Raw genomic sequence first — 55,276 nt, 5'->3', positions numbered from 1 at the left:
ACTTTCCATGTTAAATTGAATTTATATGTTAATTAAAATATATGTGAGAGCAGCCTTCTACTGATTATAGAAGTTATACATTTTTACAATTCTAATTCTTGCATATCTAAATCCACTTACGAATCCCTACAGGATTCTGGCTAACGTTGAGAAAAAACGGGAGGAAGGAGTGACTCATTCACTTTAAACTTTGGTTGAGGTTAATCAGAGGTGGGAAAAGAGGAAGTGCAAGTCCAAACTGATGACACATGCTCGCAGCCTTTATTGTTTCATTGTCCCTGAAAGCAAGATTTTGCACATTTCGGAGTTGGCTTGATGCAAGGGGACTTCGCGCCCTGGGATGGTCTTCTTTCTCCCTTTGCAGACAGTAGTGCTGTGGTTTGCAGACGATTCGGAGACTGTGAAGATTTCTCTGTGAGGAGGGGGAGAAAATCACAGCATTGATGCTAACCCAATGCAGCATATAGCATCTACTTGGTATTGACTCAGACTGAGATCATACTTAATGCTGGTGAAGCATCCAGCTCCATGCAAGACTCTCAGTCAAGTGAAAGCACAATGAAGCTCATTCAGTAACATATTGATTGCTGGCATCTGGGTAGGAAGGGAAGAAATGCCACTTGGTGCAATCTGCCTACAGCAGTGGTTCTCAACCTTCCCAATGCCGTGACCACTTAATGCAGTTCCATGTCATGGTGACCCACAACCATAAAATTATTTTCATTGCTATTTCATAACTGTCATTTTGAAGTTCGTCCCTCTCCTCTCCCCTCGCTTCTGTCTGGAGCCTGGGAAGCGTTTTTAAGCAGAGTGGATGAATTTCCTCCCTCTCCTCTTCCCTCACTTCTGTCTGGAGCCTGGGAAGGGTTTTAAAACAGAGTGGATGAATTTCCCCTGTCTCCTCTCCCCTCGCTTCTGTCTGGAGCCTGGGAAGCGTTTTTAAGCAAAGAGGATGAATTTCCTCCCTCCCTTCTCCCCTCACTTCTGTCTGGAACCTGGGAAGCATTTTAAAACAGAGTGGATGAATTTCCTCCCTCTCCTCTTCCCTCGCTTCTGTCTGGAGCCTGGGAAGCATTTTAAAACAGAGTGGATGAATTTCCTCCCTCTCCTCTTCCCTCGCTTCTGTCTGGAGCCTGGGAAGCATTTTAAACCAGAGTGGATGAATTTCCTCCCTCTCCTCTCCCCTCGCTTCTGCCTGGAGCCTGGGAAGCATTTTAAAACAGAGGGTATGAATTTCCTCCCTCTCCTCTTCCCTCGCTTCTGCCTGGAGCCTGGGAAGCATTTTAAAACAGAGTGGATGAATTTCCTCCCTCTCCTCTTCCCTCGCTTCTGTCTGGAGCCTGGGAAGCATTTTAAAACAGAGTGGATGAATTTCCTCCCTCTCCTCTTCCCTCGCTTCTGTCTGGAGCCTGGGAAGCATTTTAAAACAGAGTGGATGAATTTCCTCCCTCTCCTCTTCCCTCGCTTCTGTCTGGAGCCTGGGAAGCATTTTAAAACAGAGTGGATGAATTTCCTCCCTCTCCTCTTCCCTCGCTTCTGTCTGGAGCCTGGGAAGCATTTTAAACCAGAGTGGATGAATTTCCTCCCTCTCCTCTCCCCTCGCTTCTGCCTGGAGCCTGGGAAGCATTTTAAAACAGAGGGTATGAATTTCCTCCCTCTCCTCTTCCCTCGCTTCTGCCTGGAGCCTGGGAAGCATTTTAAAACAGAGTGGATGAATTTCCTCCCTCTCCTCTTCCCTCGCTTCTGTCTGGAGCCTGGGAAGCATTTTAAAACAGAGTGGATGAATTTCCTCCCTCTCCTCTTCCCTCGCTTCTGTCTGGAGCCTGGGAAGCATTTTAAACCAGAGTGGATGAATTTCCTCCCTCTTCTCTTCCCTAGCTTCTGCCTGGAGCCTGGGAAGCATTTTAAAATAGAGGGTATGAATTTCCTCCCTCTCCTCTCTCCTTGCTTCTGTCTGGAACCTGGGAAGCATTTTAAAGTAGAGTGGATGAATTTCCTCTCCCTCCTCTTCCCTCACTTCTGTCTGGAGCCTGGGAAGCATTTTAAAACAGAGTGGACGAATTTCCTCCCTCTCCTCTCCCCTCACTTCTGTCTGGAGTCTGGGAAGCATTTTAAAACAGATTGGATGAATTTCCCCCCTCTCCTCTCCCCTCATTTCTGTCTCAAGGCTGGAAAACATTTTAAAGCAGAGTGGATGAATTTCCTCTCTCTCCTCTCCCCTCATTTCTGTCTGGAGCCTGGGAAGAATTTTAAAACAGAGTGGATGTATTTCCTCCCTCTCCTCACTTCTGTCTGGGGTCTGAGAAGTGTTTTAAAACAGACTGGATGAATTTCCTCCCTCTCCTCTTCCCTCGCTTCTGTCTGGAGCCTGGGAAGCATTTTAAAACAGAGTGGATGAATTTCCTCCCTCTCCTCTTCCTTCGCTTCTGTCTGGAGCCTGGGAAGCATTTTAAAACAGAGTGAATGAATTTCCTCCCTCTCCTCTCTTCTCATTTCTGTCTGGAGCCTGGGAAGAATTTTAAAACAGAGTTTATGAATTTCCTCCCTCTCCTCACTTCTCTCTGGGGTCTGAGAAGTGTTTTAAAACGGAGTGGATGAATTTCCTCCCTCTCCTCTTCCCTCACTTCTGTCTGGAGCCTGGGAAGTATTTTAAACCAGAGTGGATGAATTTCCTCCCTCTCCTCTTCCCTCGCTTCAGTTTGGAGCCTGGGAAGCATTTCAAACCAGAGTGGATGAATTTCCTCCCTTTGCTTCTCTCTCCCTCCCTCCCCCGCGCTTCTGGAGTAAAACAACTACTTTCAAAGTAAAGACCACCCAATGAAACAGGAAATAACACTTTCAAACCTTTAAGGAAGGATTCGGAAGTGTCAGAAGTTTCGAAAAGTTTTGATCATTTTTTTTTGTGAAAATCGGAATTGACTTTAGAATCAAACCACCAGCACCCCCTACATCCAAAATGGGTTTTTAACCTTTTATTGGGGGGGGGGGGGATCAAACAAGCCTAACAGATAGCTATTAAGAGAACTCAAGACTACTGCTTTGAAAGAAGAGGTAAAAGACTCAGCCCAATTCTTCTTTTTCCTGAGTATTAATTCCAAACCAACAGGTGATGTTTGTTTCATATCTCTGAAATGTATGTGGCAGTGCTTCAGAGAACAAGCTCATAACCTTGAAGTAGCCTCGGGAATATTGCCAAGGCTGTCTACTTTTGATGTCACGCAGAAGCAACAGAAACCTGCTCTGGGTCTATTTATGTCAAGGGCCATCCATGAAAGATTTATCAGCGACAACACAAGAGAGCAGTGATGTTCTGTCTGGTGGGAAATCAATCTTGGCAGAAGAGGCAGCTGTTTGGGTACCAAGGAGGGGATTTATCACTGAAGCTGTGTAAAAGAGAAGCCAGTGTTCTTTGTAAGTGGGGCTCAGCTTAAGACTTTTTCGTCTGGCATTGCCCAAGGCTTCCATTAACCTCCCGGTGACCTGCCGAGGCTTTATAAGAACCCACTTTAGCTCAGACTGTGGGCACTGAATGCATTATCTCTCATTTAAAAGGAGCAGGGTGATAAATAATTGCCCTGGCAAGGATAGCTGATATCCCAGCTGCCTGGGAGGTCTGGGATTTGGGATACATTCCACTATGAAAAGCAGCATGTCTAAGGACGCAACACTGCTGCACCCACTAAGACTTTTTATCTCTCCAATGTTGGTTAATTTGAATTTATATTGCACTCGAGTGTCGTGTACAGTTGTAAGACAGTTAACAATAACGACATTGAGTTGTAGGTTTTTCAGGCTGTATGATCATGTTCTAGAAGCATGCTTCTAGAACAGTGTTTCTCAACCTTCCTAATGCCGCGACCCCTTAATACAGCGCCTCATGTTGTGGTGACCCCCAACCATTAGATAATGATCGTTGCTACTTCCTAACGGTAATTATGTTATTGTTATGAATCATAATGAGGATATCTGAAATGCAAGATGAATTTTCATTCACTAGACCAAATTTGGCACAAATACCCAATAACGGAGCTCCATGCAGTTGTGTCGGCCTTGGAGGTGTCTATGGACAACACCAGCTCTTCGGCCTAGAAATTGAGCACCAACCCCCTGTCTTGGACAAGGCTGGACTTAATGTCCGGGGAAAACTTTTACCTTACCTTACCCAATATGCCAAATTTCAATGCTGATGGGGTTGAAGGGAGAATTGATTTTGTCATTTGGGAGTTGTAGTTGCTGGGATTTATAGTCCACCTACAATCAAAGAGCATTCTGAACTCCACCAATAATGGAACTGAACAAAACTTGGCACACAGAATTCCCATGACCAAGAGAAAATACTGGAAGGGTTTGGTAGGCATTGACCTTGAGTTTGGGAGTTGTAGTTCATCTGCATCCAGAGAGCACTGTGGACTCAAACAATGATAGATCTGGTTCAAACTTGGCACGGATACTCAATATGCCCAAATGTGAACACTGGTGGAATTTGGGGAAATAGATCTTGACATTTGGGAGTTGTACTAGTTACTGGGATTTATAGTTCACCTACAATCAAAGAGCACTCTGAGTCACACCACCAATAGAAATGGGCCAAATGTCCCACACAGAACCCCCATATCCAACAGAAAATACTGGAGGGATTTGGGATGAACTGGCAGTGATTTAGAGGAGATGTAGTTCACCTACATCTAGAGAGCACTGTGAACCCAAACGACTATGCCAAAGGGATTCTTACGACCATCAGAAATATGTGTGTTCTAATGGTCTTTGGCGACCCCTCTGACACCCCCTCGCGACCCCCTCAGGGGTCCCGACCCCCAGGTTGAGAAACACTGCTCTAGAACATGGCCACACAGCCCGAAAAACCTACAACAACCCAGTGATTCCGGCCATGAAAGCATTCAACAATACAATATCAACATTGAATGAAACAAATCAATAATCAAATTTGGGCATAGGATTCAATGTAAAGGGTGGAGCAGTGACCCACTGTTGTTGTATGGCTTCAAGTACCTTCAAGTCATTTCTGAGATATGGTGAGCTAAGATGAACCTGTCACAGGGTTCTCTCTGGAAGATTTGTTCAGGGGGTTTGCTTTGTCTTCCTCTGAGGATGAGAATGACTTGCACAAGGTCACACAAAGGATTTCCAAAGCCAAGTGAGGATTATTTATTTATCGTGTCATCAGCAACCATACCATTGTATTACATTTCTAACAGAACAAAACAAACAAACAGAAAAAAAACACAAATTTTGCAAACTTGGTAGCTGATTAAATGTCCTTTAACCAGTATCTGGCCACTTGGAGTGCCTCTGGTGTTGCCGCAAGAAGGTCCTCCATCATGCATGTGGCAGGGCTCAGGTTGCATTGCATCAGGTGGTCAGTGGTTTGCTCTTCTCCACACTCGCATGTCGTGGATTCCACATCGTAGCCCCATTTCTTAAGATTGGCTCTGCATCTCGTTTTGCCAGAGCGCAGTCTGTTCAGCGCCTTCCAAGTCGCCCAGTCTTCTGTGTGCCCAGGGGGGAGTCTCTCATCTGGTACCACCCATGGATTGAGGTGCTGGGTTTGGGCCTGCCACTTTTGGACTCTCGCTTGCTGAGGTGTTCCAGCGAGTGTCTCTGTAGATCTAAGAAAACTATGTCTTGATTTAAGTCGTTGATGTGCTGGCTGATACCCAAACAGGGGATGAGCTGGAGATGTCTCTGCCTTGGTCCTTTCACTATTGGCTGCTACTTCCCGGTGGATGTCAGGTGGTGCAATACCGGCTAAGCAGTGTAATTTCTCCAGTTGTGTGGGGCGCAGACACCCTGTGATATTGCAGCATGTCTCATTAAGAGCCACATCTACTGTTTTAGTGTGGTGAGATGTGTTCCACACTAGGCATGCGTACTCAGCAGCAGAGTAGCATAGTGCAAGGGCAGATGTCTTCACTGTGTCTGGTTGTGATCCCCAGGTTGTGCCAGTCAGCTTTCGTATGATGTTGTTTCTAGCGCCCACTTTTTGCTTGATGTTCAGGTAGGATTGAAAACCTGGCTTCCAGAGTTGTACCCAAACGCCTAAACCATACATCATACTGGCTTTAGAGCCCATTACAGTCTCTGTAATTATCATATTGGCAACATCTACAATTTTCTCTGAGTTTTGCTCTCTTGATATTATGTAACAAAATTTGAAACATTTTCTGTTCCTGGTTTTAACGTGTTCTTTCCTTCATAATTGTGTGGTGCTGACTTTGAAAGCTGTTATACTCCAGTGTTGGAATAGGATTAGAATCATAGAATCAAAGAGTTGGAAGAGACCTCATGGGCCATCCAGTCCAACCCCCTGCCAAGAAGCAGGAATATTGCATTCAAATCACCCCTGACAGATGGCCATCCAGCCCCTGTTTAAAAGCTTCCAAAGAAGGAGCCTCCACCACACTCCAGGGCAGAGAGTTCCACTGCTGAACGGCTCTCACAGTCAGGAAGTTCTTCCTCATGTTCAGATGGAATCTCCTCTCTTGTAGTTTGAAGCCATTGTTCCGCGTCCTAGTCTCCAAGGAAGCAGAAAACAAGCTTGTTTCCTCCTCCTTGTGGCTTCCTCTCCCATATTTATACATGGCTATCATATCTCCTCTCAGCCTTCTCTTCTTCAGGCTAAACATGCCCAGCTCCTTAAGCCGCTTCTCATAGGGCTTGTTCTCCAGACCCTTTAGACTTGAGACCAGATTTTGATTCTCCGCTTAGCAATGGAAACCCACTGAGTGACCTTGGGGAAGTCAGACACTCAACGCCAGAAAACCACATGACAGGTTCATCTTAGTGATATCGCAAGTCAGAAATTATTTGAAGGCACACAACAAGAGATGTCTTTAATAGGATGCCAGCCTCCAAGTATGTTGGATCTGTGACGATGGTTAAGTTTAAAGTTGTGATCAATGTGATGAACATACATGCTTGAACCAGCATTGCAGTCATACTTGGCCACATGTCACTGTGGCATGAGACTACTAACACTAAGACCAAAGAGAAAGTTAGCTGCAATGGCATTCTTAGGAGGATTTTAAACTACAGTTAGTTTGGTTCTGACTGCTATGAAATGTGTTGGCCTGAAATCAAAAGCTTACCTGTAAGAGACTTGTTCCTCTTTTAGTTGCAGACACATGAGCACTGGGTTGTCAGAAAGTTTTGTAGCAGTATTAAAATTGGTGGCCATTTCTGCCTCTGTTTGGCTTTTGATACTGGCTTGAAAGAACGGGGCATCCAATTCCGCTTGGAAATCAATGGTCAGGGCACCCCTGTAATTGTTAAGAAAAATAAAACAACAACAATGTATTTTTTTTAAAAAAAAATGTGCCCTCTTATTAGCAAAGGTTATTCTCCATCTTCATCACTATGATACTTCACCTTGTTGATGGGAAGCTTCCCACCGGAGTGGAAATCATCTATCGGACAGATGGCAAGCTATTCAACCTCAGCAGACTGAAAGCCAAAACCAAGGTTACAACAACATCTGTTATAGAACTCCAGTATGCTGATGACAACGTCGTCTGTGCGCATTCAGAAGAAGATCTACAAGCCACTCTAAACACCTTTGCAGAAGCATACGAGAAGCTCGGCCTGTCATTGAACATTGAAAAAACCAAGGTGCTGTCCCCTCTCCAATGCCAGAGATACAGCCATCTCCTCTCCAATGCCAGAGATACAGCTTAATGGTGTAACATTAGAAAATGTTGATCATTTCCGCTACCTTGGGAGCCACCTCTCCACCAAAGTCAACATCGACACCGAAATACAACACCGCCTGAGCTCTGCAAGCGCAGCATTTTTCCGAATGAAGCAGAGAGTGTTTGAGGACCGGGACATCCGTAGGGATACCAAGGTGCTTGTCTATAAAGCTATTGTCCTCCCAACCCTGCTATATGCCTGCGAAACGTGGACTGTCTACAGACGTCACATGCAACTCCTGGAACGATTCCATCAGCGCTGCCTCCGGAAAATCCTGCAAATCTCCTGGGAAGACAGGCGGACAAACGTCAGTGTGCTGGAAGAAGCAAAGACCACCAGCATTGAAGCGATGGTCCTCTGCCACCAACTCCGCTGGACTGGCCACGTTGTCCGGATGCCCAACCACCGTCTCCCAAAGCAGCTGCTCTTCTCCGAACTCAAGAACGGAAAACGGAATGTTGGAGGGCAAGAAAAGAGCTTTAAAGATGGGCTCAAAGCCAACCTTAAAAACTCTGGCATAGACACTGAGAACTGGGAAGCCCTGGCCCTCGACCGCTCCAGCTGGAGGTCAGCTGTGACCAGCAGTGCTGCAGAATTTGAGGTGGCACGAATGGAGGGCGAAAGGGAGAAGCGTGCCAAGAGGAAGGCACGTCAAGCTAACCCCGACCGGGACCGCCTCCCACCTGGAAACCAATGCCCTCACTGCACTAGATGCAGAGCAAGAATAGGGCTCCACAGCCACATACAGACCCACAAGAATGTTGGAAGACAATCATCCTTGGAAAACGAGGGATCGCCTAAGTAAGTGATTTAATTTTTAGGGTTGGTTGGTACCATGTTTCGCCACAAGAAAATAAAGAAAGCTCAACTGGATTAGAAGAAAAGGCTATCTAGTCTATCATCCTGTTCCCCATTGTGGCCAAAAAAACCCCCAAAACAAAACAAAAACAAAAAACAATTGCTATCCTAACCCATTAACCATTTAAAGTTACTATTCATATGTGTTTACTGCATCGGGGTGTTTTTCAAAGATTTCTCCATGGCCTTCTTAAACTACCACATACCAGTGTTGCCATGTGGTGTTTACTTTTAAAAACATATTTGTATTTATTTGTATTTTTTTCATGTCAGGAGTGACTTGAGAAACCGCAAGTCACTTCTGGTGTGAGAGAATTGGCTGTCTGCAAGGATGTTGCTCAGGGGACACCCAGATGTTTTGGTATTTTACCAATCTTGTGGGAGGCTTCTCTCATGTCCCCGCATGGGGAGCTAGAGCTGACAGAGGGAGGTCAACCTGCTCTCCCTGGATTTGGTCAAAGATTTAACCTATTGCGCCACCGGGGGCTCCAAGGTAATGGTGTAACAATACAATGATGTTTATTTATTTATTTATTTATCGTGTCATCTGCAACCAGAACATTGTATTGCATTTCTAACAGAACAAAACAAACAAACAAACAGATAAAAAAACACAAATTTTGCAAACTTGGTAGCTGATTAAATGTCCTTTGACCAGTATCTGGCCACTTGGAGAGCCTCTGGTGTTGCCGCAAGAAGGTCCTCCATCGTGCACATAGCAGGGCTCAGGGTGCATTGCAGCAGGTGGTCAGTGGTTTGCTCTTCTCCACACTTGCATGTCGTGGATTCCACATCATAGCCCCATTTCTTAAGATTGGCTCTGCATCTTGTGGTGCCAGAGCGCAGTCTGTTCAGCGCCTTCCAAGTCGCCCAGTCTTCTGTGTGCCCAGGAGGGAGTCTCTCATTTGGTATCAGCCATTGGTTGAGGTGCTGGGTTTGAGCCTGCCACTTTTGAACTCTTGCTTGCTGAGGTGTTCCAGCGAGTGTCTCTGTAGATCTAAGAAAACTATTGGCTGCAACTTCCCGGCGGATGTCAGGTGGTGCAATACCGGCTAAGCAGTGTAATTTCTCCAGTGGTGTAGGGCGCAGACACCCTGTGATAATGCGGCATGTCTCATTAAGTGTGGTTTTTTAGTGTGGTGAGATGTGTTCCACACTGGGCATGCGTACTCAGCAGCAGAGTAGCATAGTGCAAGGGCATATGTCTTCACTGTATCTGGTTGTGATCCCCAGGTTGTGCCAGTCAGCTTTCGTATGATATTGTTTCTGGCTCTTAATGAGACATGCCGCATTATCATGGGGTGTCTGCGCCCTACACCACTGGAGAAATTACACTGCTTAGCCAGTATTGCACCACCTGAATCTGCCGGGAAGTAGCAGCCAATAGTGAAAGGACCAAGGCAGAGACATCTCCAGCTCATCCCTTGTTTGGGTATCAGCCAGCACGTCAACGACTTAAATCTAGACATAGTTTTCTAAGATCTACAGAGACACTCGCTGGAACACCTCAGCAAGCGAGAGTCCAAAAGTGGCAGGCCCAAACCCAGCACCTCAACCAATGGCTGATACCCAATGAGAGACTCCCTTCTGGGCACACAGAAGACTGGGCGACTTGGAAGGCACTGAACAGACTGCACTCTGGCACCACGAGATGCAGAGCCAACCTTCAGAAATGGGGCTACAAAGTGGAATCCTTGGCATGCGAGTGTGGAGAAAAGCAAACCACTGACCACTTGCTGCAATGCAACCTGAGCCCTGCCACATGCACCATGGAGGACCTTCTTGCAGCAACACCGGAAGCACTCCAAGTGGCCAGATACTGGTCAAAGGACATTTAACCAACTACCAAACTCACAAGATGTGTATTTTTGTCTGTTTGCTTTGTTCTGTTAGAAATGTAATATATAATGGACTGGTTGCTCTGACACGACAAACAAACAAAACAACATTATTATTATTATTATTATTATTATTATTATTATTATTATTATTGGAGCCCCTGGTGGCGCAGTGGGTTAAACCCCAGTGCCAGCAGGACTGAAGACCGACAGGTCGCAGGTTCGAATCCGGGAGAGGCGGATGAGCTCCCTCTATCAGCTCTAGCTCCTCATGCAGGGACATGAGAGAAGCCTCCCACATCAAATTATCCAGGCATCCCCTGGGCAACGTCCTTGCAGACGGCCAATTCTCTCACACCAGAAGTGACTTGCTCCTGACACGACAAAAATTATTATTATTATTATTATTATTATTATTATTATTATTATTATATGACAGTGTAGAAGAGGCCTATATTAGAAGACCTTGCCTGTCTAGAGATGCTTTTAGGTTGTGTGACATTTTTGTACTGGAGAGGGAAACAGAAGCACTTACCTTGTTTTAATGCCTGTCTTCAGTTCTTGCTCCCATATATCCATATTGATATCAGATGAAACATCTAATCCAAGTCCTCCTTGAAGAGTAATCACACTTTGCAAACCGGACTGAAGTGGGATTGCCTAGGTAGTAGAACAATATTGAGATCATTCTGATAATAGTCTGTTACTTGCAGTCCAATCTTACTTGTACCTGTTCTGAAATTAGTCCCTCAGAGTTCAATGTGTAAGTAAGTATATACGTCATACAATTTTTTCCTATGTCACGTCTTATTATTTAAAGACTAGACTGAAGGAGGCTGTCATTGTTTATTGTTCTCATAAAATCACAGTTCTATTTTCATTCCTCACTTGCCTTTCTCCAAACCAGTCTTCCCCTGCTGCTTTCAAGGTATGTTGTAATACAACTTCTATTATTTCCAACCAGGGCGATTCCATACTGGCTGGGGATGATTTGGATGCATAATAATACATTTGAAGGTCGCCAAGTTGGGGCAACATCTATCTATCTATCTATCTATCTATCTATCTATCTCTCTCTCTCTCTATCTATCTATCTATCTATCATCTATCTATCTATATCGATCTATCTATCTATCTATCATTTATTTATTAAAAACTTTTCTATCCCGATCTTCTCTACCTCCGTAGAGGGACTCAGACCAGCTAACAGCAAGGATTCAGTGTTCACAAACAAACTTTTAAAACATCATATATAAACGTTAAAAATACATATCAAATAAAAAAGCATACTAAAACATTTGCCAGGATAAAAACAACGTCCAACTCAATCCGCACATTGTGGTCAATACCTTAGTCAATTACTGGTTTCAGCCATCACTCTACAAATGCCTTGTTCCACAACCAAGACTTCACTTGCTTCCTAAATGTCAGGAGGGAGGGGCAGTTCTAATTTCATTCAGGAGAGAGTTCCATAGCTAGGGAGCCACCACAGAAAAGGCCCTGTCTCTCGTCCCCACCAAACGCGACTGCAAGGGTGACAGGACTGAGAGCAGGGCTTCTCTGGAAGATCTTAACGTCCTTGATGGTTCACAGGAGATAATACATTCGGACAGAGCTAGAACTATAAAGGGTTTTGTAGGTTAAAACTAGCACTTTGAATTGAGCTTGGAAGCTAATTGGCAGCCAGTAGAGCTGGCACAACAAGGGAGTTGTGCGCTCCCTGTATCCCGCTCCTGTGAGTAACTTGGCTGCCGAGCGTTGGACTAATTGCAGCTTCTAGGCAGTCTTCAGAGGCAACCCCACATAGAGAGTATTGCAGTAGTCTATACGGGATGCAACCAGAGTGTGGACCACCATAGCCAAGTCATTCTTCAAACCTCAGACCTAAAATGGGCTCTGTTTAAAATTAGAATTTTAGATTCTAAAATAAGAAATAGTGTGGCCCAAGAGAGTGAAATCCAGACACTTGGGCCCCTTCCACACAGCCTTTTATCCCAAGATCTGATCCCAGATTATCTGTTCATCTCAGATTGTCTGGCAGTGTAGACTCATACAGAGGCAGCCCTAGGTAATTTTCAATGGTAAGCAAACAGTATTTTGGCGACCCCCCTCCCCCAACCAATCATTGATATATATTTTCTGTTCGTCGTGGGAGTTCTGTGTGCCATATTTGGTTCAATTCCATCATTGGTGGAGTTCAGAATGCTCTTTGATTGTACGTGAACTATACATCCCAGTAACTACACTTGCCGCACTTGCTCCCTTGCCTGGCCCGCTTTGGGTCCGGAGGCGTGCCTGAAGACCCCGGAGTGTGCACCAAAAGCCACCTCTTCTCCTGACTTTTTCCTCAGCCACTGGGACCAAGAGAGAGAGAGAGAGAGAGAGAGAGGTGGAGATGCCCACCTTTCCTGAAGGTAGGCGCAAAAACAAAGGAAGGAGCAGAGGTAGGAGATACCTCCAGCCGGAGGGGCTCTCTCTCTCTCTCTCTCTCTCTCTCTTGGTCCCAATGGCTGAAGAGAAAGTCAGGAGAAGAGGCGACTTTTGGTGCGCACGCTGGGGTCTTCAGACACGCCTCCAGACCCGAAGCGGGCCAGGCGTGGCGGCTCCTCCCCTTGCCCACCCGCGGATTGGGGAGAGGAGGCGGGTGGAGCGCCGGGGGATCGGGAAAGGGAGCCGGTCATGGGGAAGGGATCGAACGCGGAGAAAGATTGAGCGCCGGCTCTGCTCGCGCACCCGGTGGCCAGGTGGAGTAGGAATGAGAGGGGCTAGGCAAGGCTCAAGGGCCCGGCCCTTTTCGGAAGAGGATCGCCCGGCAGTGAGGAAAGAAAGCCGAGACTCCCCCCGGACTGCTAGGGCTGTTGTGAGCCGAGGGGGCGCTCCTCAAGTGGCGGTCGAGGGGCATTTAGAGAGGCGCCTCTGCACCCCTGGCAAAAAAAAGTGTTCTGCGACCGCTTACTTCGAGTAATGGACGAGCCGCCCCTGCTCATATATTCCAGTTCAAAGCAGATAATCTAGGATCTGATATTTGGATATAGGGCAATCTGGAGCCAGTCTTAGAATTTGGCATGAATAATAGAACCCGATAATTGTGCATTTAGGGTTATTTTGTTTTAAGGAAGCCATTACAGTACACTTCTCAATGGATCCAATGTCCACATTTTCACTTATCCATGCTCCTAAAAATATTCCCCTCACCAGAAGTGTTTGTGGATCTCTCTAGGGCCCCATCTACATTGCCATATAAAATTCAGATTATCTGCTTTGAACTAAATTATGTGGCAGTGTAGACTCATATAATCCAGTTCTGAGCAGATTTGTTGTTCATTCGTTCAGCCGCTTCTGACTCTTTGTGACTTCACGAACCAGCCCACGCCAGAGCTCCCCATCGGCCGTCACCACCCACAGCTCCTTCAAGGTCAAGCCAGTCACTTCAAGGATACCATCCATCCATCTTGCCCTTGGTCGGCCCCTCTTCCTTCTTCCTTCCATTTCCCCCAGCTTCTCTAAACTTTCCAGTCTTCTCATTATGTGCAGATAATCCGGATTATATGGCAGTGAAGGAAGGGCCTAGGTCTTCCAATGTGACTCTTTCATATGTTCCCAGTTGAAATATAATAAAAATATAGGCTTCACCAGTTTCAGATATCCATGAGTGTCTTGGAACGTAGCCTCCAAATATCCAGGGATTGTTTTTAATTGCAGTTAATTAGAGTCTGCCTGGAGCTTGTGATGCTGTCTTCAGTCACAAAAGAGTAGATTTATCTTTCATTCCTTAGAGACAATGCTACACTTTAAAAAATCTACAAAATCTCCCCCATGCAACCCTAATTGTTTGGTCAATAAGGAAGGAAAGGCAGTAAATGTAGAGAAAGAAAGAATATCCTCCAGATAAAGAGAGAAAAAGAATATTTATCACTACGGATGGGAGAAAACATAACATCCATAAGAATCAGTAAGGCAAGAAGCAAAACTACCTGGGCTGGAGGGCAAGCAGGAAAGAGGAGAGAAATAACACTCATGGAAGTAACAGGGAAAGATCAATAGGATGTGAACAGGTACAAAAGAGATTCTAACCCTAGTGAAACTGAGTACTATCAATATATTCTAAGAATTCAATAGAAACCAGTATATCATTAAGTGTGATGAAAATAGAACAGGGTAAGGACCTTGTCACACTGGGATATAATCCATTTATTTATTTATTACTAGCTTGGGGACCCGGCGCTCCCTGGGTTATTTCAGAAAGTGGGTAATGGGGTTCTGTATGCCAAGTTTGGTCTTTATTGGTCATTGGATGATGGTTGCATTGTTTTCAGGAAGTGAGTGAAGGTACTGCGAGTCCCATCATCCATCGTCCATTCTCCTCCAAACAGCACCGGGATGTAAAGTGGCTCATGAGGGCTCTGAGTGCCAAGTTTGGTCTTGATCGGTCATTAGATGAGGTTTGCAGCAATCTTGGGAAGTGAGTGGAGGTACTTGAAGTGCAGGTATTGCAAGTCCCATCATCTATGGTGCATCCTCCTCCAAAGCATACCAGGATGTAGAGTGGGTCATGGGGGCTCTGTGTGCCAAGTTTGGTCTTGATCAGTCATTGGCAAGGGTCTCAGTGGTCTCAGGAAGTGAGTGAAGTTACTGCAAGTCCCATCATCCATCTCCAAATTCTTCCAAACCGCACCAAGATGTAGAGTGGGTCATGTGGGCTCTCTGTGTGAATTGTGGTCCTGATACATCATTGTTGGCAGTTGTAATGGTCTCAGGAAGGAAGTGCGGGTATTGCAAGTCCCATAATCTATGGTGCATCCTCCTCCAAAGCATACTAGGATGTAGAGTGCGTCATGGAGACTCAGTGTGCCAAGTTTGGTCTTTATCGGTAATTGGATGAGGGTTGCAGTGGTCTCAGGAATTGAGGAAAGGTACTGCAAGTCCCAAAATCCATGGTCTATCCCCAGTCAAACCACACCAGTGCGTAAAGTGGGCCATGAGGTCTGTGTGCCAAGTTTGGCTGAGAGGGGAAAGGAAATGTGCATATGGTTTCTGATTGACCAGCTTCAACAGGAGCCCCTGGTGGTGCCAGGGGTTAAACCCCTGTGCCGGCAGGACTGAAGACCCACATGTCACAGGTTTGAATCCAGGGAGAGCATAGATGAGCTCCCTCTGTCAGGTCCGGCTCCCCATACGGGGACATGAGAGAAGCCTCCCACAAGGATGATAAAACATCAAAACATCCGACCATCCCCTGGGCAACGTCCTTGCAGATGGCCAATTCTCTCACACCGGAAGCGACTTGCAGTTTCTCAAGTCACTCCTGACACACACAAAAGTTCAAAATATACTTCCCCCATGATGATTCCTCATCAGTATCTTGTGCAATCATTTCTAGGTCATACCTGTTGATGATCCATCAGTAGCACATTCCCTTTGACCACACTTGTGGGTTCCCCGGTGCTCGAAAAGAACTTTGACATAAGGTCTGCATATCCTTCAAAGAACACAATGGGTCGCAACTGAACATCAAGCAAGATGGCAGACATCCCAGCCATGAAATCCTCCTCCTCCTCCACTAGGCCACCTCCTCCCAGTATGCCTTCAAAACCTTTTGCCTCAAGGACTACCTGGAATACACAGAAAACAGACAGCAGGATGCACAAGTATTGTTTTGTCTTCATTGGTAAATCACCATTTCATAAATCCTTTTCTCTAACAAAAGAGATCACTTTCCTTTTTAAGTACAAATTTTTAGAAGAGGGAAAGGGAGACAAGGAGGGGGTTCCTTGCTGTGTTTCCTTGAAAAGGAAGAAAGGGTTATCCATCCTTCTGAATAGCTTTGAGAACGAAAACACAAGGACAGTCTTCTCCACTCTGGTTTAGGATTATAATTCCCATCATTTCTGACCATGGACTATGCCAGCTGAGGTTAATGAAAAGCCATATGTAGTGAATCTTACCTAGCAGGCTGGAAAAGAAGTATGGCAAACCTCCATTTTGAGAGTGTAAGCCAGGGAAGCAGCCATCTTGAGTGAGGATAGCTAGAAGATGGGAGAAGTTTGAGGTCTCCTGGGGTTGGCTAGAGCAGTTGGGAAGAGCCAAGTCTTAGGAGGGAAAAGATTTTAGCTTCTGTGAGAGTTGAAAACTGGGAGCTGGTGGGAGAAGAAGTGTTTTTGAAACTGGGTTTTCAGGGAGAGAGCGTCTGTGTCAGAAAGGGTTGATTAGCTGACAGGAGAAAGGTCAGACAGCAACCAGATTTCTTGTGTGAGATAACACAAGAGATTAGCTCTCTAGACTGAGTTAGTTAGCAGGAAGAACTCTGGGAAGAGTTAGCTGATAACTCAGGGGACTACCTAGGATAGGTTAGTCAGAAACTCATTACTATTTATCTGAAGTAGAGTGAGGGATTTTTGTTACTAGCAGCTAGATCTGTTTGATTAGCTCTGTATGTAACTAAGTGAAGAAACTCATTCTAGCAACCATCAAGCTGTAGAACTTTTGTAACAAGTCGAGCGTTTTGTGCCTCTCAGAAGTAGTTAGTTGTCTGTTTTTATAAATAAATCTTTTGCTATTTAACTTTCAAAAAAGGTCTCTATCGCTCCTCAATCTATCAGTAATCCTTTGTGATAATTCCAACATCTTTAGCAGCCTGATTCTACATAGAATCATAGAATCAAAGAGTTGGAAGAGACCTTATGGGCCATCCAGTCCAACCCCCTACCAAGAAGCAGGAATATTGCATTCAAATCACCCCTGACAGATGGCCATCCAGCCTCTGTTTAAAAACTTCCAAAGAAGGAGCCTCCACCACACTCTGGGGCAGAGAGTTCCACTACTGAACGGCTCTCACAGTCAGGAAGTTCTTCCTCATGTTCAGATGGAATCTCCTCTCTTGTAGTTTGAAGCCATTGTTCCATTGCGTCCTAGTCTCCAAGGAAGCAGAAAACAAGCTTGCTTCCTCCTCCATGTGGCTTCCTCTCACATATTTATACATGGCTATCATATCTCCTACAGAAAGGTCTCTTATCCAAACAGTCATTCGGGAAGCTAGGGGAAAAGCAGTATTGGTGGAAATGGGTAAAGTTTCCCTGTGGTGGCCCCTCGGCTATGGAACGCCCTCCCTAGGGAGATTAGATTGGCTCCCTCACTCTTAACGTTTCGGAGACAAGTTAAGACATGGTTATATGAGCAAGTGTTTACAAGTGCAGAGTAACTAACATAGGAAATGGAATCACACGACAATGGAACTTGGACAATGTTATTTAACTAGGAGACGCTGATGATAATGATGTTGGTTTTTATTGTTTTTATTGCTTCTATTGTGATTTTATACTGTTTTAATGCTCGATTTGTATTTTGTTATGTGTACTGACTTGTAAACCGCCTTGAGTCACTGATAGGGCTGAGAAAGGAGGTATACAAGTATAGTAAATAAATAAATATTAATTAAAATGGGCTTCAATTGGGAAGAAACAAAATGGGATAAGATATTAAAGTTGGAAAAAAAATTGGTAACAAATATATATAATTTATTGTTAACTTGGTTAACTGAAAAAGAACAAATTAAATTATGTATTAAATCAAATTAAATGAAGTGGGCACAGAATTTAAGAAGACCAGTTCAAATGAAAGAATGGGAACAAATGTGGAACAAAAAACTGAAATATACTTATGCCATGGATTTAAAGGAGAATTGGTTGGAAATGTTCCACAGATGGTATACTACACCGAAACAACTGTATAAAACAGTATCTGACAGTATACTGGAAACGTCATGATCAAGTTGGATCATTTTACCATATGTGGTGGTCTTGTAAAATAGCATCAATTTATTAGTCAAAAATTCACGAAGAGACACAAAAAAACTTTAAAAGATTCTTTTTTAAAAAAAACAACAGAATATTATCTTTTAGGATTTACAGATTTAGATCTACAATTAAATGAAGAAGAAGACAAGCTCTTTACATATATTATGACTGCTGCCAGAATTGTTTTCGCGGGAGAATGGAAACAAGAATTAAATCCGCCCATTGACGGGTGGTTAGATAAAATGAGGGAGATAAAAGATATGGATGAACTGACTTTTTTGCCGAAAAAGAATACCGGGAATACTTTTAAAAGAACAAATTGGGATCTCTTCAATAGCTATCTGGAGAGCTCCGAAAAACAGAGGTTAAAATGGACAGTTTTTATTTACTGATTTTGATAAAAGAAAGACTTTAACCAAGAAGATGAAATAGAAGTCAATTTTTATTTTATTTTTGTAGTATTTTTACCCTTTTTTTCTCTTTACTTGTATCTCTCTCTATCTCTCACTTTTTTCCCCTCCCCTTTCCTATTTTTTTATTGTTCTCACTCTTTCGTTGTATTATTATAAAACTTAATAAAATCTTTAAAAAAATAAAATAAATACCTGAGCTGCTTGGAGCTGGTGGCCATGACTAAGGATATTGAAACTGGTGGTGCTCTTTCTTAGGAGACCTGCATCAGAGAACAGCAACCCCAGACCAAAGGTAGAGAGCGAGTCACTAGTAACTGAAAATAGAAAGAGAGAGAGAGATTGATATTGTGATCGGACGGGGGGGGGGGGGGGGGTAGGCTGGAAAGGAGGAAGAAGTCCACATGAAGAAGTAACAAGAATACTTACAACACAAATATTTTTTAAAAAATGTTTTCCTAAATAAACCGTTTCATATTACAAAATGCTGAGGATCCTGTACTATGGCACATCACATGAATTTACTTCAAAGAATTTCAGATTTAACTAAAGAGCAGTATGTTTGAGAAGAACAAGAGGTGAGATAGATAGACTGATAGAGTTGGAGACCACAAGGGCCATCCAGTCCAATCCCTCTCCAGGAGGTCTTCTTCAGATTTTGAGCTGTGGAAGGAACTCTCAGGAAGTAAATTGTTTTATGAGTTATATGAGTTTTATGATCCCACAGACGGGATTTCACTTTTTTTCAGAAGTACAGGAGAGATGGAGCAGATCTGATTTTGTTTGGGAGGGAATTCCATAGCCATGGGGCTACCATGGAGAAGGCCCTGTCTCTCATCCCCACCAAGTGTGATTGCGATGGTGGGGGAACTGAGAGCGGGGTCTCCTGTGATTATCTTAAGGTCCTAGGTGGCTCGTAGTGGGAGATACGTTAGGACAGATAAACTGGTCCTTTATAGGCCAAAACCAGCACTTTGAATTGTGCTCGGAAGCTAACAGGCAATCCTCAAAGCCCGAGATGCTTGTCTGTTTTTAAGATAAATGCATTTTGTCTGCATTTTAGATGGGTGAGGAGTCAGCTGTTTTATCCCTGTAGTAGGCAGTAAGAGCATCTTGAGCTTTGGAGAGTTTCTGTTCAATCATTTCAAAGCTCCCTGCTTGAGCAGTGGTGGCACAATCTTCACTATATAGTGTTGAACCTATTGAACGAATCCAAGGTGCTGAACCAATTGAATGAATAGATTTCAGAACCATGGATAAATCCTTTAAAACTTGGATAGAGGCCATACAACTGGCACAGCAACTGCCAGCCACCATTGACCCCTATGTCCTCCCAGGTGTATCCCTGAATTATTATCCTATCAGAGGCGGCCCTAGGTAACTTTCAACAGTAAGCAAACAGTATTTTGGCAGCCCCCCCCCCCCCCGCCAAACCAATCATTGATATATATTTTCTGTTCGTCATGGGAGTTCTGTGTGCCATATTTGGTTCAATTCCATCATTGGTGGATTTCAGAATGCTCTTTGATTTTAGGTGAACTATACAGCCCAGTCATTACAACTCACACATGTCAAGGTCTATTTTCCCCCAAGAGCGCCCCTGGGCAAAATCAACTATACTGCGAATGCTTACTTTGCGTAATGGGTTGAGCCGCCCCTGTATCCTATGGTTGTAAAATTAGACCTTATTTTTTGAACTCTTGTCTTCAAGCATCAGATGTTCTAATACTCCATTTTCCTCATTTCAGAATGAAAAACTCTTTAAATAAAAGGCCACTGTTTATTTCCCTTTTTTGGAGGGAAGAAATTATTTTTGTATTTACCTGCCAGTGTTCTCAAGAAAGAGATGGAGCTGCCAAGGTTAGTTGAGAAGAAATAGTAATTATTTATCTGTGGATCTTTCAGCACATCTTTGATAACCTGTCTGGGATCAGGAAAGGACAGAGATATGTTAATATGAAGTGAAAAGATGGCACATGGACTAGTTGTACCTACATGTGAGACCAATTTATATACATATTCAATCTGAGCTGGCATTCTGAATAGTATTCTTACCAGCATTTTAAGGAATAGAAATAGATACAGTTCTTTCTCCCTGATGTAGAAAATGGGCTATACTCTTAAAAACAAAGAGAGAGAACTTTGTTTTGCAAGTGTAGTTTGGTTTCTCCTGCTGTTATGGCCCATTTTCCAGACAATTCTTCAAATCTTGTAGGGTCCTTGGACGGTTCACATAAACACGGGATTTCAAAAAGCCCCATACAAGATTTGAAGACCGACATTCAAGAGGGAACTGCCAACATAATGCCTGCTATGCTGGCAAGAGTCATGACAAATGCCAGAAATCGGTTTACTATTATTATTATTATTATTATTATTAACTTTATTTATACCCCGCTAACATCTCCTGAAGGTCTCGATGCGGCTTACAAAGGCCAACGCCACAACGAAACAACAGCATAACAAATAGAACAGTAAAACTCATAAAGCAAATAATAAAACATCAAGCAAAACAATAAAACACTAAAAACATGACACTGTGACGCATTTAAAACCTAAGGCCGGGCCAAATGTGATGGACAAAATTTAAAAAGTGCTGGACCTGACAGGTGAAATGTAGAGGTTTTTTTGAGGTAGGTGCAATGTGCAGACAATTCTAAATCTCTAACAAAGTGCATTTGGGACATGATGCTAGAAGTTCCTATTCTGAAAAGGCACACTGGAACAGCCAGGTCTCCAGGCTCTTCCTAAAGACTGCCAATGTTGGGGCTTGTCTGATGCCTTGGGGAGAGAGTTCCAGAGTCGAGGGGCCACCACAGAGAAGGCCCTGTCCCTCGTCCCCACCAAATGCGCTTGCGACGCAGGTGGGATCGTGAGCAGGGCCTCTCCAGATGATCGAAGGGATCGTGTGGGTTCATATATGAATATGCGGTCATGCAGGTAGGCAGGTCCCAAACTGTTTAGGGCTTTGTAGGTGAGCACCTGCACCTTGAATTGGGACTGGAAGATGAATGGCAGCCAATGGAGCTCCTTAAACAGGAGGGTTGACCTCTCTCTGTAAGGAGCACCAGTTAACAACCTGGCCGCCGACCGTTGGACCAGTTGGAATTTCTGAACCGTTTTCAAGGGCAGCCCCACATAGAGCGCATTACAGTAGTCCAATCTAGAGGTTTACTCAGTGTATGGAGAATGGGGGACGTCACTTACCTAATTTGATCTTCAAAACTACATAAAACAAAACATTAGGTATGTGCCTACATTATAAAAAAAAATTCTGATTAATACAATGGGTTTTATTAAGTTTTGAAAAAAGGAAGTTATGCTGCTGCACCCTGTATATGTGCATTGTAATCTGCCCTGAGTCCCTGCAGGGTGAGAAGGGTGGAATATAAATACAGCAAACAAACAAACAAACAAACAAAAAAACAAATAAATATGGGAATGGGAAAAATTATAACTTTTGGCTCTCGAAGACCTGCTATCAATCACAGGAGACAATACTAGATAAGACCATAATTCTTATTATGAAGTAGACCAAGGTTTCTACCTGTTTGGATGATTATGGGAGTGTACAATGCTTTGAATTTTTGACAGTAAAAATCTTGACATTTCTGGTTCAATTTCTCGGGTGGCCAGCAGGATATTGGTGAAGTCCATTGGTGTGGGATCATTGTCCAACAGGATTTCTGCAGCAGCCAGCCTTGACGTTTTGGGATAAGGCTTCCGTACTTGATGGAAAATGCGCTTCATTGCCATTTTAACCTGGTGTCAGAATTGAAGAATCAAATGGATTTCTTTTAGTGTGACAATTCTGGCAAATTGATTTGTACATAGTTTCTCTTCAGCTGAAGATCATTCATAGCCAGAGCTTTCTACTTAGCATGCTAGGATTTTTTTTAAATCACTGGTATTAGTATTTATTTATGTTAGTAGTGGGCTCTTGGGTTTGGATCTAGACCACTATCCCTCATAGACACCAAAATCTATGGATGCTCAAGTGCCAGTACTGTATATAATAAATTATAATAACAACAACACTTTATTTGTACCCCGCTACCATCTCCCCAAGGGAATCGGTGTGGCTTATATGAGGCCGAGCCCGAATACAACAATACAAGCAATAACAACAGTACAAGCAAATTAAAATAAAACATAGACAATAAAATATACAACATTATCAATAAGACAACACACAATTAAAACAGTGGGAAGGCCAAATGTAAAATTAACATTGGAAGTATTGCGGGGACATAGACGAGAAGGTGATAGTGGCGTTTGTGGAAGGGCATATGAGCAGACCTAAAAAATGTAAAGTGCTTTGGAGGACAAAATGCTATGGAATTAATTATTCCAGGAAAGCACACTGGAACAACCATGTCTTCAAGCTCCTCCTAAGACTGCCAAAGTTGGGCCTGTCTGATGTCTTTAGGGAGTGAGTTCCAGAGTCGAGGGGCCACCACCGAAAAGGTCCTCTCCCTCGTCCTCACCAATCGTGCCTGTGATGCTGGTGGGATTGAGAGCAGGGCCTCTCCGAATGATCGAAGGGATTGTGTAGGTTTGTATACAGAGATGCGGTCACGCAGGTAGGCGGGTCCCAAACTGTTCAGGGCTTTGTAGGTAAGAACCTGCACCTTGAATTGAGTCCGGTAAATGAATGGCAGCCAGTGGAGCTCCTTGAACAGGAGGGTTGACCGCTCCCTCTAAGGCACCCCAGTTAACAACCTGGCTGCCGCCCGTTGGATCATCTGAAATTTCCGGGCCATTTTTAAGGGCAGCCCCACGTAGAGTACATTGCAGTAATCCAGTCTAGAGGTGACTAAGGCATGGACCATTTTGGCCAGATCCGCCTTCCTGAGGTACAGTCGCAGCTGGCGCATGAATCTTAATTGTGCAAAGGCCCTCCCGGCCACCACCGATGCCTGAATCTCAAACGTAAGTGAAGAATCCAGGAGGACCCCCAAACTGCGGACCTGTGACTTCAGGGGGAGTGCAACACTGTCCAGCACAGGTTGGCACCCTATACCCCGGTCTGGTTTACGATCTATTAGATGCAGACGCTATACGGGCAGAATCACAGAATAAAATGCTGTCCCTTGTTGGAGTTCAGCCTGTGGTTGTGTCTAATGATCAAGGTACTCTTGATGTTGGGAGTGACAATGAGGTTCATGTTTCTAATGATGTGGTTGCTCTAGATTCAGAGAATGACAATGGGATTCCTGTTCAAAGTGATTTTTCTGATGGGAATGTTCCTGAAGGGTTTGGGGCTGATGGTATATTCCCTAGACCTGAATTGCTACCAGGGAATTTCTAAGGCTTTGAGCCTGAGAAAAGCTCGGCACCTGGGCCAGCTGCAGAAATTAATGAGCCAGTAGATAGGAGAAATGCTTTCAGTCAGCACAGACAAACAAACCAAACTCTCAGGTGCTCTGCCAGATTGCGAGAGAGATTGATAACAGAGTCAAAGCTGAAAAGAAATCAATTCCTGGCCATTTGGGATATAGAGTAGACTAGGGGATAAAGGTGCCAAATACAAAATCTGTAGCCAGATGAAGAAATGTTGGAATTGAGTCAAGACATTGTCCCAGGTCTCTGGAAGCCTTGCCTTGGATAGATTCCTGTGCTAAGTGCCTTGTCTGATTCTTGTTCAAGTTCTGGGGTTTTACCTTGGAAGTTTCAGTATTTGTTTTCATGAACTCTGATGGACTAATTTCCTGGATTATTTATTTCTATCTATCTTTCTACCTAATTGGATTTACCTATTTTTGTGAATTGTGTTTTTTTTTTACTGCTACTGCTTTTAAAATATCTTCAATAAACTGCTTGCATTTTTACTCAGCTGTGTGGTGTTTAAAGTCTGAGGGCTTTCCCTGGCTAGAGTGTAACACCCCTTATATAAATTCGTGAAATCAACATTTGCTTTTGGGATTAAAAAGACAACATATTGAAGCCATTGAATTGTTGTAGGTTTTTTCCGGGCTGTATGGCCATGGTCTAGAGGCATTCTCTCCTGATGTTTCACCTGCATCTATGGCAAGCATCCTCAGAGGTTGTGAGGTCTGTTGGAATTAGGAAAAAGGGGTTTATATATCTGTGGAATGACCAGGGTGAGACAAAGGACTCTTGTCCGCTGGAGCTAGGTGTGAATGTTTCAACTGACCACCTTGATTAGCATACAAGGGGCTGACTGTGCCTGGAGCAAACTTTTGTTGAGAGGTAATTAGATGTCCCTGCCTGCTTCCTCTCTGTTGTTGTGCTGTTGCAATTTTAGAGTTTTTTAATACTGGTAGCCAGATTTTGTTCATTTTCATGGTTTCCTCCTTTCTGTTGAAATTGTCCACATGCTTGTGTATTTCAGTGGCTTCTCTGTGTAGTCTGACATGGTGGTTGTGAGAGTGGTGCAGCATTTCTGTGTTCTCAAATAAAATGCTGTGTCCAGGTTGGTTCATGTGCTATAGCTGATTTCTCTGGTTGAAGTAGTCTGCAGTGCCTTTCATGTTCTTTGATTCATGTTTGGGCAATGCTGCATTTGGTGGTCCCTATGTAGACTTGTCCACAGCTGCATGGTACATGGTAGACTCCTGCAGAGGTGAGGGGATCCCTCTTGTCCTTTGCTGAACGTAGCATTTGTTGGATTTTCTTGGTGGGTCTGTAGATAGTTTGTATGTTGTGTTTCCTCATCAGCTTCCCTATGCGGTCAGATATATAAACCCCTTTTTCCTAGTTCCAACAGACTTCACTACCTTTGAGGATGCTTGCCACAGATGCAGGCAAAACGTCAGGAGAGAATGCCTCTAGACCATGGCCATACAGCACAAAAAAACTTACAACAACCCAGTGATTCCGGCCATGAAAGCCTTCAACAATACATTGAAGTCATTGAAGTTTATGGGTACAGAATCCATACATATGAAGGGCCTACTGTTGTTAAAATCATGCACAAAACATACTTGAACATTGCAACGAAAAAGCATAAAAGTACATATGTTCAAAATACATCTTTTCCCACTTTCCCACATAGAAACAACTAGAATGTTACATTAGAACTATTGGTTAGTATAGCATGCTGATTTAAATACTGGATTAAAACTGTGGCTAGGAAGTGAGAATTGGGTGGTGGCACATTGTGCCAGGATTTACTACATAGGTATGTAACTGCCACAGGTACATATTACTGTAGGGCATGGAGGATTCTATTTTTTAAAAAAAAAGATAAGTAAAAGTTATTTTTGAAGCAAGAATATTCCCATACCGTATTTGAGATATACTGTGTGGAGTACCTCTGTAGTGCGGATAGCGCTGTGGCGGAAACATCTGCAAAGCCCTCTTCTGCATAATACAGGAGGGTAGGAATGGATGACGGTATCAAAGCACTCTTCAGGGACAACAGATAAATCACCTTCTCGGAAACTTTGTTGGTACTTTTGAGGTTTTGCACCAGTGTCTCGATTTGAAGTCTTACTTCCTATTTAATTTGTGAAGAGGAAGAAAAAGAAGAATAAAAAGGGGGAATTGGAAAACAAGCTTACTCCCTCCTCCCTATGACATCCCCTCACATATTTATACATGGCCCTCATCCTGTCTCCTCTCAGCCTTCTCTTTTGAAGGCTAAACATGACCAGGTCTTTAAGCCGCTCATCATAGGGCTTGTTCCCCTTGATCATTGATCATTCCAGCGTGTCAACATCCCAGAATTAGACACAGTATTCCAGGTGTGGTCTAACCAAGGCAGAATAGAGGGGTAGCATGACTTCTCTAGATCTAGACACTATACTCTTATTTATGTAGGCCTAAATCCCATTGGCTCATGTCTAACTTGTTGTCCACGAGGACTCTAAGAATCACATTCAAAGAGTTTCAGAAATGGAATATATCACAATGTGATAAGTTCCGTAATGCAATGGTTCTCAACGTTCCTAATGCCGCGACCCCTTATTACAGTTCCCCATGTTGTGGCGACCCCTAACCATCAAATTATTTTCATTACTACTTCATAACTGTAATTTTGCTACTGTTATGAATAGTAATGTAAATATCTGATCTGCAGGATGTATTTTCATTCACTGGACTAAACTTTGCACAAATATCCAATACGCCCAAATTTGACTACTGGCGTGGTTGGAGGGGTTGATTTTGTCATTTGGGAGTTATAGTTGCTGGGATTTATAGTTCACCTACGATCAAAGTGCATTCTGAACTCCACCAATGATGGAATTGAACCAAACTTGGCACACAGAACTCCCAAGAGCAACAGAAAATACAGGAAGGGTTTGGTGGGCATTGACCTTGAGTTTTGGAGTTGTAGTTCACCTACTACAACTCCACGCCAGTAGTCAAAATCTGTCACTCCTTTCCACCTGCTACTAAGGAGGCTGTCGAAGTCCTGAACCGGTGCTTAGCCGCTGTGACGGTCTGGATGGGGGCGAACAAATTGAAATTGAATCCAGACAAGACAGAGGTGCTCCTGGTCAGTCGCAAGGCCGAACAGGGTATAGGGTTACAGCCTGTGTTGGACGGGGTCGCACTCCCCCTGAAGACACAGGTTCGCAGTTTGGGTGTGATCCTGGACTCATCGCTGAGCCTGGAGCCCCAGGTTTCGGCGGTGACCAGGGGAGCATTCGCACAGTTAAGACTCGTGCGCCAACTGCGACCGTACCTTGGGAAGCCTGACTTGGCCACGGTAGTCCACGCTCTGGTTACATCCCGTCTTGACTACTGCAACGCTCTCTACGTGGGGTTGCCTTTGAAGACGGCCCGGAAGCTCCAACTAGTCCAACGGGCGGCAGCCATGGTATTAACAGGAGCTGGGCGCAGGGAGCACACAACTCCTCTGTTGTACCAGCTTCACTGGCTACCGATTAGCTACCGAGCCCAATTCAAAGTGCTGGTTTTGACCTTTAAAGCCCTAAACGGTTCTGGCCCTACATACCTATCCGAACGTATCTCGGCCTATCAGCCCACCAGGACCCTTAGATCTTCAGGAGAAGCCCTTCTCTCTATCCCACCTGCTTCACAGGTGCGGCTCGTGGGAACGAGAGATAGGGCCTTTTCTGCGGTGGCCCCCCGGCTTTGGAATGCCCTCCCTACTGAATTAAGATCAGCCACCTCGCTAATGGCATTTAGGAAAAAACTAAAAACTTGGATGTTTGAGCAAGTCTTCAATTGACCTTCATCGTGATGTTTTATCTGACCATGGATTAGCAATCAAGACAACGAATTGGATGATGATTTTAACTATGAGATGTCCCGATCTGTATTGGTGGCCCAATACTGCGTATGTTTTTTGTATGTATTCTCAAAATTTTAGTTTTCTATGCTTAGTGAATTGTATATTTTAACATTGTATATTTTAACATGTTGTAAACCGCGATGAGTCGCCGCACGGGCTGAGATATCGCGGTATACAAGCATACCAATAAATAAATAAATAAATACATCCAGAGAGCACTGTGGACTCAAACAATGATGGATCTGGACCTAACTTGGCATGAATATTCAATATGCCCAAATGTAAACACTAGCAGAGTTTGGGGCAAATAGACGTTGACATTTGGGCGTTGTAGTTGTTGGGATTTATAGTTCACCTACAATCAAAGACATTCTGAACCCTACCAACGATATAATTAGTCCAAACTTCTCACACAGAACTCCCATGAGCAACAGAAAATACTGTTTTCTGATGGTCTTTGGTGACCCCTCTGACACCCCCTTGTGACCCCCCTGGGGGTCCCCACCCCCAGGTTGAAAAACACTGCCCTAGTGCTATAATGATAGAGAGTGAATGGATCCCAGGAAAGGAGCAGAAATAAAAGGAGACTTGTCTACTCACCTGCAAACCACACAGTTTCATTTGACACAACTTGCCAATGAGGCTACCAGTAACAATCATTCCTGTTTCCCATATATTTGGGTCTAGATTCTTCTTGTTGAGCTTAGACTGAAAGAGAATGGGAAATAGGTTATAGTAAAAATGGTTGCACAGATCTATGTATGTGCATATCTCAAGAAGAGCTGGTTCATACCTATGTGAAGAGCACAATTTGACTGAGCTCTGACTTGTATGATGTTTTCTGTGGCTTGGCACCAGTGGACAGAGCATGTGTATCTGTAGAGTTAGCTCACATGTTACTCTTTACAACTTTTTTTAAATGTCAGGAGCAACTTGAGAAACTGCGTCGCTTCTGGTGTGATGTGTGGAAATAAAGTCATAATAAATAAATAAATGTTTGGAAACAAATTCAAAAAATCACTATATTCTTGTATTTTAAATTCATTGATTTTGTTTTCAATTCTTAAAAGTTTAAAAAAAATAATGTTATGCTTTCATGGTATTTGTACTATTTAAGACTTCCTGTCCCTTCTTCCTCTCCTTCCTCCCTTCCTTTCCTCCTTCTTTCCCGTTCTTCATTTCCTTCCCCGTACTTTCCTTCCCTCCCTCCTTTCTTCATCCCCCTCCTTCCTTCCTTCTCCTTCCTTCCCTTCCTTCCTTCCTTCCTTCCTTCCTTCCTTCCTTCCTTCCCCTTCCCTTCCTTCCTTCCTTCCTTCCTTCCTTCCTTCCTTCCTTCCTTCCTTCCTATCACTCCTTCTTTCCTTTCCTTCATTCCCTTCGTTCCCTCCTCCCCTCCCTCCCTCCCTCCCTCCCTTTTTCCTTCCATCCTTCTACTTTTCCTTCTTTCTATCTATCTATATAAAAATGCTCTGTGCATAATGAGTACCTTAAAAACAAAAGAACCAATGAACGAAACCACACCAAATTAGGCAACAAAACATCTCATAACACAAGGAGTGACCATCACTCAAAAAAATATGATTTTGTCATTTGGGAATTGTAGTTGCTGGGATTTATAGTTCACCTACAATCAAAGAGGACTCTGAACTCCATCAATGATGGAATTGAACCAAACTTGGCACACAAAACTCCCATGACCAACAGAAAATACTGGAAGGATTTGGTGGGCATTGACCTTGAGTTTGGGAGTTGTAGTTTACCTACATCCAGAGACTACCATGGACTCAAACAATGATAGATCTGGACCAAACTTGGCACAAGCACTCAATACACCCAAATATGAACACAGATGGAGTTTGGGGGAAATAGACCTTGACATTTGGGAGTTGTAGCTACTGGGATTCATAGTTCACCTACAATCAAAGAGCATTCTGAACCCACGAATGACAGAATCGGGGCAAACTTCCAACACAAAACCCCCATGACCAACAGAAAATACTTAAGGGCATCCAGTCCAACTCCATTCATCAGGGCAAGAAAACGTAATCAGAGTCCACCTGACAAAGAGCCATCCAGCCATAGATATAGATATATATGATTCACACACACGGAGATATAGCATCATAGATTTGAAAGAGACCCTTAAAGAAGGACACTAATATGTTGCATGTTCCACAGTGGGCAAACCAGACACTCTCCACATCAACACTGACAAAGAAACAGCAAGAAATACTGTTTACCCATAAGCATAAAGAAATTACATATATTAGAAACCAACACTTTCTCATTACTTTATTTCCCAGATCAACAGACTGGGCCACAGCAACGCGTGGCAGGGGATAGCTAGTGTAAGATATAAATACAATATTTTATATATTGTTATATAGATTACTATATAATATGTTACTAATATATATTACTACATAATACAAATTAAATATACTTACAGAATAGAGTTGGAAGGGACAGTCAAGGAGCAACGAGAGGAGGGAAGGAGGGAAGGAATGAAGGCAGGAAAGGGGGAAAGAGAGAAGGAGGGAGGGAAAGAGGGAAGGAAAGAAAGAAAGGTAGAGAAGCAAGAAAGGAGAGAAGGAAATAAAAATGTGAAAGGAAAAATACAGGGAAGGAAGGATGTAGCCAAAGAGCAAACAAGGGGAGGAAAGAAACAGGTAGAGATGGAAGAAAGAAAAAGATAAATAGGAAGGGAAAGAAAAAGAGGAAAGGAAGGAGAGAAAAAGGGAGGGAAGGTTGGCCACAGCATCACGTGGCAAGTAAAGCTAGTCTATATAAATAAAAATGTAATGTTCATTTGTGGGATTAACATAACTCCAAAACAACTGGGCGAATTGACACCAAATTTGGACACAATACACCTATCAGGCCAATGAGTAACTATCACTCATAAAAACACTGAAAAACACAGCATATGGGACTTAAAAAGCCAAAAAAGCCAAAAGATGCTACAGCGCATGTGCAAAACGACCCCTCCTGGCAAAAAAAAAAACCCCATACACACAATAGCATATCCACACTCTCTTTTGGACTACAGCTCCCAGCATCCCCTAGATCATGCCCTTTAGGAGAGGAGGATGATCCAAATGCACTGCTTCCAAGCTGCAAGCTTTCTTCTCCTTGGATTTCTTTGAGAGCATCCCAATCCCTGCATATTTCCAATTTCCTATTCCTGGACTGCAACTCCCAGCAATCCTCCAGATAGATAAGATAGATTAGATAGATAGGTAGGTAGATATATTGATCAGGAGGACTGCTGGGAGTTGCAGTCCAAGAATAGATAGAGAATGAAGAAAGGGGAGAAAGGGGAAGGGAAAGAAAGGGGGGGGGGGAAGGGAAGGGAAGGGAAGGGAGGAAGGAAGGAAGGAAGGAAGGAAGGAAGGAAGGAAGGAAGGAAGGAGAGAATGAAAGGAGGAGAGAAAGAGGGAGGGAAGGTTGGCCATAGCAACGTGTGGCAGGTACAGCTAGTCACTCATAAATAAAAGCAGATGGTTCTCAGGATGTCAGGTTTTACAATGTATTGTAATGTAATATAACTGAGTCATGCACTGCTAATAGGCTTCTATTGGAAATGCTGAGTCATGCATTAACTGTATATAGAACTTCATTTGGGGAATGTGTTCTGGCCTAGTCTAGGTGATTGTGAATGATGTATTCCTGGGTCTGAGTTAAGTTAATGAATTGGGAACCAATCAGAGATTGCTATGTGTAATTGTATAGAATTGTATATAAGGAAGTCATGTAGAGTGTATACTCCTCTCCTTGTGCTGTGATGCTGTTCGTCGAAGGCTCTATGTAATTGATTAAAATAACCTGTCTGCTAAGACAAGATATAATTGTGTGCTATGGTAAGTTTGTAATGTCATATAGATTGGGGAAAAGACAATGGTAAAACTGACAATGGCCGGGCATGTGCTCAAGTGTCTGTAAAAGAGTTCCAGAGTGACTGCAGTTTGTGGGAGCAGTTGACTGAAAATACTATGCAGGAAGAAGCTACTAGGAAGCACAGATCTGCTGCTGAACTGTGAAATTAATCTCAACACAGGATGATAAGGAATGTAATTAGAACTGGATCCTTACTAGCACCAATTGCAAAAGCTCTTTCGAAGGACGAGGGGAGAAGGCAGCAGCATACAAAAACTTTTCCAGCAAAGGTGCTTGCTTTTCGTTTCCAAAATCCAGGAATTCAGTTAGTGCTGTCAAGGAGGCTGTTGATTGTGCAGCTACAGCAGCTTCAACATAGAAGGATCTAAAAGTGAAGCACAGACAGAAGACAGAGGGGTAAGAAATGTTATTATCTTTTATCATATCTGCTATGCCATTTCTTTTCTTCATTTCAAGGTTAAAGAAGCATCATTCCTGGGACCCTTTCCTTTCTTCCTTTCAAGGGAGCCCGGGTTTGAGCAACAGGGTTAAGGAAGCACCTTTCCTGGGCTCCTTTTCTTTCTTCCTTTCATGGTAGCCTGGGTTTGAGGAACGGGGTTAAGGAAGCATGCACCACGTGCTCATGAATAGAAGGAAAGAAGTTCCAATCGGCAGCCACATGGGTGGTTTCGGTGGAGCCCTTACCATTACGGCCAGCCGAAGAATCCAGATTGGCTGAAGTGAACCTATCAAACCAGGCAGCCAGGTTACTAACAGGAGCTGGTGCGTCAGCTCCACTGGCTGACAGTTTGTTACCGGGCACAATTCAAAGTGCTGGCTTTAGCCTATAAACCCCTAAACTGTTCCAGCCCAGCTTATCTTTCTGAACACATCTATGAACCTTCTAGGAAGCTGAGATCATCTGAGGAGGTCCTGCTTTCGATCCCACCTGCCTCTCAGGCACGTCTGGCGGGGACGAGAGACAGCGCCTTCTCAGTGGTGGCCCCTTGGCTGTGAAACTCCCTGTCTAGGGATATTAGATCACCCCCCTCCCTCTTGACCTTTTGGAAAAGAGTGAAAACCTGGTTCTCCGAGGCCTGCTGCTGCCGCCATTATGCCTCCACCGGAACGGTTCCGGAATGGAACAGAAAGACATAGCTTTATATTTTTTATTGTTTTTATTGCTTATATGGTTTTTAAATGTATTGTGATGTAATCCTTTGCTTTTAATCAATGTATGTATTTATATATGGCGCCATCTAATTCTTGCTGATTTGTATGCCGCCCTGAGTCTCTCCAGGCTGAAATGGGCGGGATAAAAGTGACACAAATAAATAAATATTGTGTCCAATTCTGGGCACGGCAATTGAAGAGATATTGACAATCTGGAATGTGTCCAGAGGAGGGCGACTAAAATGATCAAGGGTCTGGAGAACAAGCCCTATGAGGAATGGCTTAAAGCGCTTGGCATGTTTAGCGTGAAGAAGAGAAGGCTGAGAGGAGACATGACAGCCATGTATAAATATGTGATAGAAAGCCATAGGGAGGAGGGAGCAAGCTTGTTTTCTGCTACCCTGGAGACTAGGATGTGGAACAATTTCTTCAAACTACAAGAAAGGAGATTCCATCTGAACATGAGGAAGAACTTCCTGACTGTGAGAGCCGTTCAGCAGTGGAACTCTCTGCCCCGGAATGTGGTGGAGACTCATTCTTTGCAAGCTTTTAAACTGAGGCTAGATGGCCATCTGTCGGTGGTGCTTTGAATGCAATTTTCCTGCTTCTTGGCAGAGGGTTGGACTGGATGGCCCATGAGGTCTCTTCCAACTTTATGATTCTGTGATTCTATGAAATCTAAGCACAAGCCTAGTTTTTACCACAGTGTTACTATTTTTTTTAAAAAGTTTTGTATTGCAATTTTAAACATGTCTAGTGTGGATTGTTAGCTGCCCTGAGTCACCATGGGGAAAAGGTGGTGTATTATTATTATTAATAATAATAATAATAATAATAATAATAACTGCACTCCTCACTACTACTCAAACCTGAGCCTTCAGGTTCAAAGCTGAATCAAGGAGTATCCCCATACTATGAGCCTGCATGTTCAGGGAGAGTGTTATCCCATTTAACACAGGCTGAATCCCTATTCACAGCTCTGTCTTTCAGCTAATCCGGAGCACCTCTGAGCTTCTGTTCATTCACCCTCATCCGGTTCATTAAAGCTGCCAAGCACTGGTTTGGCAAAGGAATAGCTTCCTTGGAGTTAGGTGGAAAGGTATAACAGAAAGCAGAAATAATCTACAATGCCATAGGTAACAACTTAACTTGATGTCCTCCAGATGTGTTGTGCTGCAACCTCCACTGTACGCTGATAAGGATGGCACTGTGTGTATTAGAATCAGAATATGTCGCATGTTGCCATCTGAAGAGCTATGTAGTAGAGGTCAACAAATAGTAGAATCTAAAATGTCAACCAAGATTATGGCAACAAGAATGATTGACAACTGGAAAATAGAGGGAGAAACCGTGGAGGCCGTGACAGACTTTGTATTTCTAGGTGCAAAGATTACTGCAGATGCAGACTGTAGCCAGGAAATCAGAAGACGCTTACTTCTTGGGAGGAGAGCAATGTCCAGTCTCGATAAAATAGCGAAGAGTAGAGACATCAAACTGGCAACAAAGATCCGCCTAGTCAAAGCCATGGTATTCCCTGTAGTAACCTACGGATGTGAGAGCTGGACCTTAGGGAAGGCTGAGCGAAGGAAGAGAGATGCTTTTGAGCTGTGGTGTTGGAGGAAAGTGCTGAGAGTGCCTTGGACTGTGAGAAGATCCAACCAGTCGATCCTCCAGGAAATAAAGCCCGACTGCTCACTGGAGGGAAAGATACTAGAGACAAAGTTGAAGTACTTTGGCCACATCATGAGGAGACAGGAAAGCCTAGAGAAGACAATTATGCTGGGGAAAGTGGAAGGCAAAAGGAAGAGGGGCCGACCAAGGGCAAGATGGATGGATGGCATCCTTGAAGTGACTGGACTGACCTTGAGGGAGCTGGGGGTGGTAACGGCCGACAGGGAGCTCTGGCGTAGGCTGGTCCATGAGGTCACGAAGAGTCGGAGACAACTGAACGAATGAACAACAACAACAACAAAATGTCAAGTAATGGTTTTCTGTCAGTCGTTTTACTTACACCATCTCCTCTGGTGCATCTTTCAAGAGTAGAAGAACATCTCTCTTCTTGGCATCACGCAACATCCGGACCAATTTGCCAAAACGCCAAGTTGTTGATGCCTTGGAGAGGTCCATTTTGAGCTTCTTTTTAGCATGTTTTTTCAAATAGGTTCTGAGCTGACAATAATAACAATGGCAGAAATAAGTACATATGTATTCATTATGATATCATTCAATTTACGCTAAATTTTGAAAAATGCAGAATGGCAACATGAGTGGAAATAAAACACAGAGGGAACATCACAGGGCAAGACTCCTTACTGATTATTTAAAGGGTTGATTGTGTGGATGATACCAAAAGAAGTGTGTTCAGTTCAACTGGATCTCCACATTGGTGGGTTCAACTGTTTTGGACTGGATTATTCATGAATTTGATTAATATGGTATCTCCAGGAATCTTTGGATCTTCCAATGTAACTTGACGTACTGTATTCTTTCATATAGACTTGTGCGCCAGCTGCGACCGTACCTCGCAAAGGTTGATCTGGCCAGGGTGGTCCATGCCTTGGTCACCTCTAGGTTGGATTACTGTAATGCGCTCTACGTGGGGCTGCCCTTGAAAACGGCTCGGAAATTCCAACTGGTCCAACGGGCGGTGGCCAGGATGTTAATTGGCGCTCCTTACAGAGAGAGGTCAACCCTTCTGTTTAAGGAGCTCCATTGGCTGCCGTTCACCTTCCGATCCCAATTCAAGGTGCAGGTGCTTACCTACAAAGCCCTAAATGGTTTGGGATCTGCCTACCTGCGTGACCGCATCTCCGTTTATGAACCTACGCGCTCCCTTCGTTCATCCGGAGAGGCCCTGCTCGCGATCCCACCTGCGTCGCAGGCACGTTTGGTGGGGACGAGGGACAGGGCCTTCTCTGTGGTTGCCCCCTGACTCTGGAACACCCTCCCCAAAGACATTAGATTAGCACCCTCGTTGGCAGTCTTTATGAAGAATCTGAAGACCTGGCTATTCTGATGTGCCTTTCCGGAGTAGGATAACCCCCAGCACTATGTCTCAGTAGCACTTTATTAGAGTTTAAGACTCTCTGCACACTGCACTTGCCCAGAAATCCAACATACCACCTGCCACACCCAGCACTTTTTTAACCTGTACTCATCACTGGCCCGGCCCTGGTTTTATTGCGTTATGATGTAATGTTTTGTTATTGCTTATTGCTTATGTTTTTAATTTGCTTTAAATTGTATTGTTACTGTTTTGCTGTTGTTGTGTTGAGGCCTTGGCCTTTGTAAGCCGCATCGAGTCCTGCAGGAGATGCTAGCGGGGTACAAATAAAGTTTAATAATAATAATAATAATAATAATAATAATATAAACAAAATAGCATTGTTCTAGTTTTTCCAGTTTCACGGGGGTCCTGTACTATTCTTAATTCTAGCTAATTTGGAAGGTCTACAGTATAATCAGTAGGCATGGTTATAGTCACTCGGATAACTCGTAGCTTGTAATGATTTTGTTAAAATTACCTTTCTGAAGTGATATTGAAGCTTTTTTAAAACGCGAAAGTCCCTTTGCCCTTTCAAAGCTTTGTCCGCCATTTTTGTTACGACTCAGGACGTGAGCCGGAAATTATTCAGCTTTTCCCTGCTTCTGGTCCCTGGCCTCGGCTCAAGTCAGAGAAGCCAGTTTTAAAGCCAGAGAAGCCATTTTTAAACCAGAGCAGCAAGGAATTTCCTCCGTTTGCTTTTTCCTGCTTCTGGTCCCTGGCCTCGGCTCAAGCCAGAGAAGCCAATTTTAAACCAGAGCAGGAAGGAATTTCCTCCCTTTGCTTTTCCCCGCTTCTAGTTCCTGGCCTCGGCTCAAGCCAGAGAAGCCAGTTTTAAACCAGAGCAGGAAGATATTTCCTTCCGTTTGCTTTTCCCCGCTTCTGGTTCCTGGCCTCGGCTCAAGCCAGAAAAACAGTTTTAACTCCAGAGAAGCCAGTTTTAAACCAGAGCAGGAAAGAATTTCCTTCCGTTTGCTTTTCCCCACTTCTGGTCCCTGACCTCGGCTCAAGCCAGAGAAGCCAGTTTTAAACCAAAGCAGGAAGGAATTTCCTCTGCTTGCTTTTCCCCGCTTGTGGAGTAAAACAACTACTTTCAAAGTAAAGACCACCCAATGAAACAGAAAATAACACTTTCAAAGCATTAACGAAAGGAATCCAAAATTTTGGAAGTTTCAAAGAGTTTTGAATTTTTTTCTGTGAAAATCAGAATTGACTTTAGAATCAAACCACGAAAACGAGTTTTGAACCATTTTTTTTGTGGCTCAACCAAGCCTAATAATCAAATCTATTTTGTAACTCTTATACAAAAGTACAGTTAGAGGACAGAATTTGAGGCTAAAGCAGCACTCTATTTCTAATGTTGGTCAAGAAGAAATAAGATGACATATTTTTTGTGATTTGTTTACACTCCAATAATAGTAAGGAGTTGGTAATTTGAGAACTTGCCCCAATGTTACATAATGGACAATTACAAAAGTAAGAAAGGACATCAGATGTTGTTAAACTGCAACTCTAAGTTTTCCTCACCATTGGTTATGTTATCTAGGGTTGAAGGAACTTGCAATCCAACTCCATCTGGAGGGACTCTAGGTGATCATCCCTGTTATAAAGGAAGATCTTGCAGACTACATTGAATAGCATATCTCTTTAATGACACTTGTTTTCTCTAGTCCTTCTCAAAAGCACATTGTGTCACAGGAAATGAAGAATCCAGCTCTGAAGTCTACCCTTCCATTCCTCTATTTTCTATTTCCATTTTCCAAGCCCTTCAACCCGTTCTAGATATGTTGGTCTACAGCTTCCATGATCATATGCCAGCCAGTATGGTTCTCTGGAATAGTGTATATCATAGTCAAACACATAGGAGGATGCCAGATTGGGGAAGGCTTACCTTGACTTACACAAAACGGTTCTTCTTGCTCACCTTTGGGCATGTGGTACAGATCCTCCTTGAGGGTTCACTGGTTATTTGAATCAGCTGTGGTTTTTCCAGCACTGCTGCAAGAGCATCCTGAAGATCCTTCCCTGGTAATTCTTTAGATCCAGGCAATTGAGTCACAAGCTCAAGATGTTGCCTGTAGAGAAATGTGCACCATCTTATCAATGACAGCTCAGCCCAGCTGGTCCATCATTTTGTTCATGTAGAGCAGCATTTCTCAACCTGGGGGTCGGGACCCCTGGGGGGGGTCGTGAGGGGGTGTCAAAGGGGTCACCAAAGACCATCGAAAACACAGTATTTTCTGGTGGTCATGGGGATTCTGTGTGAAAACTTTGGCCCAATTCTGTCATTGGTGGGGTTCAAAATGCAACTACAACTCCCAAATGTCAAGGTCTGTTTTCCCCAAACTCCACCAGTGTTCACATTTGCACATATTGAGTATTTGTGCCAAATACTCAATATGTGCTCAATAGATCCATCACTGTGCTCAATAGATCCAATACTCAATAGATCCATCACTGTTTGAGTCTACAGTGCTCTCTGGATATAGGTGACTTACAACTCCCAAAACTCAAGGTCATTGCCCACCAAACCCTTCCAGTATTATCTGTTAGTCATGGGAATTGTGTGCCAAGTTTGGTTCAATTCCATTGTTGGAGGAGTTCAGAATGCTCTTTGATTGTAGGTGAACTATAAATCCCAGCAACGACAACTCCCAAATGTCAAGGTATATTTCCCCCAAGCTCCATCTGTGTTCATATTTGGGCATATGGAATATTCGTGCCAAGTTTGGTCTAGATCCACCGTTGTTTGAGTTCACAGTACTCTATGGATGTAGGTGAACTACAACTACAAAACTCAAAGTCAGTACCCACCAAACCCTTCCAGTATTATCTCTTAGTCATGGGAATTGTGTGCCAAGTTTGGTTCAATTCCATTGTTGGTGGAGTTCAGAATGCTCTTTGATTGTAGGTGAACTATAAATCCCAGCAACTACAACTCCCAAATGTCAAGGACTATTTTCCCTAAACTCCACCAGTGTTCACATTTGGGCCTCTTGAGTATTTGTGCCAAGTTTAGTCTAGACCCATCATTGTTTGAGTCCACAGTGCTCTCTGGATGTAGGTGAACTACAACTCCCAAACTCAAGGTCAATGCCCACCAAACCCTTCCAGTATTTTCTATTGATCATGGGAGTTCCTTGCACCAAGATTGGTTCAATTTCACTATTGGTGAATTTCGGAATGCTTGAACTATAAATCCCAGCAACTACAACTCCCAAATGTCAAGGTCTATTTTCCCCCAAACTACACCAATGTTCACATTTGGGCCTATTGAGTATCTGTGCCAATGTTTGGTCTAGATCTGCCATTGTTTGAGTTCTCAGTACTCTCTGGATGTAGGTGAACTACAACTCCAAAACTCAAGGTCAATGTCCACCAAACCTTTCCAGTATTTTCTGTTGGTTATGGGAGTTCTGTGTGCAGATGTAGGTGAACTACAACTCCAAAACTCAAGGTCAATGCCCACCAAACCCTTCTAGTATTTTTTATTGGTCATGGGAATTGTGTGCCAAGTTTCATTCCATTCCATTGTTGGTGGAGTTCAGAATGCTCTTTGATTGTAGGTGAACTATAAATCCCAGCAACAACAACTCCCAAATGACAAAATCAACCCCATCCCCAACCCCACCAGTATTCAAATTTGGGTGCATTGGGTATTTGTGCCAAATTTAGTCCAGTGAATGAAAATACATCCTGCATATCAGATATTTACATTATGATTCGTAACAGTAGCAACATGACAGTTATGTAGTAGCAACAAAAATAATGTGATGGTTGGGGGTCCCCACAACATGAGGGACTGTATTAAGGGGTCGTGGCATTAGGAAGGTTGAGAACCTCTGATGTTGAGGCTTCTTACACCCCTTCTACACTGCCATATAAAATCCAGATTATCCATTCATTCTTAGAGAATTTTGTGATTGTCAACTAAAATGCACCTTTTCAGTACTACTGAGAACAAACCTAGAGGTGATGTTGACTCCTACAGAAGACTTCAGTGTGAGAGAAACGGTGTGAATTTCCTCAGACAATGCAGACTTGATGAGATTTTCTTCCACCGAGTAATGTGTTTTACTTGTGGGTTGCCACAGGATTCCAAAAATCTGTGAAAAGAAGAGATAATTTGGATTCTGCGTGAAACTTTTATGGACGAACTCCATGCTTAAGAGATAAAAATACTATATCAATATTTAGAGTATTTTAAAAGCTATTGGGAAAATAATGAGTGACACAATGAGTTATTTTTTCATCGTCGCAAGAAGAGGGGACATGCAAACGTCACATCAAGTAATAGAAATGTGTTACTTTTTTGAAGGAAGATTCCAAAATTTGGGTTTATTAACACAGGAGTTTTGTCTTAAGCTGGTAATGGGAAGGCAGTTATTGATTTCTGAGAGCTGGAGAGAAAAATAAGTAATCTTTAAGAAGAACATGTAAAAGAAAAGAGGAAAAAATAACTTGCTTTGTTAATGGAGCTGAATCCAAATTTTGGTCTTATGCAGTTGTGCAGGTCTTTAGTCTTCAGGATTGTATTCTCTGAAACGGTGTAGGTAACTTGACAGCTTCCGGAAATATCCTCCTAAGCAATCAAATGGGAAAACTATAAAGACAGCAGTACGTGAAACATTAGCCCCACATTACTATGCTGTGTTAGATCAGATGCCTATCCTTGTATGTTGTTTTCCATATTGACTGTTGTTATAAATGGAATTTGGATGGACTGAATTCATTTTAGAATTATCTCGCTTTTAAAATGTTTGCAATGTAGTGATTGGAGCATGCAAGGAATCAGCGAGTGTGTGTCAACTGTAAAATAAGGTGCATGAAGGTGATTGGTCGGGCAATGCCCGGAGAGCAGGCTGAGCCTGGGACTTTTGGATACTGTTACATTTATTGTTCAGGATTGAGCTACGTAGCTGCAGAGAGAGAAGCTGCTCCTTCAGCAGCTCGTTTCATGAGCTGATGAAGGGGTTTATCCACATGGACAGAGAAAGACCATTTTAAATCTCTTTAAAATGCAACTGAACACATTGTATATATGTTGTTCCAAACTATGAAGAGTAAACTACTTGTTCTTTACTGTTCACCTGCGTGGCATATTTTCTTTCTCTGGCAAGGCAGTGTGTGGGCTGATCAAACGTGAACTACACATGGTTTATTTTACATTATACCACAACTTCTACATAAAATGCAGAACTGCTCTATATTGATTTTATAAGGATTAAAAATACTTGCTCCTTAATTTTAACCATAAAAATGTGGGAGATGCATGACCAATCAGAAGTTAGACAATGCCAGCTCAAGTATTAAACTTAATTGCTAGTATCAATGTGCTCTATGAGAAAGTCCAGTTTTTTGTAGATGTTATATCTATTGGATATAGCATAGCTGCATACGCAACCAGGGTAACACATGTATAAATGTATATTGGACCTTAGAATTACAAGATAAATTACAAGATAAATAGCCTGTTTCTGTGCAGTCAGATAGTACAGGAGGAGATGATTTTTAACATGATATAGTTTAAGATCTAGGTTATTTTTAAAAATAATTTTTATTGAGTTTTTTCTTCAACAATGAAAGAGGGGGAACAATCAACATAATAGGAAAGTAGGAAGTAAAGGATAGTAGGGTAGTGAGGGGGAAGAGGGGGAAGTGTCCAAGCAACAACCAAACAATAAAATAAAATAAAATAAAATAAAATAAATAAAGGGTGTGTGTGAAAAAAGTGAGATGAAATCGTAGGCTTCCAGTTCGGACTACAGAGGTACGGACGTTGAATTGCTTGTACCTTCTTTAGGTCTCATTTGCGTCGTAATGGATGTTAGTTCGTGGAGGCGAATGTTAAATGTTAAGCTTAATTTTCCCTCTTAGCAGGCATGAAGCCGCAGGGGGGGGGGGGGCTTGGGTGGTCTGCGAGAAGGCCTTACTGGTACATTATTTAAACTGTTATGTTTATTCATATCATGATCTGATCATCACGCTCAATATATCCCATATGCATGGGGGTATTGGGGTAACGATACAAAATGTTTGCTAAGGTAGACCCTCTTTCACTCAGAGTCAGCCCTCCCCCCCCTGTATCAAATTCAGCTCCCCCCGAAACTAAATCCTGGCTACGGGCCTGCCTCTTAGGTACTCTAGATCTAGGTTATTTTTTGAAACCTATAGTCAGAGTAGGGTCTTCTAAGTATCTCTTACAATGGTTTTAAATTTATATCCTAACCTAATGTAAACACTGTACTGATGTGGATGGACGATTGTAGGTAGGATTCTATACTGGTCACTGACAATAAATAAAGACTAGATACAAAAATTCTGGAGTCAAATTCTAAACCAGGTAGAATTACATACTAAAATAAAATTTAATATAAATATGCAAGTTTTGTTAATAGGAATATTTGGTGATAGAAGAGTTAAGGACCAAGACCAGGAATGAATGATGATGATATTTAGAGCAGCACATGCAGTAATAGCTTGGGATTGGAAAGAAAAAAAAGAAATGGATCCTTGAAAAATGGTATGAATATGTGTGGGACCAAATACAACTGGATATTATGGACATCATAAGAAGCAAAAAGACATGGCCAGACAAACAGAAGAAAATTAAATAAATTTGGACTCCATTTAAAAGATGGTTACAGGTGGTTAAACCAGATGATGAAAGCTGGAAGAAAAAATTGGATAGAATCGAAAAAAGGCTCAAAACTATGCTTCATATCCAGCTGAGTGAAAGTAAATTCTGAAGCACCGGTACTTAATTTCAACAATCTTTAAGCCAACTCCAAATAGGATGTCAAAAACAGCAAGTGTTGATCCATATCACAAACCCTAGCATTTTTAAAAAAGTTGATCTGTTTTGCAAAACAAATAAAAGTTTTCACTTAAAATACTCTGAATTACAACATGGATCACTCAATATTTCTGAGGAAAGCCATCCTGAAATCACTTCTTTGAGGATTGTAGATAAACTCAGAGGAAAATCTGTAACATAATCCTTGCTGAGGAAAAATGTTCTGGGGCTTCAAACCTGTGAGCCCGGGCTCCACACCAACATTGTTTATACCTCAGACACTATCCCAGAATGTGTCTGCAACTGGAAAAGGCTGATAAGGCCACGCTTCAGCTCCAAAATTAGGGGACTCCCAGGCTTGTCTACATAGATACCTGCAACCTGAAATGACAAACAAGATTTAGGGATGAAGAGAATATTAGTGGAGTTGAGGGAAGAGGACCAAATGCCTTAATGATCTGACACTGAAGCAATAGCATTGAGTGGAGGTGAGGGTGAGGGAGAGTCTGTTGGCTGCGGTTTTGGGGCTCCACCTCTATAAAAGAGACATGGAAAAACAGACTGATTGAAATAACTCATCGACCTTCTGTTGTTTTGCAAGAAGGAGAGGATTCCTAAGCAGTCATTTTTTTATACCTGCTTCATTTTCACTGGTTAGGATACAAAGGTGGCTTGTGCATTACTAGCAGTAGAAGAATATCAGAAGAGTTGTGATGTATCAGACCATGACTTATTTTCTCCACTAAAGTGTCCAGGATAATGGCTGTGGACAGTATCATCACATGTATTGTGGAAGGCTTCATGGCTGGAATCACTGGGTTGTTGTAGATTTTTCGGGCTATATGGCCATGTTCTAGAAGCATTCTCTCCTAACATTTCACCTGCATCTATGGCAAACATCCTCAGAAGTTGTGAGGTCTCACAACCTCTGAGGATGCTTGCCATAGAGGCAGGCGAAACGTCAGGAGAGAATGCCTCTAGAACATGGCCATATAGCCTGAAAAATCTACAACAACGCAGTGATTCCAGCCATCACCGTAGTTTTGCCTAGCCCACACCTGTCTAGTTTGTTTGCCAGAAGGTCATGGGGGACCTTGTTGAAGGCCTTACTGAAATCCATAAAAGTTACCAGTCTACAGATTCCAGAGTTCTGAACTCCCATCTAATGTGCCACCACTACAAAACTCCCTTCCCTCACTAGTTTTATGGGCTAATCTATATAATTAAAAATGTAATGTTCATTTGTGGGATTAACATAACTCAAAAACCACTGGATGAATTGACTCCAAATTTGGCAGCAAAACACATTCTAATCCAATCTATGTCTTTCAAACAAAAAAACCCTTTAAAAATGAAGGGGAAATAACTTAAAACTCCCCCAAAAGAAAAATGCCTTACAGAGCATGCGCAAAAGCCCTCTACCCAGTGTGCGAGAAGAATGAAGCACTAACCATTGTGAGGGAAGAGAAGCCTGCCTATGGAGTCCCTTTCCATGCAGGAAGGCAGAGTCCTCTTTCTTTTGGGGAGAGGGGATTGAGGAAAGGAAAGAGGGAAGGAAGCAGAAGCGTGGAGGGCGTAGAGTCTTAGTGAGGCAAGCCCCAGCAGCAGCTGGAGCCACCGCAGCAGCTCCATGAGGCCCAAGTGGCTACCAGGCAACCCTTCCTCCAAGACCGGAGGATTGCAAGGCAACCCTGCTGGCTGCAGGAGCAGCTGCACACACTCCTCTCCACACACACATCCCCGGTTGGGTGAGAAGATGCCCCACAACCATGGCAGAAAGAAGGAGGGGTGGTGCTGGGTGAGTGAGGCCTGCCTCAAAAAGTGGTTCCTGCCTGCCCCGCGCCTGGTCCAGCAAGGCTGAGGGCTACAGCAAGGCTCCCTTTCTACCCGTGCCCAGGCCAGAGGTAAAGCAGGGAAGGAAGGAAAGAGGGAGAGAAGAAAGGATTGAAAGAGGGCGGGAAAGAAGGATGGAAAGAGAGAAGGAAGGATGGAAGCAAAGAGCAAAAGAAAGAAGGAAAGAAAAAGGGAGAGAAAGAAGAAAGGAGTGAAAAAAAGGAAGGAACTAAGGAAAGGGAGGGAGGAAAGGAAGGAAGGAGAGAGAGAGAAAGGGAGGGAAGGTTGGCCACAGCAACGCGTGGTGGGTACAGCTAGTCTATATAAATTAAAATGTAATGTTTTGTTTGTGGGATTAGCATAACTCAAAAACCACTGGGCGAATTGACACCAAATTTGGACACAATACACTGGTCAGGCCAACGAGTGACCATCACTCATAAAAACTCTGAAAAACACAGTGGAAGAGACTTAAAAAGCCAAAAAATAAAAATACATTGAAACGCATGCGCAAAACCACATATATAAACATATACACATACGCACACACACAAAACACATATACACAGACTGGACCACAGCAACACGTGGCTGGGGATGGCTAGTGCCATATAAAAACTAGTATTGGAAGCATCACCATACACTTTGTACACTGAAAATGACTTCCAATAGGAAGATGACAAAAGGAGTTCTCAGTAAAGAGAGGCAATGCAAGCTTAACTTGCTTCTCTTAGCAAAGAAAAGAGAGACATTATTTTCTGATTGGACAGAAGCTCAGCTGCACAGAGTCATGTGCCTCTCTTGATTAAGGAAAGATGGCGACTCCTTCCTTGGACAAGACGCACCTATGGCTCTGTACAATCAGACTTTCTGCTGGATTTGACATCTGGGAAGGCAACTACACTTGCCTTCACCCATGGAGGGGTTCCTCACCTATAACTGAGCCTGTGTAGTTCACTTAATACGCTGGCCTACTGTATGCAGTAAATGACAAACACTCAAAATTGTCTTAAAAACTCATAGCAGCCTGATTTGACCTGAAAAGCTGGAGAGAAAACAAGCACATAAGACCTTGTGCAACATGTATGGATGAGAAAATATCCACATACCTTTCCATTATTCCAGTGAAGGAAAACTGGCTGCTGGATTTCTGCTGTTGTCAATGAAGCTTTAACAGATTCAGCCTTAGTAAGGTTCTGACTCTTCTTCTCTCCCAGATCATGATGGACTTGTAAGTCATGTATCTTTTTTTTTTCACAAATGGGCAAAAGAAAACAAGAATATATCATTCTAATTCTCAGTACGACTGCTGATAATATTGGCCAGTTGGCCTGAAGGAGATATCATGGTACCTATTTCCAATCTGCTTCAACTTTCCTCCTGTCCTAGATGCCATTTGTAAACATAGCCTATATTTATTTATTTATTTATTTATTTATTTTGGGCACTTCTAACCCGCCCTTCTCAACCCCCTAGGGGGGACTCAGGGTGGCTTACAACCAGCACAATTCGATGCCAACAATTCAACAGATAAAATACATAACAGCAATAACCACAATAGTTAAAACATTCAATTAATACAATAACAGCTAAAAGCCAGTCTAGTGGCCAACGCTCACCGAGTTCTAAAATCCGTAAGTCCATTCAGCATAACCATAGTCCTTTCCAGATTCTAGTCGTCATTACCTTGTCAGTCTGCCAGATTACCCAAAGGCCTGGTCCCATATCCATATTTTCAGCTTCCAAGGAGAGGAGGGATGTTGATGACCTAATTTCCCTGGGGAGTGAATTCCACAGGCAAGGGGCCACCACTGAGAAGGTCCTGTCCCTCGTCTCCACCAGCCTCACTTGTGATAGAGGCGGGGCCGAGAGCTGGGCCTCCCCAGAAGATCTTAAACTCCGAGGTGGGAAATAGAAGGAGATACCTTCGGACAGGTACTCTGGGGAGTCCCTCGCATCATCCAGATGTAGGAAGTGATGCTATGTTTATAAACTTCTAAGAGCAATGAATAGACTATTACGTTATACTTAAAGTTAATCTTTGAGGTTCTCTGTGCGTGTATGTGTGACTAGATATGTGATTGTTATTATGCATTTGTATATATGCTTACTGAGAAGTAACTCCTACTTGAGATGTACTTCCAGGAAAGTACGAAGAGGTATAGATGCATACAATATCATCTAAGGAGAGTTTTTGAAAAATATTAGATATTGGTATAATCTTCTATATTTTTAGGCTTCTTTCATTTTTATACATCCTTTATAACTGACTCCATAGATTTCATAGAGTTTTCTTAGGCTAGGAATCTTCAGAAGTGGTTTTGCCATTTCCTTCTTCTGAAGTATAACCTACATGACTCGGTATTATCGTTGGCAGTCTCCCACCCAAGTATTAACCGGAGCTGAGCCTGTTTGACTTCCAAGATCAGACAGGCTTGAGTATCTTTACAGTATCTAGTCCATTTAAGGTCTATCAGTGACTAAAGCAAAAGCATACATTCAGTTCAGTCCTAACTAGTTCAGATCCTCTGTAACAATAAGAACAATTATCAACAATTATCTTTTATGTTTAGTTTAAACTAATAATGAATGATGCAGTTTATTTTATCCATCATGTATGTAGTTTCCCAGTGATGTATATTAAAATTTTTTAAAAAATTAAAAAAATAGATCACTAAGCAAATTCCATTGATTAGATTGGTATACTCTATTAGGGGCTGATAATTTTTAATGCTACGAATGGTGTGTGTCTCTCTGTGTGTATATATATATAAAACAATCATAAATACCATTAAAACACTAAAAACTGTGTCTGTGTGTGTGTGTGTGTGTGTGTATACAAACACACGCAAACACACACACTGTTGTTAGTGTTTTAATGGTATTTATGATTGTTTAATGGTTGTAACTTTTCTGGCATAGAATTGTTGCCTATTGTTAACCGCTCCGAGTTGCCCTTGGGCTGAGAGGGGCGGTATATAAGTGTAGTAAATAAATAAATAGATAAATAAATAATTGAGGATAAAGAGTGCATACAATACATATCAGTTTTAATTCGCAAGTAGCCATGCAAAGGACTGACACAAATGACAGGATAAAATACCTGTCTGACCGCATCTTGGCCTATGAGCCCACGAGGACTTTGAGATCGTCTGGGGAGGCCCTTCTCTCGATCCCACCTGCCTCACAGGCACGCCTGGTGGGGACGAGGGATAGGGCCTTCTCAGTGGTGGCCCCCCGGCTGTGGAACACTCTCCCTGTAGACTTCAGACAGGCGCCCTCCCTTATAACATTCCGCAAGAGGCTAAAGACATGGTTGTTTGAGAAGGCGTTTGACTAGTGCTACAACAATTGGCAATGACGATTGGAACGGAACATGGATGACGAGATCGGATTGTGATTCTATGATGAGACGTCGCGAATGATTTAGTGTAATTGTACTATTGACAGTGAGGTTGTTATTGTTGTCTGTGATATTGCTTATATTGTAATTTGTTTTTATATGTTGTATACCGCCGTGAGTCGCCCTAGGGCTGAGAACGGCGGTCTACAAATGCAGTAATAAATAAATAATAAATATCTTATTGGGTACTTGTCAGATTTGAAAGCCACCTCTGGAGACAGCTAGGGATAACTTTAAATGTGTATTGTCCCACAGAAAGACCTAGGCAAGTAATCATTAATACACATTTTCTAATATCTCCAAAAATAGAAAGAAAAAAAATAATACCTTGTTATTAGAGAATGCAGAGTCAACACAGGAGTGACTACTCGATCTTGGAAAAGTTTCCTTTTTTGGACAACAGTCCTCAGACTGTCACAAAAAATTAAATGTGCTGATTTTACAAATGTGGATTTAATATGATATGTGGGAATGAATGGAAGAATGTATGGAGCTAATAATTTTGGAAACACGAGTAAAAGACCGAGGCTTGCAATGACTAACTACCTGCTTGCAGGACTGTAATTAAAAGTTGCTAATAAGAGCTGAAAAGTAAAATCTGAGAAGAATTGGGACAGTGATAACAGAAATGTTTACAATGTTAAGAAGGAAGTCAACATAAGATCAACACCAATCAAGAAGATCAATATTTGGCCAGGAAATAGAGATGGATCCAGGATGGAAGATGTCTATAATTAATTTACAATTTTGGGACTACATTAGCAGAATATTCCTATAAAAGACTCAGTCTAATAATGCTCAAAGTGTGGCAAACCTGAGGAGTCTGTTCCACCCACTATGCTCTGCTCCATGGGAAGGAGAGAGATAGTGTACCTATGGAGAGTGGCAGATTTGCAAGGGAGCAGTTTAGTCACTTTGGGGCTTCTTTCTCAAGGGAAGAGGAAGAAGTACTTCTGGAATCTTAGATTTTGTGCAGGGTTCTGCTGTATGGCATTGCTCTTAGGGAAAGAAGTTTTGGCATTTCGGCATTTTGAAGTTTTGCCGTTATTGCACTATAGATTGGCAGGCTGCAGGAAAGCAGGGTCTAGCCTAACAGGTGCTTCTCCAAGGAGGGAGAAAATGATATGGTAATAGTTGAATGCCTGAGGATGAATGTGTGTACACGTGGTGTGAATGTTGAGTGAAAAGATATTTCCCTTTTGTTTGTTAGCGATGTAATTGTAAATCCAATATAGTTGCATAGAATCTGTATGTCTGCATGTCTAAATGTTTTTCTGTAATCTGATATACCTTCTCACATGGAAATTGCAATAAAAAGAACCTATACTTCAAAGTTATTGAAAAGTCATTCATGACAAGACAACATAGGGAATTGTGAGAGTTGTTATCTAAAAAGTAACTTTTCCATTTTATCTCAACAATATGACTGCAGGGTGCTCATGCATTATATTTAGACCCCTTTTATACTGCCATATAGTCCAGATTATCAAAGCATATAATCCACATTATCTGCTTTGAACTGGATTATATGAGTCTACAAAGCCCTATAATCCAGTTCAAAGCAGATAATCTGGATTTTATATGGCCGTGTAGAAGGGGCTTAGCTAGAGCAGAAGGGGCAACTGTGGCAGATCAGAGGATGCTGCATGAAGTGGTTGTCTCCCACTACCTAATGTTAGAGCTGGTCATAGGATGAATTATGGAGATGCATGTATGATTTAGCAAATTGGGATTTTGCAAATATATAGAAGACTAGTCATCGGATTTGGTTTATCTAAAGAGATCCAGAGTTAATTGAGGCACATATATAAATGGAAAAGATCACCAGTTCCTTCCCACAGATATCACTGACTTGGACTTGGAGAAGCTGTTGGACTCCATCATTTGGTTGCTTCCACAAGAGATGCACATCAACCAAAGCTTCTGCTCGCAGCTTGCTTCTTTGTAAAGATGGCCTTGTCAAAGGAATTAGCTGGGTTTCCAGGGTATATCTGTACTGATATAGAATTCCTGATTGGAAAGAAGGTGTTTCCAAGTTTTCTGTAAAAAAAAGTTCCACAATGACATAACATGAATATATTCCATCAGATATTGAGCTATGACAGTTATTCCATGTGAGAAGAATGTGTTAACTTTGTTGGAAGGTATGATTGATATGGATTTTCTAATATCTCCAAAAACAAAAGTCACACTCAGCTCCACTGATACTAAACATGTTTTCTTGTAAGCAAATCCTTTCTTGCTAATATGATTCATACATTGGTAGTGCAGCTAGGGCCCACGTCAATATAAACTTTTTGCCATATTTATTTATTTATTTACCTTACTTATATACCGTTGTTCTCAGCCCGAAGGCGACTCACAGCGGTTCACAACAAATACGAACAGCAAAAATTCAGTGCTACAGTATAAAAACAGTTCACAACCTAACACATTACACAATTAATAAACAGTTACTACAATACCCATTCACTGTCGTCTCGTCATCAAAAATATGTTCCAGATTCGTCATCCATTGTTCCATTCCAGTGTTCATTAACCAATCATTGCACTAATTATTCAAACGCCTGCTCAAACAGCCAGGTCTTCACTTTTTTGCGGAATACCATTAGAGATGGTGCTAGTCTAATGTCCGTAGGAAGGGCGTTCCACAGCCGAGGAGCCACCACCGAGAAGGCCCTATCTCTCGTCCCCACCAGCCGTGCTTGAGAAGCAGGCGGGATCGAGAGCAGGGTCTCCCCGGAAGATCTCAAAGTCCTGGTGGGTTCATAGGCAGAGATGCGGTTGGATAGGTAGCTTGGACCAGAACCATTTAGGGCTTTAAAGGCCAACGCCAGCACTTTGAATTGAGCCCGGTAGCAGATCGGTAGCCAGTGGAGTTGGCGCAACAGGGGGGTTATATGCTCCCTGCACTCTGCTCCTGTTAAAATCATGGCTGCTGAGCGTTGGACTAGTTGGAGCTTCCGAGCTGTCTTCAAAGGCAACCCCACGTAGAGAGCGTTGCAGTAGTCTAAACGGGATGTAACCAGAGCGTGGACTACCGTGGCCAAGTCAGACTTCCCAAGGTACGGGCGCAGCCACATTGAGTAAATAATTAATTCTCATTGTACCCATCATCATCTGGATAGGAACCAGAAAATACGCTACTGGTATCAGTAGTAGCTTTCTTGTGAAAAGGACAGTGAATCAGTTCTGGTGCCCATTGGAGCCATCCAAGATGCTGAATACAGATAGAGTTTCATGCCTTGAATATCTGAAGTAAAATGTGAAGCCAGAGTAGGTTCATTGCATCTCTGATATGGTAGCTACAGAGTGCTGCTGGTTGGCAGGTCAAAAGGAACAATCTGATCAGTGTGACAGAAACTTTGATTTGTTGTTATAATATGCCATCACGTTAATTCTGATTTATGGTGATCCTGTGATAGGGTTTCCTTACAATCAAAGAGCATTCTGAACTCCAGGTTCTTGTAGGTTTTTTCGAGCTATAGGGCCATGTTCTAGAGGCATTTCTCCTGACGTTTCGCCTGCATCTATGGCAAGCATCCTCAGAGGTAGTGGGGTCTGTTGGAAATAGGAAAATGGGTTTATATATCTGTGGAATGACTGGGGTGGGGCAAGGAGCTCTCTGCTGAAGCTAGGTGTGAATGTTTCAGCTGACCACCTTCATTAGCATTTGAAGGCCTGGCTGAGCCTGGGAAAATGTTCTGTTGAGAGGTGTTAAGATGTGCCTGGTTGTTTCCTCTCTGTTGTTTCCCAGTCATTCCACAGATATATAAACCCATTTTCCTATTTCCAACAGACCTCACTACCTCTGAGGATGCTTGCCATAGATGCAGGCGAAACGTCAGGAAAAATGCCTCTAGAACATGGCCCTATAGCCCGAAAAAACCTACAAGAACCTAGTGATTCCAACCATGAAAGCCTTCGACAATACATTCTGAACTCCATTAACGATGGAATTGAACCAAACTTGGCTCACAGAACTCCCATGACCAACAGAAAATACGGGAAGGGTTTGGTGGGCATTGACCTTGAGTTTTGGAGTTGTAGTTCATCTACATATAGAGAGCACTGCGGACTCAAACAATGATGGATCTGGACCAAACTTGGCACGAATATTCAATATGCCCAAATGTGAATACTAGTGGTGTTTGGGGAAAATAGACCTTGACATTTGGTAGTTGTAGTTGCTGGGATTTATAGTTCACCTACAATCAAAGAGCATTCTGAACCCCACCAACAAAAGAATCTGACCAAACTTCCCACACAAAACCCGCATGACCAATAGAAAATACTGTGGGTTGTTGTAGGTTTTTTCAGGCTATATGACCATGTTCTAGAGGCATTCTCTCCTGACTTTTCGCCTGCATCTGTGGCAAGCATCCTCAGAGGTAGTGAGGTCTCTGAGGATGCTTGCCATAGATGCAGGTGAAACGTCAGGCGAGAATGCCTCTAGAACAAGGCCATATAGCCCAAAAAACCCTACAACAACCTAGTTACTCCAGCCATGAAAGTCTTCAACAATACAGAAAATACTGTGTTTCCTGATGGTCTTTGGTGACCCCTCTAACACCCCCTCACAACCTCCAGGTTGAGAAAAGCTGGTATAAGGCATGAGGAGCCCAGCAGGGAAAAAAATATTTTAACTGCAATTCTGCACAAAATTCAAGCCTTCTGGTTGAATTGACAAATACGACAGTTTCAATTTCTCCCAAGTTTTTTTTTAATCTCCAGTTCTTTTCATCCCATGCATGTGAATGTTTGCATCAACTCATGTTTATAACCTAATTCAAGTAATTACTATTCCAAAAGTCGACATCAAATCCAGGGGCAATTTAAATATACAATACAGACTATGTCTGATGTGCAATAACTATTGTGTCAATCAAAAGTGAGTTGATATTTCATTATTCTCTGTGTCTTTTATTTCCCATGATCACAGAAAGGAACAGATGCTTCCATTTTCAAGGAAAGTCTGGCTTTCTGAGTCTTGAGATTGCAATAGGAGAGTTCTTTTCACAGATTTCCCTTGTCATGAGTTGTTATACCAATAAAAAAGAAAGTAATGTTAGCTCTTTCAGGATATTTCACTTTCAACGCACATCCTTTAACACCCCAGAATTGCAATAAAAACCTGCCATTTGAGAGCTTTCTAAGTTACAAACTTATTGTACTCATAAGATGCTTTGAGATTTCATACATTCTCCCAAATAAAAGAACTCCATAACTTACCTTTGGCTGCAGTGGAAAAGGAAAACAAAAGCACCCAACAGTATGTTGAAGCTGCCTGCCAGTTCATGATGAAGGTTGGGTGTGCATTGATGGGCAGGCAATCCAAGAAGACAGACACAGAGGAATGAAACAAAATCCTTCGAGTTTAGATTTGGGAGATCATGTGGACAGCCTTGACTTGCTTCCAATCTCCAAATTACACATCAGAGAGAAAGGAAATGATTAATCCACACCAGAAGCTGCGAGAGTCCAAAAACCTTAGAGATTAACAATTACCAAAGTCCCGAAGAGAGGGGACCCTTCCACACAGTCATATAACCCAGAATCAAGGCAAAAAAAAAAAAACCCCACAATATCTGCTTTAACTGGATTATTAGAGTCCACACTGCTATATATTCCAATTCAAAGCAGAAAATGTGGGATTTATTCCGCTGTTAACTGCAGCAAGATTACTGATAGCGAAGAATTGGAAAGATAAAATAAATATACCAACTGAAGAATGGTATAAAGAACTATGGAAAATAGCAATAAATGATAAATTGACATGTAGGTTAAGAGTCAGGAAAGGGGTATGGAAGGAAACCGACGTTGATGAAGTTTGGGGAAAATTTAGTGAGAATGGCTTAAAAGAAGTAGATGGGAAATTACCTCCACAAGAAGAAATGGTATTTTGGAAAGAGAATGTAAATTGAAGTGGTTCGGAAGGGGGGGGGGGGCACGGAGGTGGAAAAAAGCATATAAGATATATATACACTTATAGTTGATGTAATGAATTTAGGACGGAATATAAAGGTATTGATGTATTGATGTAGTCTAAGAAAACCAATAATATATATATTTTTTAGAAAGAAGGGGCCAAAGTGGAGCAAACCAGGCTTCGGAGTTTACTTCTATATATTCCATGCCAACACTCTGTCTCTTTTCCATGAACAAATACTTTTCTTATTTCCTACTACTGCTCTCGAGCCAGAAATCATCCCCTATTCTGAAATGCAAAGATACAGAATGCGGGACGATGCCTGGCTCAAGAGCAGTATGTGTGAAAAAGTTCTTGGAGTCCTTGTGGACAACAAGTTAAACATGAGCCAACAATGTGATGTGGCGGCAAAAAAAAGCCAATGGGATTTTGGCCTGCATCAATAGGAGCATAGTGTCTAGATCTAGGGAAGTCATGCTACCCCTCTATTCTTCTTTGGTTAGACCACACCTCGAATGTTGTGTCCAATTCTGGGCACCACAATTCAAGAGAGATATTGACAAGCTGGAATGTGTCCAGAGGAGGGCGACTAAAATGATCAAGGGTCTGGAGAACAAGCCCTATGAGGAGCGGCTTAAGGAGCTGGGCATGTTTAGCCTGAAGAAGAGAAGGCTGAGAGGAGATATGATAGCTATGTATAAATATGTGAGAGGAAGCCACAGGGAGGAGGGAGCAAGCTTGTTTTCTGCTTCCCTGGAGGGACACGAAACAATGGCTTCAAACTACAAGAGAGGAGATTCCATCTGAACATGAGGAAGAACTTCCTGACTGTGAGAGCCGTTCAGCAGTGGAACTCTCTGCCCCGGAGTGTGGTGGAGGCTCCTTTGGAAGTTTTTAAACAGAAGTTGGATGGCCATTTGTCAGGGGTGATTTGAATGCAATATTCCTGCTTCTTGGCAGGGGGTTGGACTGGATGGCCCATGAGGTCTCTTACAACTCTTTGATTCTATGATTCTACTATCAGCAAAATATCTGTGAGAAAGTATTTAACAACCCTCCAACCCTTCCCCTCCTCCCTTCTGGTTTGACATGGAAACTGTCAGGAAGGTAAGAGGTGGGTGTCTCTTTTTCCATTTACCGGATTCAGCTTAGAGGTGCCTTCTGAGATCAGGTTTCCTTGGGGGGAAGTTGTCAGGGGAAGAAAGAGAAAGATTTTGTCAAGGAATTTCTCATGGAATGAACTCATGACACTCATACTACAAAGCCAGAGGGATAAAACATAATTTAGTGGGGGAGCCTAGGAAGCTGCTATGTTAAATACATTTGGAAAGAAATAATATTTGTAAAGCAGAATAAAGGCAGTCCCTAAGTTACAAACATCTGACTTACAA

The 55,276-nt window shown here is 42.8% G+C and overlaps 1 protein-coding gene across 1 annotated transcript; it reads right to left on the bottom strand.

Moving 5' to 3' along the window:
* Positions 1 to 239: 239 nt before the first annotated feature.
* Positions 240 to 53,341, bottom strand: LOC132771165 (microsomal triglyceride transfer protein large subunit-like). The gene is made up of 18 exons (XM_067465692.1): positions 53,189 to 53,341; positions 49,809 to 49,996; positions 45,663 to 45,797; positions 42,994 to 43,101; positions 40,390 to 40,506; positions 39,891 to 40,030; positions 37,849 to 37,999; positions 34,893 to 35,050; positions 31,925 to 32,093; positions 28,433 to 28,540; positions 25,856 to 26,068; positions 22,154 to 22,368; positions 20,430 to 20,530; positions 18,802 to 18,923; positions 15,791 to 16,015; positions 10,939 to 11,063; positions 7,107 to 7,277; positions 240 to 412 (listed from the first exon to the last, which is right to left on the bottom strand). Exons 1-18 carry the CDS (start codon positions 53,253 to 53,255, stop codon positions 262 to 264), a joined length of 2,664 nt encoding a protein of 887 aa, XP_067321793.1. The 5' UTR covers positions 53,256 to 53,341; the 3' UTR covers positions 240 to 261.
* Between the last annotated feature and the right edge of the window lie 1,935 nt (positions 53,342 to 55,276).

Source organism: Anolis sagrei, chromosome 3 (assembly GCF_037176765.1).
Source record: "Anolis sagrei isolate rAnoSag1 chromosome 3, rAnoSag1.mat, whole genome shotgun sequence".
Lineage (NCBI taxonomy): Eukaryota > Metazoa > Chordata > Lepidosauria > Squamata > Dactyloidae > Anolis > Anolis sagrei.
This window is presented reverse-complemented; position numbering and strand designations above follow the sequence as displayed.

Bases quoted from the DNA above. Each gene is read 5' to 3' on its own strand.
- LOC132771165 (XM_067465692.1), bottom strand. From the start codon at position 53,255: ATGAACTGGCAGGCAGCTTCAACATACTGTTGGGTGCTTTTGTTTTCC. The intron at 40,031-40,389 runs GCAAGTTATTTT...TTCTTTTCACAG, and splicing joins GATTCAGCTCCATTAACAAA to ATTTTTGGAATCCTGTGGCA. The intron at 11,064-15,790 runs GTATGACCTAGA...TCTACTACCTAG, and splicing joins TACTGATGGATCATCAACAG to GCAATCCCACTTCAGTCCGG.